The 72,089-nt window shown below is 37.5% G+C and overlaps 2 protein-coding genes across 3 annotated transcripts; both read left to right on the top strand.

The window, feature by feature from the left end:
• The first annotated feature begins 17,262 nt into the window (after positions 1-17,262).
• LOC100372988 (kin of IRRE-like protein 2) lies at positions 17,263-29,599 on the top strand. 2 transcript variants are annotated; one of them, XM_006821531.3, is made up of 4 exons: positions 17,263-17,504; positions 26,057-26,089; positions 26,595-26,920; positions 29,428-29,599. In XM_006821531.3, exons 1-3 carry the CDS (start codon positions 17,396-17,398, stop codon positions 26,915-26,917), a joined length of 465 nt encoding a protein of 154 aa, XP_006821594.1. In that variant the 5' UTR covers positions 17,263-17,395; the 3' UTR covers positions 26,918-26,920; positions 29,428-29,599. The 2 variants fall into 2 exon arrangements, with proteins under 2 accessions (XP_006821594.1, XP_006821595.1); XM_006821532.3 differs by lacking the exon at positions 26,057-26,089.
• Positions 29,600-36,819: 7,220 nt separating this feature from the next.
• Positions 36,820-52,946, top strand: LOC144359587 (uncharacterized). The gene is made up of 2 exons (XM_078012707.2): positions 36,820-37,599; positions 51,014-52,946. Exon 2 carries the CDS (start codon positions 51,030-51,032, stop codon positions 52,167-52,169), a length of 1,140 nt encoding a protein of 379 aa, XP_077868833.1. The 5' UTR covers positions 36,820-37,599; positions 51,014-51,029; the 3' UTR covers positions 52,170-52,946.
• The last annotated feature ends 19,143 nt before the right edge of the window (positions 52,947-72,089 follow it).

Here is a 72,089-nt window from a genome sequence, read left to right as displayed (position 1 = left end):
GCCCTCGATTTTCTTGAAAAAATAACTACACATGATATGAAATCAAATCGAATTACTCAAATTACGATTCCTGGGTCGCGATTGATAACAGAATGATGTTGATTGATCTTAAAATAATAATATTGTTGTCGGAACTCATCAAAGAAGTTCATTTGTTTCCAGTTGAAAAATAGATTACCTCAATTCACGATTTGTATTATGTATCAGACTGACGTCTGAACAAACGTGAAATTCATCTTCAATTCCATCTGTACATAACCTTGACATACATGAAGAGCAGGTCTACAGTCACTTGCTTGCCGGTTTGATCTATAAGTTACCCACAGTGTTTCTGTAATATCAGATCCCGTAGGTTCCGTATTTTCATTGTTGTTGTCTATGTATCTGCATGTCGTTCATACCAAAAATGTATTTTTTTACATGTATGATTTCAGTTAAAATAGGTCGCACTCAGTAAAACCAGCATTGTTTAATATTAATTTAAATTATTGAAAATCAATTGAGAAATATAGTTTCTAAAATCATCCGTTAATTTTACGGGGTATTTTCATCTTACCATATTAGGAAATGCGAATTCCAAATATGGAATGATTCCGCGCGTAAGTAATTATAGAAACAAACATGGCAGCCACAGATTTGACCGGACTCCACACAAAGAAGTTCGCTAAAACTGTTATAAATGTGTCATTGGCAGGAAAAAATGTATAATATTATATGCACGCAGACGGTCGATACTGTACTGTCGCTGTACTGTCTTTGTGAATACTTTTCGGTATCCTCGTAATAACCACAAGGAGCCCAGGAACTATGATCAACTGTACGCACTCCCTATGAGCGGAGGGGGGGGGGTATCGGGTGGTATCTAGTGTAAGAAATAGACAAGGGATGAAGGCTCCAGCCAGCTAACATTTTTTAAACTCGAAAAAAACAGACGAAAGGATGGAAAATAAAATCTAAAAAAATACCAGGTTGAAGAATATTAGTTGCTCCTTCAAATTTCGCCAAAGCCTCACCTACATTTTACCGATATCTGCAGAATAAATCAAGAAAACTACACAAATTGACTCCTTTTAGGGACTCCTAACGGTTTGCCCGAACGCATGGCACAGTTGGAGGCGTGGCCTGTTCAGCATTTTGTCAACAACCAATCACAAGACATATTACGTACCAGTTGAGCAAGGCTAACCGAGTCGTGACCTCGATGTGGTTCGTAACCAGTCTTGCGATTGGTTGTTTTTTCGAGTTTAAAAAAATGTGAGCTGGCTGGAGCCTTCATCCTTTGTCTATTTCTTACACTAGATACCAGCCGATACCCCCCCCCCCTCCGCTCATAGAGACTGTGTGCTACAGTTGATTATAGTTCCTGAGCTCCCTGTGGTAATAACCTCATATGTTGTGATAAGATGTTGCTACTTGTTCCTACTCCTGGCGTATACTTAATATTTAATATTTAGTTAATTTAACGGAATAAAAAAAAAAACAGTAAATGGCAGATGCGTTAGGCGTGTCTCAATTCACCCAAGGTCTCTCCACAAATTATCACTCCTTTGTCTGACGCGAGACATCTTGATTGTGTGTAATACGAATACAAAGTAGCACTCAGCCTCTCAAGATACTGTATTCTGATAACTGTCATGTGGCATCCTGTCCAGACCCTTAATGGTTTTCATTTTTTCAGTTGACAGTTATTATTTTTAATATTTAATATATATCACATATCAACTTTAAACAATTCGTGGCACCATGACATTCTATGTATCTAGCCCATCGACATTGAGAAGACACGGTTCATATACATAATTTGTTTCTGTCAAAGTTACAGGAGGTAGGTTCCTATTATAACCCGGGAATTGAGTTTGCATGAAAAGGAAATTATCATTTTTCCCCATTCATAAACAATATAATTCAAAAATGCTGTTCTTAAAAAAAAAAAAAACATGGTTCGAATTTTTTTGTGGAAATCATTTATTACCTGTGTTATTTACCGTATATTACGATTGCTACATCAATAACATAACACGGATTGTCACGACGACTGGAGAGTGGGTAACTGTCACCGCAGATGCGTAGCGACTATTTCAGGGATTGCAAAGAAATCGAACATAAGATAATTTAGAAAGTGAACTCTTGAATAATTAACCGCCGTTGTTATATGACGACCAATGAAACCTTATTTTTTATGAAACATATCTGTTACATGTTAACAGGTTATTGGCCTTCTTTTTGCAAACACTCTCAAAGATATATATAATTCAAACATGCAGCTGAATACACATACACTCTGTTCCATTATGGATGTATGTTTATTAATTTACAATCAGTTAAAGAGCCATGGCCGTCGCACTGCGCATGTGCGACATTTGTGTTGATAAACATAAATTTTCCCATAATCCAATGCGCTCTTCTAATGGAAATCGTAAGTATGATGTTTGACCCTGGCGCGACTTGTACTAATTACCAATGATGATTCTTTCGATACTTTTCAATCACCTAAAAAATACCTAATTAAAGATTGGTAACGTCTCAGTTTGTACTCGTTGATCTGTACAACAGTCAAAGTCGCCATCTTTGTTTATATGAGACCGATATACTATAAGTATCTCGCACACGCGTGGTACGACGATTACCGGTCTTTAAATATGTTTATTCCTATTGTATTGTTATATGTTGTATTTGAACAGGAGGTCCTGAAATACAAATAAAATATTCAATATTGATAATTATTGCTATTGTCTGGCTTCATTGTGCACACATAAACACTGAAACACTAATCTTGTCTGTATTTAATAGACGTTATACAGGAATGGTCGCCGCGATCTCGTTGAAAACGAGAAATCCACGAGAATTGATTTTCCGCCACCATTTTGCGACTAAGATCTTGATGACACAACTGACTAATAATGTATTATAAGATTGGACGCCACGTTCCAATTCATTTGTCTCATGTCCTATTCATATTTGAGTAGTCCAAATTATGCATGCACCGACTATGTAGATGTACATGTGTTCGTTAATACCACGCACGAGTGCAGCGTACTCAAAATAAATCAACTTCCTAAAACAAGAAGTTCAACTGTCAGCTTGTATGCTTTCAGCGTTTACTATTAATGTATAACTCTGTATAGCTACGGTTTTAGTTGATCTCCTGCAAGGATAAGATCGATACGAAGGTTAACATGTACGTGAATTACTAGTACATTGATGTCCATCGGAGACGGAAGTCAAGATATCATAGTTATGTTGACCGGAAGTGTAACAACGTCGGCCACCCCTACTTTGCATATAAGATCGATATTGTCTCATGATTGCTAAGCATCCAGGGAACCGAATGTTGCCAATTGTTCTAGGACTAGTACGTCCTGCAGGTAATCTATTTACACTTCCATTATCCGTGGACGTGATATCTGGTTAACTTTTTCATGCTGTAATCACCGACGTCACTGAGATATCAAAAGGTGAAGGTTTCCGGACTATTCTACTAAAGATTATATTACCAGAGAATAGAATACTGTAAAAGGATTAAATATTCACTGGGTTTTAATTTTGCTTATTTCACTGACTGGAAAATGCGCTAAATTAAAACCCTGAAATGGTAAATCAGCAAAATTTAAACCCTTGTGAAAATTAGTCATTATACAGTTTTTCGATTTTCTCGACGGCGACAGAAAGTCGAGGAGAGTAAATGCTAGTATTCCAGCATCGACTAGGTAGGATCATGGAGGTAGAAAAGTGACTACCTCCATGGTAGGATCAACGTCGACACACTACTCTACATTGAGGGTTGAATCAATAATAGTTTGGTAGCTGGAGCCTTCATCCCTTGTCTATTTCTTACACTAGATACCAGCCGATACCCCCCTCCGCTCATAGAGACTGTGTGCTACAGTTGATTATAGTTCCTGAGCTCCCTGTGGTAATAACCTCATATGTTGTGATAAGATGTTGCTACTTGTTCCTACTCCTGGCGTATACTTAATATTTAATATTTAGTTAATTTAACGGAATAAAAAAAAAACAGTTAATGGCAGATGCGTTAGGCGTGTCTCAATTCACCCAAGGTCTCTCCACAAATTATCACTCCTTTGTCTGACGCGAGACATCTTGATTGTGTGTAATACGAATACAAAGTAGCACTCAGCCTCTCAAGATACTGTATTCTGATAACTGTCATGTGGCATCCTGTCCAGACCCTTAATGGTTTTCATTTTGTCAGTTGACAGTTATTATTTTTAATATTTAATATATATCACATGTCAACTTTAAACAATTCGCGGCAACATGACATTCTATGTATCTAGCCCATCGACATTGAGAAGACACGGTTCATATACATAATTTGTTTCTGTCAAAGTTACAGGAGGTAGGTTCCTATTATAACCCGGGAATTGAGTTTGCATGAAAAGGAAATTATCATTTTTCCCCATTCATAAACAATATAATTCAAAAATGCTGTTCTCAAAAAAAAAAAAAAACATGGTTCGAAATTTTTTTTGGAAATGTTTGTTGTTCATTTCATTCACCATCGCCCCATCACAAAAAAATGTGATAATTTAAAATAAAACAAAGAAACATGACTGGTATAATGATAATGCGAGTTATCGTGAAATAAAACGAAGCAGTATTTTTCAATGAAATACTGAAAAACTATAACGCAAATTTGTCCCGGAACTGCATATATGCGCTAGTAAAGAAAACTCGTACCTTTAATATTTTATATAACGAATTGTGTTATGCAGCCAAAAAAAACAAACATTTTTACGATAAAATACGATGAGATAATATTATTCTTTATGGACTGGATACGGCTTTTGCGGCCCGAGGTCGTGCGGCGGAAGCGCCCGAGCTTGCGAGCTTGCGTAAGCCGTACGATCGAGGGCAGCAAAAGCCGTATCCAGTTCATAAAGGTTTTATCATATACCTTATATGAAAAAAAAGTCTTTAGTTATGTTATTTTTCGCTCGTCTGGCCCAAAAGAAAACCTATTCGATTTCATCCGGGTTTCGATACGGGCCTTTTTACTGGTGCGGATTTATACAATGGATTCTAAATGACGCAAACGCGTCAACATCTCTCACACAATAGACCGGTACCGCATGACAGGGATCTATAGACAAACTAATGTCACCAAATATATCCACAAATTACGTTTTAATGAGACAGCAAATGAACATAAATTTATAACAATATTTTAACGGTAATAAATACGAACTCATTATAAACTTTTTTTCTTAAGAATGGACACTACAGTCCAGCTAAGTTGGTCATTTGCTGACCGTCCGACAACGGACGATTTCTTGGAGCTGATGTTGTAGCCACAGGTAAAGACGGGTAAAGACACGCCAATTTCACAGTTGTTAAAAACCTTAGTCGGTGAACGAGAAACAATTGCTTGACAAGAAGCAGTTTGGTTTACAGTTCCAGATTCTGGCGTAACCAAGAATATCTGAAATGCGCCGACGATCTTCCGTTGAGATGGCATCGGTGTCGCTGGGTGTATCCCGCGACACCGATGCCAGCTGAATGCGAGTATCGTAGTGCTGTAAACTTGACACGTTTTTGTGACCAGTTATATTTATGATTGGTTGTGGTGGAATGCCGGCTTTCGTCAGGTTAATAATGAGTCCAACTTGTGTTTTCGGTATATTTTCCATCCACAGAATAATATCGTCAGCCATTATCGAAGCGCAGACGCAAATTACGCGCGTTGTTTATAAACAGAAAGTAGTTCCAGAAAATAGACGCGTTTACCAAATATGGTAAACGGGGCCCGGGCGTGATATGGAAAATTATTGCACGGCTCGCGCATCGGGATTCCCATAGCGTTACGAGGCCGGGCAATACGAGGTATATGATAAACTAGTATCTCGCACACGCGTGGTACGACGATTACCGGTCTTTAAATATGTTTATTCCTATTGTATTGTTATATGTTGTATTTGAACAGGAGGTCCTGAAATACAAATAAAATATTCAATATTGATAATTATTGCTATTGTCTGGCTTCATTGTGCACACATAAACACTGAAACACTAATCTTGTCTGTATTTAATAGACGTTATACAGGAATGGTCGCCGCGATCTCGTTGAAAACGAGAAATCCACGAGAATTGATTTTCCGCCACCATTTTGCGACTAAGATCTTGATGACACAACTGACTAATAATGTATTATAAGATTGGACGCCACGTTCCAATTCATTTGTCTCATGTCCTAATCATATTTGAGTAGTCCAAATTATGCATGCACCGACTATGTAGATGTACATGTGTTCGTTAATACCACGCACGAGTAGCAGCGTACTCAAAATAAATCAACTTCCTAAAACAAGAAGTTCAACTGTCAGCTTGTATGCTTTCAGCGTTTACTATTAATGTATAACTCTGTATAGCTACGGTTTTATTTGATCTCCTGCAAGGATAAGATCGATACGAACATGTACGTGAATTACTAGTACATTGATGTCCATCGGAGACGGAAGTCAAGATATCATAGTTATGTTGACCGGAAGTGTAACAACGTCGGCCAGCCCTACTTTGCATATAAGATCGATATTGTCTCATGATTGCTAAGCAACCAGGGAACCGAATGTTGCCAATTGTTCTAGGACTAGTACGTCCTGCAGGTAATCTATTTACACTTCCATTATCCGTGGACGTGATATCTGGTTAACTTTTTCATGCTGTAATCACTGACGTCACTGAGATATTAAAAGGTGAAGGTTTCCTGACTATTCTACTAAAGATTATATTACCAGAGAATAGAATACTGTAAAAGGATTAATTATTCATTGGGTTTTAATTTTGCTTATTTCACTGACTGGAAAATGCGCTAAATTAAAACCCTGAAATGGTAAATCAGCAAAATTTAAACCTTGTGAAAATTAGTCATTATACAGTTTTTCGATTTTCTCGACGGCGACAGAAAGTCGAGGAGAGTAAATGCTAGTATTCCAGCATCGACTAGGTAGGATCATGGAGGTAGAAAAGAGACTACCTCCATAGTAGGATCAACGTCGACACACTACTCTACATTGAGGGTTGAATCAATAATAGTTTGATAGCTAGATTGGTGATACTTATTTCTGAAGTGGTTATATTACGTAGATCACGTTTCATACAGCTTATTTTTTCTTATATTTCCGCTACGCCCCATAATACGTTCCCCAGAAAAAATACCGAATACCTTATATTTCCTTTTTATTATCAGTTTTAAAACGGAAGCGAATGAAACTTACTATAAAACTCACATATTGTATATTTAGTTGACATTACCTTTGTACGCAAGTGTGACATGGATAACAACGCTAGGTAATTGCTGCACGTTGATCGATTGATTGATTGAACGTGGAATTGAATATTAGGCACTAATTAAACTTTGACTGGAGGACTCAATTGAAATAGTCTTGACGATTTTAGGGTCTACTTGAGCCTAAAGTTGACGCTGCAATGCTATCATTGCGTTCGTCTGTATTCAGAATTGACTGCATGTTCGTTCTTGTAATTTAAGAATGCAATTGCAAATCTATGAGACACCACTCCTTGACCACTATGTACATCATCGTCAATTTGTTTTAGATTGAGTATTCGCTAGGCTAGATTCGTCAACAATAGACACTCTGAGTTAGGCGACTTTGTTTGTCCTTGATGGTCGAGTAAATTTGTTTAAAGAATAATACTCTCCAGTACGGAAAATTTAGAACTAAGTATCTACTTATAACAAGGCTTATTTATTTTAGGTAGAAGGAATGCGAACTTCAAAATAATGTTGCAAAATAATGTTAAATACAACGTTAACATTAAGAACATAGTATCCTAATTTGGATCCATCATCTGCATACGGGAATACATTTAATCACGTACTTTCTAAGTATAGTAAAATCTATGAATGATGAATTGACAGGTCAAACTTTATCAGTAACCATGACAATATGAAGAATCTTTTGTATATCTATTCTGTCGATAAAAAGTCATGGTTTTGGTTTGTTTTAGTTGGATGTATTTAACAGCGGGGATCGATTTAGCTCGGCAGTTCGATTTGAGCAACGTGCAACATTTTGTGTTGTTCGGTGATTTACTGAAACAGTAATCGGAAGCTTATCAAAGGTATCACCGGTGCAATATGGTATCAATACTGTCTTCAATCGGGCGGCGCGTGTGACTTCTTGCATTTAGCAAGCAGCAGTGTTTATATAATCATCTTGTCACGTACGCGCGCGCCAAGGGTGACGTATTGCTCGTTTCGACTGCATCAACGGACAGAAAGGCTGGCAGTTTATTGTGCTTGTGATAACAACACACGCTAAAAACGCAAAGGCTCATGAGTAGACGCTTGTTTGCTATGGCCATCTGGTGCATGCGCAGGTGACGACTCCCCCGCTTTAAGTGCTTGTCATGCACGCCTTGCGCGTTGCGTCTGCGTAAACTGTGGCTAAGGTCAAGCACAGTTATACCAAGCGCGTGAAATGATAAAGTGCTGTCGAAATCAGGGGCATGGCAATAACTAACAAATCATAAACAATGGTAACTTGTATATTACACTCGTCCCAGACTCACAGCGAGTATGCAACAGACGTACTATTCTGTCGTATGGGATTTTAGATTTAAAGCGAGAGAGTTGTCACCTGCGCATGCGTCAGATGGTCATAGCATGTCAATGTTTACAAACAAGCGTCTACCCATGAGCCTTTGCGTTTTTAGTGTGTTGTTATCGTCGCTTGGGACTCAATTCCCACGCGTACGCAGGTGACTGCCCTCCCGCTTTAATCGAATGAAAAATAATTAAAAACAAATGTCTAGATCTGAATATTTCCAATAAAAGAATGCCGATGAGTATTGTGGTATTTCCAGGGTATTTCGGATTTACGCAAACAAATCGAGACGACGTGGCATTCCCAGTGAACACAAAAAGAGAGATGCATTGTGGGCGCACCACTATTCACGAAGGACCAATTAATTAAGTTATGTTTACATGAGATGTAGATAAACGAACACGATTGAAGTTTTGACTCTCCCCCGCGGCACACCTGTTGTTGCAATGTATAATATATATCTAGGTAATAAAACAGATTATTATTTTTGCTTGAATGTTAAAATATTGGATATTGGCCAAATATCCGAGAAAATGTGATTTATATTTATCCATTTGGTTTTATGGTAAAAAGTTTTCATCATATTTCATTCGGTTATATATTGTGAAATAAAATACATATGTTTCCACGTCAATATTTATGACCGAATATTCACTCCTAAATAGTTGGAAACATGTTAAATATTTGTAATCAGTTAAGGTATTTCAATTAAAATCAATTTATATATATATATATATATATATATATATATATATATATATATATATATATATATATATATATATATATATATATATATATATATATATATATATATATATATATATATATATATATATATATATATATATAATGACATCTGTTCCTTTCTCTTAAATTACCTACTAGTTGTGTTGACATTTTAATTTATCAATCGGGCATGATGACATCAAGGTCAAGGTTTTGAAAAAAAAAACAGTTCCATCAGAAATATTATCCAAATATATCCTTTGTGTGAATAATAATAAAAAGCATTTTTGAAAAATTGCTTAAGTATGAATATGATCACTTTTTAAGTCTATCCCCAGTAGATCTAGTAGTGACGTTTAAGTATAATGGATATATCCTTTTATTTCTCAAACGGTTGTTATTTCACATAGAATGACTAAAACGTAATTTCAAAATGGAGTCACGAGTCGATTGTACACAAAAGCACATTATATATCGAGAATTGCACTGCTGTGTAGTCGGTACATTGCTTCATTAATACCTATTTGTATAATCTCCACGCGATATAACGCGGTTCTCCTAATATTGCGTTGTAGGAGTTAGAATTATAGACATTACATTCACATCTAAAATAACCCGCCATTTTTAAGGGGTTGTTTTACAATGATGTCGAAGTACGTTCAGTTTTCCCAAACTGTCTCATTTCCTTCCTTCCTTCCTTCCTTCCTTCCTTCCTTCCTTCTTTCAAGTACCATCCCCTCGCCAATCACCAATGATATAGTAGTCTGAAGAATGATGCATATGATTGCGTAGAAACCTGTGTCGATTCGCGGCACAGGTGTTACAGTATCCTACGGATTGCATGGAGAACATTTATATACTACATATGGCTTAGTAACCAGGTGTACGATTTAATCGAGGTAGATTCAGGATTTATTGACGAAAGGGAAATGTGTCATTAGTGGATCGCTAATGCTTGTTTTCAGATTACACAAGACGCCGAGTACTGTACGTGTATGTATCGTAAGAAATGCCATTGTAGTCCATTTGCTTTAAAACTACAGGTCATTCTACTGTACAGTATAATGTGTTACATTACGAATATTGCTGAGACTTTTTTTACTGTGAATACTGGTATATCATAATGTATTTCTCGTTCGTTGCCAGTCACGTCTTCTTATATGCTATAAATCTATGAAAAGACATCACACTGACGGTGGCTTTGCTGTCATTCATATGTGTATAGTGTTGTGCCAATTAGGTAATATATTGCACATTGCATTGTCTGTGGGAGACACTTCCGTCAATCATTTATAATGTGGATATACAGAAGATACAGCAACGCTTTCGAACAAAGTATAGATAGATGTCATCTCGTATGAAAACTCGTAAACTGGGTGTGGTACTTTGGTTTTGTTCTCCACATATATACGCACATCATCATCGCGACGGTGGTCGTGTGTTACATCCATTTCCGACTGCTCACAGAACACTAGAATCTATAGTACTTGTAGTTTATATTATTGTCACATCGATTTTTTTCTATTGTTTTTGCTTCATTTGCCGATTTTTTTCTTTAACATTATCGTTACCGATGAAAAAGAATAATGAAAAACTAAATATCGCAATTAAAACTTGATTTCAAAAATGCGAATCATAGTTTGGCGTCACATTCTACGGAACTTTTTTTCATTGTTCCGTGTTTCAAATCGTAACAATACCTACAGTATATTGTACACATATATACATATATCATGTTGAATATTCATGACACAAAAGTGCCGAATCACCACATAACGTTACGCACGTTGTAGCGGTTTTCTTCATGGTGCTATGACATGGACATTTTTGCCTAAACAAAATTATGTTATATTAACATTAGTTAATTTCATTTTGTTTTTGTTTTATTTGTGATTTTTTTGGGTCGATATACAATACAAAAAAGAAATGAAAAACGGCAAAAAAAAAAAAAAAAAAAAAAAAAAAAAAACTAAAAGAAAGATATAGAAGAAGATACAATAAGAATGAAATGACACATTTGCAATTAATACAGAACAGCAATTCAGCAACATAATCGATATATGAGAAATCACATGCAGAGGACTGAATGACTTACAATAATAAATAAATTGATCTATAACCTACTACATCAGTTTTTAATCACATACGATCGAAAATGTATATCACATAGTTAAACGCCGTGTGGTCGACGAAATGCCAAAAAAAAAGATAAACAAAAACAATGTAACATAGCCTTTAAAAAAATCAAAAAGTATATCAATAATATATTAATCAGATTGGTTATTCAAACTTGCTGGGTTTCTGAACTAACTACAGATTGAATATAAATAGTCGGTATTAACATGCTCAGTATCCTAGCACTAAAAAACAGAGCCACGACACACGTTCGGACATTCGCTTTAACATTAGGGCTACGTACACTATTCCATCGTAAGGTTTTATTTCACCCCCCGCTGATGTCAATCAGTAATGCGCTGATGAACGGAAACTACAAAATCTACCTCGGGTAACAGCCCCCTTCGTCATTTCTTGAGTATACCCCTCTGTGATTAAAAAAAAAAGGTTCCAGCTAAGACTAAAGACTATTTGTGGGTTTCTCGTGTCCGTGTCCGACTACGTCTTGAATAAGTAACCTCGTTCAAATACAACCCACTATGTGCCCAACCACCGCTTCGTGTACACAAATAAATGAGCCCCACAACTGAGCTGTTTGGAAACAACTACAGCTCAGCGACAGCACTATAAATCAAGGGCAATAACCTATTAATAAAATTAAAGTGTATATTTCCATGGTAATTAATACGACGGAAACACGTGTACATCTTATTATACGTTTCAGTTTTTAGTTTTGACCAAATAATAAACTTATGTTTCTATTCAGACGCTGACAGATTATCCGTCTCTTAATGTTTCCTGGAATGAAATTAAATAGACACAATACCAACAGTGGAAACGTAGTTGTAACGTTATTGTCGCAGGTACGTGGGCGGTCAGGTAACTGTCATCTAAGATGCTTAGTTCGGTTCATGCTATATCGTGTTTTAAACGGCAGTGTTCTAATACGAGTTGTATAATTCTAGAACATGTGAGGCGTAATTGTCACGTTTACTCGAGCGATTGGACGGCAAATACATCAAAATACATCAATACATTGTAACAAAGTGCCTAATCAGCAGTAATAAACACAACAGCAACAACGACGACGATAACAATGATAACCGCCACCAAACAACAACAGCAAACGGGATTTAAAGCGCAGTAGTCGTCGCGCTGCGCATGTGCGAGATATATGGGTCTCATATAAACAAAGATGGCGACTTTGACTGTTGCGCAGATCAACGTGTACGAAATGAGTCGTTTCCAAGCTTTAATTAAGCACTTTTCATGTTATTGTAAGGTATCGAAGGAGTCACCGGCGGTAATCAGTGCAAGTCGCGCCCAGGTCAAACCTCATACTTGTGATTTCCATTTGAAGAGCGCATTGGATTGTAGAAAATCAATGTTTATCAACACAAATATCGCACATGCGCAGCGAGACGACCACCGCGCTTTAAATATATATTTGTAATATTTCGTCTTCTGAATACGTGTTATGTTTAATGAATATTTAATTCCTGGATGTGAAAGTGTTAGTACTATATCCCGCATTAATTACAAGCTAATTGTATAAACTTTCGCTAATTTGGAATAAATACAAACATCGAATAACCAAGAGCCGAAGCTTTCGCATCACTTTAACCATTATTGTCCCAACCATGAGTGTATAAAGAGGATTATTGATACATTTCTATGTTCAGCGTATGAAAAACAAGTTTAGAAAAACCGGAGATTGTATTTTGTTTGTTCAACGGGATAATTAAAACACTATTGAGATACTTTGTGTGCATATATTATTCACTATGGTAACAATAACAATATTGTGCGTCTACAGGCATCAACTGAAATATTAATGACAATGTCACTCAGGTAAAGCGATGGTTATTACAAAGGAAAACGTTTGGGAATAATGATTCTTTTTAAAAATGAAATATGTTTTATCCATATACGACTTTTAATGACAATTTAAGTGATTTAGTGTTTTTGGGGAGTCGCTTCTCGGAACGATAAGAAAGGTTGAGACATGCCGCGACCCGGTGCCATGTCCACAATGATTCAAAGCATATATAACCGGTTATCATAACAAGAATAGTTTTGCCCGCCTTAATTCAATTTCAAAAAAAAAAAATAAGAATATTAATAACAATAACTTCGCATGTTATCTGACTTAAACACTAGTCGTCATGGATACGTACATGCACAAACAATACATGATGGAAAGTGGCTCGCTATAATTGTCGGTACTGATTATATATTAACTGTATGTTTTTAGCTGAACGTTATACGCCTACCTACTCAGTTAAAGTTCAACATGTGTGGATGATAATGTCATAGAACAATTGAATATAGTTTAATTTATCCGGTGAACCATTATGAGATACCGGAACTGGAAAGATGAGTTTACATTTTGCAGTGAAAGGGAGTAATTACTAAACAACGATTTTCTATTCAAACTGCTGGAAATAGCCCACTACTACATAGTTATTCAATATTATTTTATTTTAAAACATATACATTGGAGTCATTTATCTGGCGAGGATCATGAATTGATCGATTCATTAAAACTGTACGTCAGAACGTCGACTGTTTCTCTGTTTGCTGCTATTATTGAGTTCGTCTCGGAACGTTGTCACCCATAATCATAGTTAATCCGAATCGGAAAATGCGTTCGTATGTATCATGTAATTTGATCGATCGCTGTTTTCTAAACCAAATTTTAATGTGGTTCATATATCACCTCCGATAACACACATTCATATTAAAATATCTTTTTACGCTGAAAAGGAGCATTATAAATTACTTGAGTTTTATTTTGGAATTGTAAATGACGATATCTCATATTGATTTATGCGCATACATAATTTTCATTGAAGATGCATAAATAAACATAGACTTTGTGACTTGTTATACAGAATTATTGTGTATAACGACATGCGAATAAAATAAACTGTTCCAATTTATCTATGTTATCTTTTAAAGTCATTCCCAAAGCTACAATGGGATTACATATAAATATATATATTGACTGCCCCGTACGTTCTGTAGACGTTAAAAAAACGGTGTCTGCTAAGCTAACTCGTGAATGTATTGGCAAATTTTGAATAATGTGATATGTAATTTTGAAAGAATGCGTTATTTAAAATAGTATGCATATTATCGTGTAAATTCCCCGTGTTTATAACTAGAAGCGTAACAACAACACCAACGCACCTTCGGAATTGTCAATACTTCGTGTTTCGTGAATGATATGTAATTTTGAAAGAATGCGTTATTTAAAATAGTATGCATATTATCGTGTAAATTCCCCGTGTTTATAACTAGAAGCGTAACAACAACACCAACGCACCTTCGGAATTGTCAATACTTCGTGTTTCGTGCGATTCACGTAATTTATTTGCTCTCCAGTTAGTGTTCCATCCCCTCTCCGGCTGTCACTGCGACCACTGTTCCTTGGTTACACGGTTCGGGGGAACAAAACCAAATCTCGCCACTCTCTCGCTCTTAACGAGACCTCGTCGGCCATTTTTATCTAAGATCTATTCCTGGCTTTTGCCCAATCTCTTATTTGACCTATTGTGGATATCTATGTGCAATATGTACATATACTTGCAAATGAACAAAATCATGACAAAAACTCATTTATTTCATTGGTTATGATTGATATTATTCTTTTAGAATCGTACAAAATCTTGGGTGACTAAATATACCTAACTAAAAATGTCAACGGATATAATAACACTTGTTATTCTCATATTATCTTACATGTATTAAAATAAACAGATCGAAACTTGATTTGACCGCTATCAGTTGATAATGCAACCTTGAAATGATTTGCAATTCTTCCTCGTGAGACAAATATTGTTTTAAACAAATAGTGCTGAATTCAATAGATAGAATGAAATGAAAAGAACAAAACAAAAATGTTAATTCAAGTTGTACAAGCATATCTTTATTAAATTTTACACTATTCCCTGTAGTTGTACGTACAGTTACGAATAAGGCAAAATGGAAAATAATAAGAGAACCATAAACCATACAAAGATACGCTGCGTTGATAGTCAGGACCATAAATTAGAGTCCTCAGAACCTTCTGACGTGTCAGGTATGTACCAGGTGTCCGGAGCATTCCCTGCTCACTAATCAGACACATATAATTAGCAGATAAAATATTAATTAATGTCAAGGAACAAGTCATTGAGAATAAATGAAGGTCTTTATAATGACACTCTGACGAATCACATAACTATAATTAGAAAAAAAGTATTAATTAATGACATAAAACAAATAATTGACAACTTGTTTTATATTAAGTCATAATTAGGAATTCCAGCTTGCATATTTTGTGTGACAGCTGGCATATGTGGCAATCATTTGTTCATGCAATCTAAATAAACTTGTTTGAAACTATAATCGATATTCTGAGTATAGCTTGTTTCAATAGTTATGTCAATGCTATCGCACGACTGAATGTGTAATGCATTGTGTTTGATTGGCAGAGATTACGTTCTCTGTTACGTCCTTAGTGCCAGCTCTTCCTGGGTAAACCAGAAGCAGATAATCGGATAACCAGCCGTGTTATTCCAACTAAAGAGGCCATGAATGCATCTTTAATTTGCGTGCTGCCAAACCATCTGGAACAATTTTTTTTCCAGACACTGTCATGGTCATTAATTCAAATTTCGCGAATAACTACGATACATAACAGTATATGTTTCTCAAATCAGACGGAAATTACAAATAGTTTACTTACAGACAAGAGAACCCGAGAAAAGCATGACATAAGTGAAATACTCCATCGTCGCATGGAAAAATTCTCTACTCATTGTGACGGGCAATACACACACAACGTCCAATACGAACAGGAACAGAACACGGAACCAACAGTTTCCCAGTATTGTCCTGTCCGATAGGACGCCTTTGCCCAAAGCCCAATACCACGTGTTTGGTGTTTTAGCCAGAATTGCCCACAACCTCTCTGATGCTTGGCGAACAATCTAACCACTGTACCGTTCCCAGGTAATTCCTGGCGGCAGCCTGCAATATTACATTGGTAGACATTGATAAGAGTTTTGCGAAGGATACTTCAATTTGGAGTGGGATGGGTGGGGATGGGGGCTCTTCTGACTGGGTTTGATCAATCCATAAACAATGTAGACGTTCATATGTTCATGGGTCATTGTAGTTATAAACAAGTTTGTACAGTCTCTAAACAAATACAACACATAATGAAAATGACTTTATTGAGGCCGGTTCGGCGTCGCTTGAAATCGTCATCAGATCCAGTATGCTAAAATGAGACAATTTTGACGACAGGATGCGCACCTGTGACGGCGGAGTGACAACTACAATATTAGTTTCACCCCAAAAAGACGTCATCAACAACAAAAGAAATATGACCCCAGTTACTCGGTGTGTATAGAGTAAATTAACAGGGCCATTATGCCTGCTGCATTATCGATGATGTCAGATAACTAAAATCAGCCACTGACAAGAATTGCAATTATTAATAGTCTAGTTTATTGAAAGGAAAAGAAAAAAAAGTGCCATCTCGTTTATTAGGAATTCCTTTGTGACGAAGATGAAATGGCTGTTCTGTCAATTAAACACACCCATCTGCATTTTATTGACCAGAAGTTTACACAGCGCGTCACTACCTTACAGCCGATTGATACGAAATCTACATGACATCTGCATAGTTGCGCAACAAGCAGATCGTACCGTCAAAGTGACGTTTCAATTATTATAGCGTGTCACTAAATGAGAAGTTGAGGCGTGCTAATAGTGATTAGAACAGCTTTGCATGTTTTAAAAACACTTAAGTTTTGTTTCATTTGTATCATTCGGTGAAAAGAGTCCCAGCGAGACGAACGGAAACACCTCCCACGGTTTTAGAGATCGTTCATATAGCGCTGCAGTCTGCATCGACGTCACTTAGACAAACAGATCGACGACCGGACGGTTCGAGAGACGACTAGAAAATCATGAATTCAAGCAACGCCATGTACACCATACTGATAGTTTTTTCTACGACCACGCTTTTCTTCCTCACTGCCGATGCCTATCTAAACCAACCACAAAACCTTCGAAAAGGTATGTATAACCCTTCTCACTAGTACCGGGCGTGTAACACAGAATGTTTCCGCTAAGCAACCACATTTCACGAAGAATCACAGGTGTTCAGCAGTTAGGAATATTAAAAGCTGACAGTACTGATAAGAACATCGATTATTTATGTCGATAGCTTCTTACTAAATTTGGTGTGTCCGCGGAGCTTTGAGCAAATAATGTGTTGGATTTTATTCAATAATTTACCATGTATCGTTTGTGTATCGTCCTAATTCCCTTCCTGATGTTCGTAATATAAAGGGTACTTCAATAAGTACGTCTTATTTACATTTACTTGTACGTCGCTCCCATACTGTTATTACATATGAGTATTTCAATTATTTCGCCAAAACAAATATCACGTATATATACAATGTCGAACAAAACAAAAAACAGTGCGAGATTAGAAAAAAAGTCCTTGTGAAGTTGAACACATACGCGAGTGGAAATAGAACTGTTTGTTTTTGAACGATCCCATTGCAAGAACGTTCGGGCAGTTAATATCAGTTACGTGAACCGTAAACAATTGTGACAGAATGATTCGATTGTAATTAGAAATAAAATGTAATTAAAATTGAGATGCTCCTTGTAGTCTTCGGTGTTTGACTTTTCCTTCAAAAAGCATTTGACGTTCTTTTTTAATAATGTCACAGTTTAATGATACGTCCGAGTATCTAATACTAGTAGGTGATTTTCCGTACAACTGCGAGATCTCGCGAGATGCATGAAAGACGCGCGTCGAACGTCTGCCGCAAAAATCGAACGATTTGATTTTGAACTCGAATTTCTTTATTTCGTAGCGCACATCAACCGGCCGATCTTCGACAGAGGAATATTGCATTCGAATATCCTCACTTAATCGAAATTGCCCATCATCAAATGTGTACAGCACATTATTGACATGGAAATGTTCCCCAAAATACTTTCGCGTTTGTAGAATCTCTCGCGATGTTTGACGCCACTACGACGCTATGACCTTTGTTTGTCCTGTTTTTACGTTCGATTTCACGCATAACGCGTGATTCTCGCAGTGAACGGAAAATGGTCTATTAATAAATTGCTGAATAATACACGAGAACGAGGTCCATGGGATTTGGCGCTAAATAAGTATTTCAGCTACTGAACATTATTTGCCAAAATCCACTTTTGATGTGTTTCCAGTCGTATTATTAAGAGTAGAAGTTTATGGTAAACTTCAATCGCTCTGGACAGGTCATGAACAATTTATAAATTTGATCCTTCCGGCGCCATTTTGTAAATAAATTGTGACGCCACACTTCCGGCTAACCATATAAGGCAACGCACCATCGTTTGTCTAATTTGGAACACGAGTTGGGAATGTTTTATTCAATAACCACCAGTTGTTTATTTATGAAATAGTTGTGTATATCTTGTACAGTTTTGCTAACGTCCGATTTTTGATTCTGTTTTGTTTTATTGGAAATCTAACAACGACCTTTACATTTTACTATGTGACATTAAATTGTTTCGGCAATTTGAACGTGCGCCGGACTCCCCGGAATGTTGAAAATTAAATTAAAAAATAGCTCTGCAAGATTATTGATAAACAATACTTATTACCGAATAATTACATACAAGTTTCTATTGAACTCTGATAGCATTTGAGAAATATATCAAGAGTCATATTAAACAATTGTTTTTCTGGTCACGATTCCTCTTGTGACTTTTGAGCACATGGCGTACTCTGCCATCAACCATATGTCAGCTGCAGAGAACCGCTAACATCGAGAAAACATGCTGCAGTCAAAATATGATATAGAGGTATACCTTCGTGTCTTACACTCAGTGCACGCCCAGCTGGGTACACCAAATGCAGTAATCGTGCGAGCTCCGTGAACTCGAGCACAGACACACTTGATAGGAAATTAAATTCGGGAAAAGAAAACCCCTTGCGAGAACAATTGGAATAGATTCCAGACTTCAAATACTACAACCCAATTGTATTTTGATATTTTGAACTACTATTAATGATAACGAAAAATTGAACATCATCAGTTTGGAAAACATCAAATATTTAGTGGCTGTCACGTGGTATAAATACCACTTGCAGCTGGACATGATGATGAGGGATGGACTATAAACCGTGGCGCTTTGCATTATGGGAAACTACACTAGTACTTCACCACTACGCGATATGAATGTTAAGATATATGCAGTAGGTCCTCCGAGGGTTCTATTTAATATCATTTCGAAATAACATGTCCTGATTTATACCGTTTGATACTGGGACTTTTCTTGTATCACAACGATATAAACGGCATCAACATATTTAATTTGCCCTAGTTAGAGTCATTTACTTGGGATTTATGTCATTGAAAAAAAACATGGGTTTATTAAAAAATCATGCATATTTAATCAATAATCAATATCAATCATCAATAACCAAATCATACCCTAATTTCATCCTAAAGTCTTCGCGACATGTACTTACTGTGTACTGTGCAATTCACATGGAGCATACAGCCAGAAATAGTCATCTTGATTCAATTGTAAAATTAGAAGCCGTAACATGAAATATACATCAAATTTCAGTGGTAAAATGTCCCTATTCCGATCAGTTTTAAACCGATTGCTGTAATTTGTGTCGATTCGATTGTTATCATTTATTATAAGGTACTGTGCTACAATATTGTGCAATACGACTTTCAAAATGTCGTCGTATTTTGATTGTGTGTACTTAATTGTGATATATGGTCGTATACATTTAACTTTATTATTTAAATCTATTAGTATTATCATTTGCATTATGATATAATTGAAATAAACATGACTAGATCTTGTAAACTGTAATGAATATAATAATGTAATATTGAAAACTGAGTATTCTATATCAAATGGCTCGATCGTCGTGAAATATTGTTACCCAGGGTACACTATATCATAAGCTGCTGTGCCGTTCGACCTGTACCGTTTTACGTCGTTGTCATAGTAGGTACATATTATTTTACGCTACCAGAATCAAAGAACGTTTTCGAACCCTCATGCACGTGAATCGAAAATATATGAATTCGCGAATGTCGACTCGGAAACTTGAAAAAGTTCACCTACGTGTGATGGGTTGGCTATTGTATAAATACCACCAAAATGCACCCATACAAAAATACGACGACCTCAACTTCTATCTACATAAAGAAAAAAAGATTCTGTATCTCGTATATACACTATCCCGGTATACACTATATTCGTATACACTATTATAATATACCACCCGAATATGCACCAGTTGATGGGAATTAGCACCAGATATTTAATATTAGTAGACATCATTGGAGAATGTTTTTAATTGACGTCTAAGGTGACATACACTTGTCATTGGAAACAATTTGAAACAGCTCATCTCGTAGTTGCGTTCGGAAACTTTATGTCACGCGTCGATCGATACGTCAGCCGCAGAAACTATCTTCATAAATACTACATATGTATTCAATAATCCACAATATCAATTAGAGTCACAATTCTAATATAAGAAACGCGAGATGTCTGCTTTCAATGAAAAATGTGTCTGGAAAAAAACACAACACAATCAATAACTGTTATTGAAATATTGAATTCGATCAAAGTTTCCATGGAAACAAATCGGACCGTTATTATTAAATGTGAAAGACGCATAAATGTAACGAGATGTAGAAATGATTCATGGTAATAATATACCTGCAATTATGTGCGTACACTTTCCAACCGAAGGTCAACGCTAAAGTAGTTAATGGAGTAACACGGTATCACAGAAAACAGTTGTATACAATACTACATGTAACGAAGCATGCTGTTCTAATAATAAATAATTAATACCTAGGAATGGATATTAATTCATTTAATGTTGCCATCAATATTCCCCCGGGGTCGGTAAATGCCGAATGAAATATGATAACAGTTTTTATTGATGGGTGATCAGTTGTTGACACAACGCATGTTATTAAGTTAAACTATTATTTATTGATGTATCTAGTAATACCTATATAGGATTTCTCGTCTAATAGGTTTTACACTGTAATACACCATTCACTATAAATCGCGCCCTCCAGTGGCAAAACTCTTCTGTGACGTCAAAATGGCGTCTTCGAGTTGTGTAGTCGTTCCTCGTCTATGAGATGCTAAATATTCAAAACAGATTAAAACGATTTCAACGCTTTGACCGGTTTTCGTGTTATGGAAACGCTTCATTGATAAAGGGCGCGATTTAGTTTTTTTTAGGGACTTTTACCCCATTCGATGACGTTGTTCACTATTTGCTTTTTAAAAAGTAGACAAGTTTATTTAATGTTTATGGGTACGTGATCCATTGGTCCTATGTGTAATAAGATAGTCCTCCTTTTCTACTTGGAGTGTTTACATTGTTGTCTAGAGAAAGTTGTAGTGTGGGACACCATCAAGTCCCCCAGAATGCATCATCACCGCCACCAGGACGTTAGTTATATTTAAAGCGCGGTAGTCATCGCGCTGCGCATGTTCGAGATATATGGGTCTCATATAAACAAAGGTGGCGACTTTGACTGTTGCGCAGATCAACGAGTACGAACTGACACGTTTCCAAGCTTTAATTAGGTAATTTTCATGTGATTCAGAAAGTATCGAAGAAGTCACCGGAGGTAATTGGTGCAACTCGCGCCCAGGTCAAACCCCATACTTGTGATTTCCATTTGAAGATTGCATTGGATTGTGGAAAAATTAATGTTTATCAACACAAATGCGCAGCGCGACGACCACCGCGCTTTAACAAAACATAATTTTCCAGTTAAAGCAATTCTTCCTTTGTTCACTCTCAACTTGAACGCAGGATATCAATTTTCAGAAAATGAGAGAACAGCGTTAAAACAATTCGTTTTATCACAGATTATATATTGTAAACCAATTTATTTTCACCACAGAAAAATATTTCGAGAATTTCGATATTCATAGAAATCGTGTAATTTTGTAGCAGTGAAAATAAAATATGGCGTCCTACTAAACAGAATGTCAGCGACTTGGTCTTCACGACTGTCATAAAACGGCTTACAACTGAACAACGCTGTTTCAATCATTTATTTTGGACTCTTTATATTAACTTCATTGTGAATATGAAACACATATTGAATGTGAATTTGTATCTTATTGGCGAAACCTGATGTTTTCTCTTAATTACACTGGCCCTTACACCTCACTCGCACACTGGGAATTATCATACGCGTCGACATTCTGCGTTTCTCTTATCTAATCGAGGATCGCTACAAGATTTATAGACAATTACAAATTTGTGTTTCAAATGTTTTTTTTTAAAATAATGACGCAATGATCAGTTATGATAAGTAGGGCATGTGACTTTCTCTTCAGTGTTGCCATGGAAACTTAGATGATATTCCCGATACAACGCCACGCCTTCTGGATTGGGTACACAGATAGTATTGATGGCGCATTTTGACTGATTGAACTTTTATTTCGAAAAGGCAGATGTGAAAAAATGAATTTAAGAAAGCGCTTAGGTGCAACAAGACACACATCCACAACGAGAACAAATTACACTGTAACCTCGTTAGAACGACCATATTTAGGACCTAGAATTAGTTTGTTATAGTGAAGTGCTCACTATAATGAAGGACGTACATTGGGTTTGTTATGAGCGGGAGACATGCAATGTGTTCATTATATGAAAAATTCGTTATAACGATCTTCATTGTAATGAGGTTAGAGCGTATATGTAGTATGTTCTGTAGTAGATACAAAATTACTTGGAAAGTATATGAGATCCAAACCGTTTGTTTTGTAATTGTTCTTCAAACATCAATTTTAAACCAAGACGAATAACACCCATTCTATCATATGACATTGATTGATAACCGCCGACGCATCGATGGCTCATCGTCACTATGAAATGACGTCACTATCGCAAAGCAATACATATTGCATGCCGGGAATTACTAAAAGTGAGAGACACACATTGTATCGATTCTATTCTGTGACAAGTAATATAAAAGACCCGTAAGCGAATTCCAACTCAATTACAAATGATCACGACAAACACGGTGAGGGCAAAATGTTCTTGTAGAATAGGCGTTAAACAAATGAAATTCGGAAGTACAAATGAAATAGGAATTATACGTTTGTACGCGCAAAAACGTAAAGTAGAAGTCTTTTCATAAATAAAAATACTCCCAGTGAATTTAAAGATATTCACTTTTTTGGGAAAATGACGATTGTATTTTCGTGGCTGCCATTTTGCCAACTATTAGAATACGTTTAAAATTTGATTATATCGTAGAGATATTATACCATTTCACAAATTGTTGATTAGTGACACAGGGTGAAGAAATAATATAACACTTTTGGTTAGTCTGAAATATTCCGAAAATCTTGTTTTAAAAAATGAGAAAAAGGTTATCTTTTGTTTGACAGTGAGTTTCTTGGAATAGCTCTAAAATGATCTAAAAAAATCACATGATAGTACAGCGATCCCGATAAAGATTTTAGAATAATCTCTGAGTGCAACTTTGAACAAGAACAAGTACCTAATTAATGTGTTTATTGTAACTGAATGATTGTTATTATATTTAGAGTTTTCAATGTCTTTAAAACTTTCAGACATCTCAATTTCGTTAGAAACGTGATACTGTGGACAATATGAAAATATATTGAATTCAATGAAGAGTTGATGACATATGACTGTGTCATGTTTTTAAAACAAATCCAAGATGTATGTGTGTTACTGACTCTGCCATGACTAGCTAAGCGTCAAACACAATTAAAGTGCGGCAGTCGTCGTGCCGCGTCCTGTTCGACATGGGACTCATAGCGACGTATACAACGCGTGAAAAATACATTGTTTATTTACATGAAATTCGAACACGCATTGCGCGACGACCACCACGCTTTAATCTTTCAGAGATTAGTTACAATCTAACAAGGGTCCGATACAATCTAATAATGGGCCCAAAACAAGTAATCTCCAAGTTTTTTTTTTTATATATAACATATATTTGTCATTGCGTTATATACCACAATATGATGGCATGCATCAGTTTCTTCCATTTTTTTTGTTTGAATCTTCAAAACCGTGTTATCTGTATGAATGCTACTCGAGTAATACAAATACAGTATGTGTTTCCACCGGCTAAAAATTCAACGATGGTTTGAATATTATTATTTTTTCAGCGCACTTCTGTCATAATATTCCTCACATTTCTGTTGCTGCATATATATTACCTTATTAAATCCGGTGTTGCGTCTCAGACTCGGTACTTATTATAAAAGGCTTATTAGTTACTGCAGAGACACAAACATAATCGATAAAAGAAAAAAAAACGTGGTATGATTATCCCGGTTCTGATTACAAGGGCATTCATATGATTCTTTTACATTTCGTATTCACATGTTGCTAACGCCTCGTTATCATGCCCCGTGTTTTATTCTAATCAGTGGCATGTTGGTTTCATCGTAATATAACTCTTCCAACGCTTATACTTTCCACAGCAAAAACCAATGCATAATTACGACACACACATTGACGCTCCTTGGAATTAATTTTACATAAAAATACAACTTTTTTTTGTGTGACATCAAAGCCGCGACTGGTTTACGCAAAGCTGTAGGGTGGCGTTCACATGTTGGAGGTTATTTCTTTTTTTTTTAGTTTTTAATATGTTTGGAATATAGATTATTATTATACATCCGTCACCGTAGCACCATGAGTTACAGCGTGTCGTAATCTTTAGGTATTTTCATCCTACCATATAAGGAAATGCGAATTCCAAATATTGAATAATAACGCGCGTAAGCGTCCTCTAATAATAAAAACAAAGTTTTAACATGGCTGCCACTAGGATTTGACCTGACTTCACACAAAGAAGTTCGCTGATTCTATTCTAAACTTTTTGGATTTCGGCATTCCCATGATGTATCCTTGGAAGGGAAAGATGTATAATAATACGGTTATTACGAGAATACCTCAAATTATGCACTCAGACAATACGCCGCGCATCGACCTTAGCTGCACGTTGGTCTTCGTGCATACTTTCATATTGATTTAAAGTGTAATATCATTAGTGCAATGGCTGATCTAACATTACGTTGGGAAGGGGGGGGGGTGAGTTGTGACAAATTCATGTGTTTCTATGCGTCATATTGGTCTCAGTCTGGTTATCTGCTCTTATTTCGTGGGTATTTTGTCGCTGTTATAGAGAAAAAGCATGGTTCCACGAAATAAGAGAAATGCAACAAAGCTTACTGGTCCAGTTAATCTCCATTTTGAGCAAGGAGTCACGTGCCCATATTTTCAACTTTTCGGCAGTTTTCATGGTGTATTATTTGTTACTTGTCAAACTTTCACTGCAACTTTTTTTTGTTTAAACATTTCCATTAATACGAAAGTTTCACCGTGGATGATTTATTTCTACACAACTGTCATATTACCATGTACGTATTTTTTTCAGCACTTATTAATTAATCTTTCTTTTCAGGTTCTAATTTAATTTAATTTGTTTTAGGTTGTGCTCATTTCTTACTATGTTTTTCTTCTTCTTAACTATTGGATCATTTAATTCTAGTAGTGCCACACCAAGGAAAACGAGGGTATTATTTCGGTAATGTTATACTGTTAATTTAGCTCCGTCATGATTGTGTTGTTGTAAATTGTAAAATTGTAAATGTCCACCCCCACACACTCACAAACCTCACTCCCGATAATCAAGATCAATGCACTTCCCGTGTTAGTCAATTCATGATGTGAACAGTGTAATATTGTTATTTATTTCTAAAATAATCACGAACAGGACTAGTAATGTTTCCAAACTACCATGATAAAGTTGCAAGATTCCTCCAGTATACTTTGAGGAAACATGAACACTGAAGTTGCAACTTTATTCCCGTAAACACTACCCTCAAAGAATTCCACGTACTAAAGTAACTGTAAAGCACCAGCAAAAAATATTAAGTAACAAATCACATGCACAAATATATTAATATAAAATATCAATGGTTGTATGTTAATTTTAACATAACAATAATCTATTGTTTATTTATACTGTGCCTTGAGCTGTAATTATTCGATAATTATTCATAGTCATGTTTTTTTTTTGTATTTACCAGTACAACGAGGTGGACAACAACACTTCATCGAAGAGCCCACCGACGTGACCGCAATGGCAGGGGAAGACGCCGTCTTTGGATGCTCAGTTGAACACCTCAAAGGCACGGTGTCATGGGCCAAGGAACAGACCGACCTACTCACATTCAAACGGATGGTATTGAAAGACGCAAGTCATTATTCATTGGAAGGCGCTGGTAACGATTACGATTTGGTCATCAAAGGAGTTAAAGCCAGTGACGCCGGTGTATATAACTGCTTCGTGACTGCCTCAGGCGGTGACGAATCCTTGAAATCTAAAGATGCTATTCTTACCGTTCTGTAATTGGTAAGCGTGGTTTCGTAAACTCTGCCCCAATGCACATTTTCAGAATGTCGACGTCGTGCTCTCTAGCAGCGACGATTCTCTCCTGTTACGAAAACAATAACGTAGTTAGGCTCCGGGGTTTGAGTCAACGCAACGTTGTTCTTAACTAATATAACGTACGTGAAATGCATTCCCGTTTTCAGAATCTTTTCGTCGCAAGAGGGCGCGAATTGTAAGTTAGTATTTGATGGTAGGTCCATTTATAGGTTGGTGTGTGGTTTACGTGACTCCTAGATTGGATAATGTCGATTTGTCGACCACATTGCCCGCTACAATGTTGTGAAGCAGATGTGAGTCCCGTGTCCAGATCTCAAAGTGAACTCTGCCAGATTCGTTAGAACGTTACCCCTACCTAATAAAAAATGGATGCATTCGTCATAGAATTCATAACTGTAAATACGTTCACATGAACACATGTCGGGGTTTCTTTCGAGAGTGCAGCGTAGCAAACACAGCAACAGCGCCACCACCGCTCTAGTCTGACAGTTCAGGCTCTAAGTCGTTTTCAAGTTTCCTAGATAATAAAGTAATCATACCTGGGAAGGTGCATATACCTGCAGCCCAAGGAGTGGATACTACCCTGGAAATACCTTCTAATCCATATCCCTTCCGAAAGAACAGAATTGTCAAAATGGATATTCCTTTTTCACTTAATTTCGCGAAAAATGTATAGTTACTCATTTTTCTCCATTTGTCATATTTCGCATGTTACGAGTCGTTTTTTTCACTCCGGAGAGCGATTTTTAAAGCAACACATTGAAACTTGAAATAATGAATTGTTTGTTGACTGAAAATGATTTCAAACAGATTGACCTCCTTGTGGAACGAAGACTGAAAAAATACACTCGTTTCTCTAATAACTCCATAACTAAAAAAAACGGACTCCGTTGAGCGCCACACTTTAATACGTTCCCAATGGATGTGCAGCACCGGGTCTCACAGGGTGCCGGAGTAATGATGCCACATCCGGGCCACCATTTTTTTTTCAGGTGGTTGGGGGTGCCAGTAAACAAATATACCTCCTGCAGAACTCCGTGAAGTCACATATTCTTGTACTAATCTGAGGATAGTTACGGCAATATTAATATTATATCCATATATTTGCCACGTTTAACTGTATTTGAACTTCAATGGCAACTTCTTGATAATGAATTTGAACACACACAACCAGGATAAAGTACCAGGATGTGTGACCTTTTGGGGGTAATAAAAGCATCTTCACAAAATTCACATTGATGATAACATCTGGTTAGATTTGATGTTACTCATTGAATTAGATTTCTGGGAAGCGTTGGTCATCAAAGTTGTTTCATAGGAAACAAGCGCGCTGTGCACAGAGTGCAGAAAACCCGGGATTTGCGAAATTGGTGCGGATCGTTTTAGAGACATACTCTTGGGTCAAAAGTTCACAAATCAGTATTTCTAGTTTTACGTATCACTCGGACTAGCCCGCCTCCTTCAACCCTTTTCCCATATTGATTCTCCTGGTGTTTAATCGAGCGGAGGTTGACCAATGCATCACTCGCGTCAATTGTTCAAAGCACTTGTTTCACAACAGCGGGAGCACAATGCGACAATCATTCTGGCCGCTAATTTTACGAGTGGTGGTCCCCACGAGGATGCCTTGTGACAGGCCCAATTGTGTACAGACTGCTATAACAGCAACCACAACAAAAGAGTAATTTTATCGAACTCAATGTGTAGATTTACCTAAGTCGCATTCCAAAATTAGGTGACGATTTCCCCGTTGATGCCGTCTGAGGTCAATGTGAAGTCACCTTAATAGTCGACACGTCAATGAAAACTTTGCTTTTGTTAACGTCGTATTATTATATTCGCAATTTGTGAAATCAAAATCAAACCCTCGTGAAAACTGTATTTGTTCAACCAAGGTTAAACGATGCAGTTCCGCAGTACACACTTCACAAAAAAAAACAGGAGCCCAAAACAACAACACATATCAATCACCATGGTAACACTTTCCCCAGTGCGACTGTCATCTACAATATTTACAATCGCAATTTCACAGAATTGACGCCTTTACGGAATGAGAATGTCAGTAACGCCTTTCGATCGAACTAATTTGTTACATCCTCTTAGCATTTCGCTGGGATTTAACAGTAAAACGATGATACCGAGAACCAGACACCGCCATCCGTGGTGTGCAAAATATTAATAATTAGAACGCCACAGCGACTTCCACGCGTAATGTTCGATAGGGGTTCCATGTATACAACGCCTTTAAAAACATTGTTTGTTTCATGAAAGCGGGCGTTTTATTCGGATATAAGAACTAAGTTATAATGAAATGAATTAAATAATAACAAAGACACTCAAAAAAGTATGTTCTAGTGACTTTGATAATACCCACTGTCCATTCTCGCTTGTGACTAACTCTCTTACACCATGGGTTATTGAAACTCTATCTGACAATTTCTTATTATCATTATTTTATTTCATTTCCACAGAGATTGGCAGAGACTTGAATGGTGGATAGAAAACGGGGCATCACGTGGTGTTGAAATAGAGCATGCGCTGAACACACATTTACGTCATTATATATAACTGTCTTTTCTTCACAAATCTTTGAAACCACTTTTGTAATCTGACATTTGACTCAATAAACTAAATTCAACTTTGTTCCCTGCGTTACTTTTTTTGTAAAATCCGCCAATTCTGAATGTTATCTCTGCTTATGTGTGAAAACATTCTTCTCCTGTGGGTTGGCTCTCCATAAGAACCCGGTCAGTGATTTTTTCTCAAGAGTTAGTTCCACGTCTTTGTTGAAAACACACTCCAATGCCGACACAAGGGACATCGTAATTACCGCTGTATAGGTGAAATGAATTGAGAGTAAAACTATAATATGTCCCCTTTCACTCTAATATAGATGTCGCCTAGCGAAGGACTTAATCTGGTGAAATACGTCACTTTTTGACTCTTCGAATTTCAAGAGGCCTAGGATATGCTTACACAAATAATAACATTATAATCTTGGCACAATAGAATCATAAAAGCGAAATAAACGCTCGGTACCGTAACGGTTAAGCCAACATCTCCGCTGTCCTAGTATTTGAAATGCACATATTGGGTTCAGCTCATTGTAACGTAACGCTTGATACTTGAAAGGTGTCGAATTTACAGAAAGTATGTTACCATGACGATGTCACAATTATCCATTTTTAGCTCCGATATAGGTGATTGTCCGTCGTCCGTCAACTATTGTATTGTCGACTTTCTCTTGAAAACTATCAGCTCAATTGCTTTGGTCTTTGAGCGGGACCTCTGCTAGATTTGTATATTTTCCGTAACGATATCTTCAATTCTCTATTTTGGCGAATATTTTTGTAATTTTTGGTAGAAATGCTATTTTAGAGTTCTTCTTGAAAACTACTATCTCAATTGCTTTCATTCTTTTTATGTAGGTACATTGGATGGGCATTTGTCAGATTTGTTCATTTCGTAACGATATTTTCAATTTTCGATTTTTTGGTTAATATTTTTGGAATTTTTGATAAAAAATGCTATTTTCGACTATTTCTTGAAAACTACCAGCTCAGCTGCTTTGATATGTTATATTTAAGTACGTTGGGTGGACCTTTATCATATTTGTTTCATGTCATTTCATGCCGATATCATTTATTCTCTATTTTTTTTGCAAATATTTTTTAGTGATTTTTAGGTAAAAAATGATATTTTCGAAGTCTTCTTGCACACTGCCAATTATTTTTGTGAACAATTTGTTTAATGTAATAATATTGACATATTCTGGACAGCCAAAACCAAACTACGTTTTTGTGGGTGTGCGTTGCTCGACTTGGATACCACAGTGAATATTCTTGTAGGACAGCGGAACTATTTCGACGTCAGGTCGCTTGTATATAGATATAACTAACATAGGAATTAAAATTTGGATTTGTATCAAGGCGCGGGTCATATCACTCCCTCTATTCTCATGACAACCTCTTGCAGGGAGTACCAATTAAGCTTATATTTCAAACATTGTTAGTTAATGTGTTACCAGAATAAGCAAAGTTATGATTTTGGCTGAAACTGAACCAGAGAGTTTTGAAATAGCGGACGGATACATTTGAGTGAATAGGCAGCTTGAAAATACCAGTGTAGTTAAGATAACTTCTTTTTGGGACTTTCTACGTTTGGTAGGACGCTGTTTACAAATCACTCTTGTTAATTTGTCAAAGTGTGGTAATCAACTAATCAATTTGATTTCATACAAACAACTGTATTCATCCGCCCGCGTTGCATATATAGCATATCGAACACTGTCCACATTCATAATTATGAAGTGTTTTCTAAATCAACGTTATCCTATTCAGTTTAGACGTCTTATAGATTAAATCGTGAACGGCGTTATGGACTAATTAATATCTGCCATGATTAAACCTTCACTGAAACACGTCTCTTCGATGCGTGTCTGACTTCCCGTAGGCTTCATGTGAGCACCCTGTAATTGGAGTTATCTCTGTGGCTGTCAGCACTGCCGTTAATTGGGATGCCATGGAACAACCGACCGTGATGTTCATTTCAATTGAATGGACTCGAAGAGATTCAGCGTTTAAGATTCTTAACCCAAACAATGGAACGGTATTGTCTATTGACCACGGCCCGTACATTGGACAATGGAGATAGAACAAAAAAATCATATTTGACAATCGGTGATCCGGCTAAATAAACTATATTTATCTCCAAAAGCCCGAGACTCTGACAACTAAACGGCGGGTGTTCTAAGGGAATTCGTCTTTACATTCAACTCGGTGTTTATGCGCAAAAGAACACGCTCAATAGGTCAATAGCAGATTTGTTATAGAGACGAACATATCAAACGATCCCTTGTATTTTCAATTGTCATACGATGCCCAGTCGTAGAATTAAGGCAATTACAATTTATCTCAAGCTAACAACCCTCACCTTAAATCGGCGCCAGTCAATTGGGTTCACAAGGAAACAATCAATCGACATATTCCTGTCGATATACTAGCTTCTATAAATATATATACAATTACAAATCTTTGAAGTACACTAATACACTGGACACACGAACGACATTAGAGTCTTTTTCGTTTATTGCAAATCAATGTGCCTGGTCAATTGTAACCTAATGCGAAAATTTTCTGCTGATTGTTTTATTGGAACGTTGACTTTATTTGGATACGTCCTTTTTAAATTTAAATTAAGATTTAAATAAGTTATGTTAGCTGCACCGAGACAGTCCATTTGAGTGCATGAGCCAGTGACAGAAAGTGAACAGTGTGTCAACTAGTTCGAATACGCGCTATGCGACGACCGCCGCCCTTTAAATGGCTGTCGCGTCGCGTCCTGTTCGATATGGGACTCATAGCGAGGTACACAACGCGTGTAAAATACATTGTCTGTTCACATGAAATTCAAACACGCGCTGCGTACTTCGTTATGGTTTTATATCGAATAGGACACGGTGCGACAACCACGGTCCTTTTAATCATTTGTGCTCATCATAAGTTACATTCATACTTTTATCTTCAACATGTAAATTTAAAATAAATTTGGGTTGAAAAGTTCCAATAACTGTTCATAATACTGTGACATGAACTCGAAGTCGTTTAAGGGTAACTTTTTGTGTACCTCTATAGCAACACAATTTAACCGTATACGTTCCTATGCATTCTGCATTCTGGATATAACTTGACGATTATTCTACATTGAGATATCCGGCTATCGAGTGTGCAATAACTGTAATGTTGCCAGTTAGTCTGACATTGACTGAAACAACACCGTACTGCTTTTGTGTATCGCATATCACCCACCATCATGGCTGTTACGTGTATGCATGATCGATCAATCGGACGTACCAGCAATAATGCTACAAATGGTCGCCAATGTCTGCACTTCTTCCTGCATGCTACGTGTCATATCCGATGATATTACACATTACAATCCTCTATACACAAAATGTGGCAATGTTATAAGCGTCAATTATTTTTTTCTGGTTATGATGAGTAGCGTTGTTATACTAGTATGCTGAGAAAATATCATCGCCTCAAAACCTTAAAGCGGGGAGTCGTCACCTGCACATGCGTCATATGGCCATAGCGTGTCATTGTTTACAAACAAGCGTCAACCTTTGCGTTTTAGCGTGTGTTGTTATCTTCGCTTGGGACTCAATTCCCGCGCGTGCGCAGGTGACGACCCTCCCGCTTTAATTTCGTTCAACGTATCTTGCTATTACACTAGTCAATAGCAATGTGTGACACGTTACTGTTCGTTACACAGAGTCACTTGCCACACACTATACATGTTATGGGATAGTAGAAAAGACATATCCAAATAATACCCCAATTCATAGTCATTTAGGTTATGTCCAAGTACAAGAATGCAAAACAAATGACTGACAAACAGCCCACGATACAATACACCCTAAGTTGCGCCCTCTAGTGAGGGTCCCTTCTATGACGTCAAATGACGCACACGTGCATGTTTATTTGTATATACGTTTGTATCTGGAATATACAATCTTTCCTGGTGAACGACTGTATATAAAATCTATGTTGACGCTTTGAATGATCTTTGTAAAAAAAAAAAACAATACAAGAAACGACTGTTGTAAGGGGCGCGACTTTTAGAAAAGGTATATTTTACGATCAGCTCGCGATGGAGGTGAACGGCCACTCGGCCATCGATATTACTTTCAGACGTTGACGTCACTGATTACGACAATTCACAGACGTATTGCCGACTAATGGAGACATGCGGACGAAACTTAATTCGATTTATGGTGCGAGAAATTCTGAATTGTTTTTTTTTACGTACGCATTAAGCGTACGTTGACGTAAAGGTCGAAAGTGAGTTTAATCACCTCTCGTTTTCATATACAAAAGAAATTACGGGTTTATAGCTAAACTTTATTCAACAGAAATGTAAATTATTCGTTGAAATTGTAGTTCTTTGATTCAAAGCGACTTGCTTCAGATAAATAGAACACAAAAAAACTTAGAGGGTAAATATAGTTAGCAGGGAACGTATTTTTTATTATAGTATTTTAGTGTAGTACTACTCTAGTGCGTGGCAATTTCATCATAACTGCTGCGTACGTACACGGCCAAATTGCAACACAACGCCGGGGTTGCGTACGTACACGGCCAAAGTGCAACACAACGCCGGGGTTGCGTACGTACACGGCCAAAGTGCAACACAACGCCGGGGTTGCGTACGTACACGGCCAAAGTGCAACATAACGCCGGGGTTGCGTACGTACACGGCCAAAGTGAAACACAACGCCATTCTGCAGGTGCCAGCAGGTAATAAGTAGTATTTGTGTTACCACTGAATTAGAGCTAAAAATACACAACAGCGTACAACATACAAGTGGTTGATGTCCATTTAATAAAACGGTGACAAACACAGATACGCGGTTGGTAAACACTACGTGAAAAATCAGATGAGATTTGTTCTATGTGTTTTTTTTTTCTCTATATTTTCCGGACTGCATCACAAGTCTACACGGCAACTTGACATGGGAACCAGTTCATGCTAGACGCGTGTCGCTGTGAGAACTGTGCGTTAAAGCGGGAAGGTCGTCATCTGCTCACGCGCGGGAATTGAGTCCCACGCGATGATAACAACACACGCTAAGAACGCAAAGGCTCATGGGTAGACACTTGTTTGTAAACAATGACACGCTATGGCCATCTGACGCATGCGTAGGTGACGACTTACCCGCTTTAATTGCTTGATTACAAGGTGTGTATTTCACATTCAAAATACGTAAAACTCCTTACATTGGTAAGATAGGAGGAACTCATTGCTTATTCATCGCACGCGGTGGTTCAATCGACAATACCTACACGTACATGTGTAATACAATACACCGTGCACCAGAGTGTATTTTACCTGTCATGACAGACATTGTAGGTCATACATTTTCAAAAATCTAAGAATAGATTATTATTATTATTATGATATCAGATTATTAATCATAATCTAAGGACTCCGAGGTATGTCGATGGATATTAAAGGGTCTGTACGTTTTATGCTAAATTAAGGGTTGAGCATTATACATTCGGGGGGGGGTAAAAACTGTGACTGGTTAAATTATTGTTATCCTTCAACTTGGTTTTAAACTGGATGTTTTTAAGGATAATATTGCTATAATTTTCTAATATAATGTGTTTTGTTTATGAACATAAAGCCCTTAATTGTAGAATTATTCCCAGCCATCATTCAATGTTCTTCACCGGAAACGGTTGGAGTCGATATAGTAACAAAAGATGATGTTAAATTTTATCTAAAACTGGATAATAAACAAACTGAACACACGAGTGGTAAAAAATTAAACTTATTGAGAAGGTCAAAATTTGACCTACTTTTACACGAAATTACCGTGTTATGCACGATTGTGCAATACTCGTTACTAATGAATACGTTGTTGGTTGCCCCCGCTACGACTATTTGTTGTTTCTGTGTGTGACATGATATTGTTGTCCGAGCACCTCAGTTGACGTCATCATGGTTATCATTTGTGTTCATATTTATTCGTATTCCAATAAAAGTATACATTTTTAATTCTTGATATGAAAAAAACAAAACAAAAAATACAGTTAGTTAATGCACGGACATTTCTTGGTCAAGCACAAGGCGGAGCGCGCTGGTCTCGATGGTCTCGTTGTTTAGTATTTAAATTTGATTTATCGCTGACCTGCCGACAACTGATTCACACATATCCTGCTAGCTCAAAAAGATTAAGTATAAAGTATTAATGCTTGGTCTTATCAACGTCGCGTGTCTCTTAAAGCGCGGTGGTCGTCGCGCAGCGCGTGTTTGGTTTTCATGTAAATAAACAATGTATTTTAAACGCGTTGTATATGTCGCTATGAGTCCCATATCGAACAGGACGCGGCGCGACGACCACCGCCGTTTAAGTTAACTTGCTGAATATCTCAATTTAAACTTCTGGTCTTTATGGAAATGTCTGGTTTGTTGGGAACCACTTTCTGGATTTATAATTAATACATAGTACCCGGATTTATTTCAGTTTATAAAACGTACGTACCGTGCAAATACGTGTTTTATATCAATTGGAAATTGGTAGTTTTTTTAAAATATATTTTATGAAATATTTTCAAATACCAGTGTTACAAAATACATGATATAATTTAAATATGATGCAATATGTACGGTAGTCGGTTGAAATTAAACACTTTTAACGACAGGAAACTGTATCTACACGATATAAAACAAATATCCATACTTTTAATTTACCTGATAGTATTAATAACCCACTTCTCGATGACAGGACATATTATTTTGCATATCGACAAATATTTGTGATGAATACAGTTACATTTTAATTACTGTTTTACATTGTTTTCCGAGTATATTGTGTTACTGGGACCTTTGGTACGCACTCTTTCACGCGAGCAATGTTAAACGTGACGTAGGTTGTCGTGCAAAACAAGACACCACGCCCATGGACGCCGTATTGTCGATTACAAACAAACAAACAAACATATCGATGTTATTCCGACTCGAACAACTCGAAAAACACCATTGTAAACATTTTCATTCTACGATCACTATATCGCGGAATTGAGCAGTTTGCCTGAGATAAAGGCGTTTCGGGAAAAAATTGTTCTCAATGAGTTTTTTTTTTATATTATACAGTGACAGAAAAGATGTCTTTGTAGCGAACCACCCAAGCATAGTACGCGGAATAATACAGTTCTCACATCAAGGGAGAATCGACGGTACTCGTAAAGGTTTGCTGAAAAGACTGAATACCCGCCCAATGATTGCACACAATGGCGTTTTTTACTTCGTATATAGGCTTTTCGCAATTTAGATCATCGCTTTTATGCGCTAGAGATGTGACGTACTGCAATAAGCGAGGATGTCTGTACTTTATAAGTAATCGTACAGTCTTGAAGAATAACTACGTTAGGGGTATGATTACACACGGCGACGTTGAAAGCGGAGTAAACGTGCGTGGGTTATGTAATATGACGTGTGTTTGACGAACAACAGTGATCTTAAGTGTACGTGTGATAGCGTATTTGTAAGAACATCTTGGAGTGTTGGATCGAGTAGTTTCAGAATACAGACACCCGCACGAACACTACGACTGTGCCAGGGAATAACATATGTCCGAAGCTGTTGTGTTGAATGCAGACGTGACGTAAAGCTAGAATCAGTCAGTCAGTCAGTCAGTCAGTCAGTCAGTCAGTCAATCAGAAAGCCAGCAGGAGAGGACGGGGTTTTGTTTTCAGGTCGGGTAACGGAGAACCGGTTTACGTGCCACTGTGTACCTACATTGTATACGGCTATCGAGATGTCAATCGACTGATGGCTACCCTCCATGGTAACGCCTAACCACACACCACGGGACTAACAAGCGAACTCTTCCTTGACCCGAGGACTCTTAAGAAGTACATAGGTTAACCTTCCCATTCTAACGCCCGAATAACCACTGGGCGATCTAATTCTCAAGAAAAGAGACTGTGATTATAGTTGTCCCAGGAGATTCACCCGGTAAACACTCGAGTCCAGTGTGCCGGTATATGGCGAAGTATAAGCCAGGGGTTGGTGCCTTAGTTCGTGTGGCCAAACGCATGGGCGACTGAAAGCGCTAAACACACACGTATTGACAGGTGAGTACAATAGCCAACACCGTTATGGTATTTTGCCCTACACATCATCGAGCAAGCTGGCACGAATCTCCATTTGTGAACATAGACTAGTGTTCCGAACAGCGCTGCGAATATCTATTTACATTCGTACTGAAACTCGGTCGGGTATAGCGATCACATTACTCTACAAACATCCATACGGATCGCTGCCATACATTCATAAGTTGATATTAAACTAGAACAGAATAACCGACTCTACACCAGACAACATAACATAACATAACATAACATAACATAACGGATGACATTATTATCTATAAACCGTCGCCGCGAAACCTTGAAATACTGATAGAGTGACTCGAATAATGCAAGGTATCCGTACGCGTTGTATTCAAATCAGGCTACGCGCTCACAAAACAATCAAGTGAGACATATAAGACAAATATCCAGTCTGGGAACATGTAGTTGTTACATCACTTCAACGTCTACGCATTATCCATTTTCAATTCAATCTTAGTATGATATATATATGATTTCGTTTGCATTGTGCTACCGATAATTTAAAATTAAATTATTTACAAACATTGCCAAAAAATAAAAAAAAATATTTTATACGCAGGTTTGCTACTAACCAAACGTTTAATATTTTGTAAAAGCAACTTTTTGGCGATCGAATGTTTCTAGTATGAAAGACGTGAGACCAACCCTACTCGAATGACAGAAAACATAGAAGATGTCATTCGTAACATTTACTCGGAGACAGGGCGGTTTAAAACGTAAACGATGATTTTCCCGTCATTCAAAGAAATATGCACTTATTTTTTTAGCAGCGGGGAGCCGAGAACATACTTCAGTAATGTACGTGCTGTATGGTCTCGAGACTGAAGTGTGATTTATTGGAAGCAGGTCGTCAATAATTTGAGACAGCGTATAGAAAGTCTGACCAATTAATCAATAATCGTTAATGGTCTCTTGAGAACTGGTTTTCACATGTGTACTGTAGAACGCCCGGTGAACTATTTACAAAACACTATTAATGAGAATTTGACAATATTGTGAATCAGTCCGACAATACTGTTTCCACTTCAGTGCAGCAACAAAAGTTAATTGTTCTGTATTAACATTTTCTTTTTCGCGTGCGTGGTTCTTTCTTCTCTGGTTAGTATCACATTTTTAAGTAAAAATAGAAGCGACATTCTATTCACTTCAATTATGGAAGAACTAAGACATAATTGTAAGTATAGTAGAACATATTGTATACTTCGATTTGACATAAAATATTTCTGTTAGCAGTTAGCAACTATTACCAATGATCAAATGTATCAACAAAGTGAATTTTTATCACTCAAAGACAACGTGACGTAATTCACGTTGACAGTGTGATCTCCGAGTCGGCGGTGGATATAATGCTGTAAGGGATGCAATCATAATATACGAAAGTTGTTGTGCTTTAATCGGCACATTTTTTTCCTCAGCGGAGGTCTACTATAGTTCGTTAAAAAGTTCGAACACAACAGAGAGAATGGTAGACGGGTATTACAAGGCATTAGTCGACACAGAAACATTATAGCTGGCAAATCGAATATTTATTTATTTACTTATTGACTGTCATACAATCCCGGGGGGAAGGCAATGGTTACAAGGTACAAGACAAAAAGATATATACGAGATAACAAAATACAACACCACTAAATTACTAAATAATGTTAGATTACTAAAATAATTGGAAATAGGTAAAATTTGTCATAACAGAGAAAAAAAGTAAAAGTTAATATTACTGACAGCAGGCATTAAAATGTCAACTAAGATCCTGCTTCCTGACTTCAAACTTTTACTTATGAACTGTGCTACTGGTATAACAATGTTTTCATTCTGTAACAGTTCCATGATTTTTTTTCTCTGCAGGTTTATTTTCAAATTCTGGGATCATATCCTTAGCTTTATTGAACAGATTAGTACACAACTCATTATATTTGTTGCATTCCATTAGAAAGTGCATTTCATCCTCAATTAGACCTTTGTTACACATGTCACAAACTCTGTTGTTTAAAGGAATTTGTTATGACAACTTATTTCAATTTTGAGACTATGGTCACTAAGACGGAATTGGGTAAGCACACTACGCAGTTCAAAGTTTTTTTGCTTGACTACACATGGTTCAAAATTTAAATCATATTTGATAAGCCGTTTTTTTTCATTTGCTTTGGTGCGGTTATCATTATGGACCTCACCTTTCCATCTTGTTAGAAATAAATCCTTGATGCCCAAATCAATTTGTTTCATTTGTGCCGAGGTTAATTTATCACATTTGTTAACTGAATGATATTGTTGGATATCGTTTAATAACCATGTTACTTCTAGATACCATTTTCTTTTAACATTTAACACCCTCAACTACATTCATCAAATAGTTCCTATTTGGAACAAGTGGTTCACGTCAGGCACGTGTAAAACAATTGCCGAATATGTCCCCTTGCTATATATCCCGGTATGTATGTTTCAGTATTGGGATAATACGATTATACTAAAAAACAATTTTAATGAACGATAATGGTATGCATGGGGAAGATTGTTTCTCATCAATCATTCATCAAATATATTACTCGCCTCGCTTTAGAGAAAATTATTGAAAAATTGTAGTAAACTGACTTGCCATACAACAAACTGGTAGAAACGTTAACCATTTCAGTCAGTCAAATTCAAGGTTAAGATCTCAGTACGAGGGTAGACGCTGTTTTTATTTTCACTTCATATAAGTCGAAAACAAATTACCCCAAACTATTGTTAATATAAACTCATTCATCTTTGGTGCTCTAGGATAAGTCAAGCAGCGAACACGGAACAAAGAATCGGTTCGATGGAACGCTCGCTTCTACTTGATTAATGTTTGCTTGACAATGAAAACATTTAACATACCTGAGAAGTTCCAAATAGATTCAAAGATACCCCGTATCACGTTCATGATATTACGCCCGTTGGCCGATTTAGTTGTAGCGTTTGAAAACAATCCGACGAGGGTCAACTTCACCGAAATTGAATACCAATTACATGCGCTTACTGGAAAACTTAATATCTTGCCGAGGTGTTTTCCCCGTTTTCCCCCGTAAATGAAATTAATTTAAACATGCGATTGTATTCATATTAATCAATAACCGCAGCGCTGGGACAGTGGTTAGAGAGATTGCCTCGCTTTAGCATAGGTTGTGGATTCGATTTCCAAAGCTGTTTGCTATTCCAAATAAGTTGGTTCGCACGTGCACTTGTAATTAACGCCCCAAACGAGACGATGTTAAAGGGCGGCAGTCGTCGCGCCGCGTCCTGTTCAATATGGGACTCATAGCGACGTACACAATGCATGTAAAATACATTGTTTATTTACATGAAATTCGAACACGCGCTGCGCGACGACCACTGCGCTTTAATGCATAATTTATCTACCAAAGATTGAAGTTCATCGTGACGCTTCGAGCTCGATATGGGTCCCCCATATGTAGACAATTACACTGCACTTTATTGGCACATGGGCAACTTGTTACGTCATTATGCAATAATGATATTCCTGACACGTAGAGGGCAGGAGTAGAAAAATAGTACTTGTAAAATTATTTTTTCCAGGCGCACAATTCCATTAAAACAATATTCGAATGTAACGCGACTAATGCACGCGTTGTATATTTATTACGTAACATGGGACCCAAAACCCAAATAAACAATGAGTCCCATATCGAACAGGACGCGGCACGACGACTGCCGCCCTTTAAATTATTGCCAGTCTCTCAAGTTTAGCACGTGAGAATGTTGACATTCCATGGGACAATCGTGCACTAGCGTGACAGTTTACAGTTAAATACTTCACGCACAACTTTCCTTATTGTTGTTCTTCGAGTAATTGCAAAACACTACGATAAAGACTTTCTGTTTTCGACATTGTGAAATTATTTCTTTTTTTTTGGCGGGGGGTCCTGAAAAAATGACTTTGACAAAATAATTCAGAAATTTATATTAAAAATAATTCATAACAAATTCATAATTCATATGCATACATACATAATTTTCATACTTACCGATTAAACAAGAATATTATAGAATAATTTGCTATATTCTCGATATTTTTGCCTTTTACTTGTCTTGAATATGATTTTACTTAGTGAAAATACTGTGTTTTTCTGCATAAAAACGAAAGAATTTCACAATGGCGAAAACAGAGAGTCTTTATCAGTGTTGCAAGTTACTAAGTAGGTATAGTAAGGGGCTTACCATTACAATCGCTGGGAGAGGAACTTGTTCGTTGTTTCTTTATTTAGTTTTAACCTTTGTACTGATCAAGGTTATATGTTGCTGGTTTTTAACTGTACTATATCAAATGTGCGGATATTTGTTCAAATACCTATCATTTCTGGAGGATGGTTAAGCTGTTCTAATCTTTTTTTTCAAGCCCCCATAGTTCATAATGGTTAACCCCTAAAACAATGACACTCTTTCCGTACAATTGAAATTAGCTGTACCACGAAATAACGGAGACAGGGATTAGCTGATTAGCAAATCTAAAATACACTCTCTATCAAATCTAAACAAGGTTTCTAAATACATATTGGATAAAAGTCGCGACCGCTAGCGACGAGGCGAGATTCGGGGACGTAAATAGGTAAATGTCGTAATGTTTTGATTTATGGCCGACTGCCGTTAAAAGTATTGTTCCTTTGGAGATTTGCTATATTGTGAATCACGAGAAACAACAAAACCAGATTTAAACGACATTGTTTACGCACCACTACGCCATTTTTAAGTCATAGAAGCGGTAGAGGGCCCGACTTATATGAATATTTAATCAAATAATAATACGAACCACCATCACGACAGATGGAAAAGACAGGCAGAATTCATGCTATAATATTCAATATATGTTCGTTTGGAGAAGTATTTTCAGAAAATCTTTTCACTTTATTTACTGGGATACTTATTTCTTGGCCCCTCATAACTTCTAATAATGGTATATTCATTTCAGTTGACAGACGCAGTGATTAATAGGATAATTTTCTACAATGTTATCCTCAATGCGTTGTGGTCACGTGATTTATATACTCCCTAGTTTTAATGTTCTTGTTGACACAGTAGACACATTAATGATTTAAGTTCAATGGCATAATATCTTTTCTTTCCGAATCGGTTGGTATGAGTGGTGGACAGAAGCTGGGAGTATTGAAACAGGCTTGCTTTTTATTTTGTCACAGAACACGACAGAAGAGATGTGATATTACTATCCCGCACAGCACACCACGACCAGGCACACCACAGCGAAAAATGACAAAAACTACAACTCAGGTCAAATAAAACAGCACAGAAACAAAGCAACACTTGATATTGATATTAAGATTGTAAAAACACACACTTATTCATATGGAGACAGTAAAACACACATTTGTATTCATATGGAGATAGTAAAACACACATTTGTATTCATATGGAGACAGAGAAACACACACATGTATTCATATGGAGATAGTAAACACACATTTGTATTCATATGGAGACAGAGAAACACACACTTGTATTCATATGGAGATAGTAAACACACATTTGTATTCATATGGAGACAGAGAAACACACACTTGTATTCATATGGAGATAGTAAACACACATTTGTATTCATATGGAGACAGAGAAACACACACATGTATTCATATGGAGATTGTAAACCACACATTTGTATTCATATTGAGACAGAGAAACACACACTTGTATTCATATGGAGATAGTAAACACACATTTGTATTCATATGGAGACAGAGAAACACACATTTGTATTCATATGGAGATAGTAAACACACATTTGTATTCATATGGAGACAGAGAAACACACACTTGTATTCATATGGAGATAGTAAACACACATTTGTATTCATATGGAGACAGAGAAACACACACATGTATTCATATGGAGATTGTAAACCACACATTTGTATTCATATTGAGACAGAGAAACACACACTTGTATTCATATGGAGATAGTAAACACACATTTGTATTCATATGGAGACAGAGAAACACACACATGTATTCATATGGAGATTGTAAACCACACATTTGTATTCATATTGAGACAGAGAAACACACACATGTATTCATATGGAGATAGTAAACACACATTTGTATTCATATGGAGACAGAGAAACACACATTTGTATTCATATGGAGATAGTAAACACACATTTGTATTCATATGGAGACAGAGAAACACACACTTGTATTCATATGGAGATAGTAAACACACATTTGTATTCATATGGAGACAGAGAAACACACACATGTATTCATATGGAGATTGTAAACCACACATTTGTATTCATATTGAGACAGAGAAACACACACTTGTATTCATATGGAGATAGTAAACACACATTTGTATTCATATGGAAACAGAGAAACACACACATGTATTCGTATGGAGATAGTAAACACGCACTTGTATTCATATTGAGACAGAGAAATACACACTTGTATTCATATGGAGATTGTAAAACACACATTTGTATTCATATTGAGACAGAGAAACACACACTTGTATTCATATGGAGATAGTAAACACACATTTGTATTCATATGGAAACAGAGAAACACACACATGTATTCGTATGGAGATAGTAAACACGCACTTGTATTCATATGGAGTTTGTAAAACACGCACTTGTATTCATATGGAGTTTGTATACCACACACTTGTATTCATATGGAGTTTGTAAAACACGCACTTGTTTGTATTCATATGGAGTTTGTATACCACACACTTGTATTACTTGTATTCATATGGAGTTTGTAAACCACACACTTGTATTCATATGAAGTTTGTAAACCACGCACTTGTATTCATATGGAGTTTGTAAACCACACACTTGTATTCATATGGAGTTTGTAAACCACACACTTGTATTCATATGGAGTTTGTAAACCACATACTTGTATTCATATGGAGTTTGTAAACCACACACTTGTATTCATATGGAGTGTGTAAACCACACACTTGTATTCATATGGAGATTGTAAACCACACACTTGTATTCATATGGAGTTTGTAAAACACGCACTTGTATTCATATGGAGTTTGTATACCACACACTTGTATTCATATGGAGTTTGTAAAACACGCACTTGTTTGTATTCATGTGGAGTTTGTATACCACACACTTGTATTCATATGAAGTTTGTAAACCACGCACTTGTATTCATATGGAGTTTGTAAAACACGCACTTGTTTGTATTCATATGGAGTTTGTATACCACACACTTGTATTCATATGGAGTTTGTAAACCACACACTTGTATTCATATGGAGTTTGTAAAACACGCACTTGTATTCATATGGAGTTTGTATACCACACACTTGTATTCATATGGAGTTTGTAAAACACGCACTTGTTTGTATTCATATGGAGTTTGTATACCACACACTTGTATTCATATGGAGTTTGTAAAACACGCACTTGTATTCATATGGAGTTTGTATACCACACACTTGTATTCATATGGAGTTTGTAAAACACGCACTTGTTTGTATTCATATGGAGTTTGTATACCACACACTTGTATTCATATGGAGTTTGTAAACCACACACTTGTATTCATATGAAGTTTGTAAACCACGCACTTGTATTCATATGGAGTTTGTAAACCACACACTTGTATTCATATGGAGTTTGTAAACCACATACTTGTATTCATATGGAGTTTGTAAACCACACACTTGTATTCATATGAAGTTTGTAAACCACGCACTTGTATTCATATGGAGTTTGTAAACCACACACTTGTATTCATATGGAGTTTGTAAACCACATACTTGTATTCATATGGAGTTTGTAAACCACACACTTGTATTCATATGGAGTTTGTAAACCACACACTTGTATTCATATGGAGTTTGTAAACCACACACTTGTATTCATATGGAGTTTGTAAAATACGTACTTGTATTCATATGGAGATTGTAAACCACACACTTGTATTCATATGGAGATTGTAAAACAATTTCAATTTTTCACCGAACAAATATACGGTATGCTTCTAATTCAATATTTGTTTTATGACGGGGTGCATACACTGTGAATATAGTGTTTTAATATTAATATTCATAAAATATTACTACGTCAATATTAGTAGAAGAATACAGAAATTGTTTCGTAAATAATTAAAATAAATACTTTTATGTTCATAAATAATACACGATACTAAGTAAAATGTAAAATCCATAATTTATCATATTTATACATATTGTTAGACGAATTTCATTTGATAATAATGTATGCAAAAATATGTTTTTCATAAAAATATTGATGTTCTGAAAACAATTTCCGGATAAAATAATACAGTAATAATTTTGAAAAAAATAATAATAACCCAAAGTGTTTTAAAACCAATTTTACTAGCAATTAAACCAGTATACCAAAGTAATATTATAGTGTCGCATTGATAGTAACCATTTTAGTTATACTGATTTTATTACTGTGACTTGATGACACCCTAAGACACTGAAAATTCACAATCGAATCCACTGGACTGCTTGGTGATGTTCTCTTTTTGCCAAGGCAGATATTTTTTGTGAATACCATGGCAACTATATTTATTGCAGTTCTTCGCACGTGATATCCACATCGAACACTACGAGGTGCAAATACCATAATGCTTTGATATTTCCAACGGCGAGACCTAGTTCTGATTTTGTTTTTGTTTTTGTACGAACATTATACCAGCAACGTACCCCTGAAACGAAGGGGAGGGAATAAACAGGTTAACCAAGAGTACGGCATAACTTGCAAATTATTCGTACAAATCATGCTACTCCCGGTCAATGTGACACCAGCGTGTTTTTCTCTTCTTGTTACATTTCCTTTCAAATAAATAGGTGCACTTCATCTGAACTCAACAGTGATACAATAAGTAAAGTGAATAGGTACCTCCTTTTTCTTCTTTTTAAATCAGCATTGACGTGGCTTGCCCGTTCATAACAATGCAATCAAGAGGTTAGATACTGTCGATGTATCTTATCTTCGATTCTCTTGGATTAATATGGTTTGTGGAAAAATGGGAAGGGCCCAATAAGGGAACATTTGTTTACATTTTGTTAATCAGCAATCGTATTAGCAATTGTTCAGCATTAATTCGCTATCTTCTGTGACAACGTTGCTCGTAAGATGTTTTATTAACCTAGACATATGTACATATAATAATACAAACAGCAGCGAATACAACACATATATTTTTAACGTCGGTGCAAACGACAGAGCGAACGGTTCATATCACTGTGCACCTATACGCGCGCTAAACGTAAACAAGTTTTCCACCAAAATACGATAATAGCCATATACATGTTGAACAGCGAGAAACACTCGTTTAGAGAAATATGTAATGTAGGCACGTCACACAAAAAATCGTTATGGCGTGTACTACGCCACCTAGTGGTCTCCCGAAGCGAGTAGATAAAGTGCCGTCTCGCAAAATATCGCGCTACCACACTATAATCTTTAATTGATTTTATACTTTTTTGAGAAGGTTGTCTTTTTATCGACTCACTTCCATTTGAAGCTCCGTCTGTGACTACCAGCATGGTTTTACTTCAGTTAGACAATACATATATACATTTATTTCAAAACATATCATTGCTGGGCACCAGGTGGACGCAGTGTATTTAGACTTTAGTATAGACTTGACTCTGCCAGTCACTAACTTAAATTATATTATAAACTTCAATTTCATGGCATTTATGGCAATCTTAAAGGTTCGTTGTGTTTACATCTCTTCGTCGGCGAAGAGTCGTTATTAGTGGCCATGAATCTACATGAGCAAAGGTAACATCTGAGATACCGCAAGATTCCCTTTAAGGCCCGCCCTACCTATGCTGTTTGTTACGTATGTTCAAATGTATAGGGAGATACTTTTCACTACGCGGAAGATTATAAATTATTCAATCATATCACTGGTAAGGCAGACTGTAACCACGTACGCTCCAGTTAGTCTTAATTATCGTGTACGCTGGTGTCAGTGATGGAAACGGAAACTTAAACACGGACAAATATAATGTAATTACTGTTACTGATAAGTAATCGTTAATTGTTAAGAAATACCCCGTTAAGGACATTCCCATTGATGGAAACAGATCTGTTAAACATCAGGATTTCATTCTGTCTCACAATCTCAATTTCTGTATGCACATTAGTGTTATTGTTCCCGGAGCTTTTAAAATGCTGGATCTCCTTGAAATGTACATGTTTTCTTTTCAATGAGGTCAGTCAAAGTCGCTGTACTTTTGTATTGTAACCTGGTGTACTAAGACTTCTCTCGTACCTGATTGCCGACGCAGAAATATTTAAAGCGGGAAGGTCGTCACCTGCGCACGCGCGAGAATTGAGTCCCAAGCGACGATAACAACATACGCTAAAACGCAAAGGCTCATGGGTAGACGCTTGTTTGTAAACAATGACACGCTATGGCCATCTGACGCATGCGCAGGTGACGACTCCCCCGCTTCAATAGCTGAACATAAACGGATAAATATTAAATGTATCAAATATGTATAATACAAAACTCGAATCCCTTTCCACCCTAACATGTTCATCGATTTATGCAAAAATTTTAGGATTGCTACTCTTTAATCTTAGAAATGTTCCAGACCCAATATCAGTGTTATTGATCTCAGTATTTTTTGGGGATTTTACTGATACCCTCCATATTTTTTTACAATCAAATTGTCCAGCTTATCTCTCTTTTTTTTGTTCGTAACATGATTTTGCCATATGTCGTATCTTTGAATTGACCTATTGTCTGTTGAAACAGTTGCGAATAATAAAATAAAAATATTTATTCGCGAATTATTGTATTGTATTGGTCATTCTTTTTACAACAGTGTGGCGTTTTGAAGCCATTATGACATTTCCTTCTGGGGACAAGCACGAGTCGAGAATTTTCAAACTTTCCACGTCCATAAACAACCCGTTAACCTGACGATACCTGTTAAAAACGCCAGGACATGACGCGCTATATATATATAACCGTTTTCGTTACTTTCTTATAATAGCTGCCTTTCATAGTTTCCAAGGCTTTAGATAATATCAAAGCTGCACGAAAAGTTTACTCCTGAACGAGGCCGGGCATGTTCAGGTAGGGTGTTGTAAAATTGATCATAAACTTTACAGATTCACAAGAATGGAAGGTGGAAAACGATAAAACAGGTGTTAAATAAAAAAAGGCTTGGCTGAGGAAGGGATATATTGGTACATAAAACACTAAAAAGTTGCACCAAAGAATCCTCTTTTCACATTTGGGTTTAATAGCTATTTTGTTTTGGAATTTTCTTATTATCGGTTCCGGTTCAGTTTGTATTTTATAGTGGTTTCAAGATAGTTCAGTGACTACGTTGTCACCATAACACGCTGCTGAATGTTGTTTCCATGTCAACGTTAACGTTGTGACGTTGCAATTCACTTCATCCCAGGATTCATTCGTGCCATATTGCCAGTTAACGCACATCGTTTCCCAGAGAAACAGCTTTCAGCAACGCGTTTTTGCTTACACTGTAATTCCCACTGATTCGGTCTGAAATAGCTCAGATCCTTGTTTTTTGGACTAGTAAAGTCTGCTATCAACTAGTCTGTGATTTTATGAATCAGTCCGACGTAATTTGCATACTAATAATGCACAAAGATGAATTGGAATCAGGGTCATAACAATCAAAGTATCCTTACTTTCTCGTTGCAGATTACGTCAATTATTTTGATATTTTGAATTACGTATCTAAGTACGTAAACAATCGGCAACATCTTTGTAAATTAACAAACTTGATTGAGTACCAAGCGACGATAACAACGCATGCTAAAACGCAAAGGCTCATGGGTAGACGCTTGTTTGTAAACGACGACACGCTATGGCCGCTTGCCGCATGCGCAGAGGATGACTACCGCGCTTTAATTTTCAGCAGCATTTCGTATCTTTGCTTCAAACAAAGAGGGCGCTGTTCCGGAATACGGTAATGCTGTCACCCCCTGTTATTTCAATGCCACGTTTCATTGACGTTCACAATGGGTCTCCGATGGATCGGCATTATTTTGTAACAGGCAAGGTTAATGCTTAATCAAGCGATGTCGGGTTACATTGCAAATATTACCAATCCCGTTGGAGCATCTGTGTTAAATTCCCACCCATACTGTCTGGTTAATGGACATGGAAAAATACTGTTTCGTCTGTGTCTGTGGTCCTTCACGTCTGCCAGCGTACTAGTATTTTCATACGTGATACTTAAAGCGGGAGGGTCGTCACCTGCGCACGCGCGGGAATTGAGTCCCAAGCGATGATAACAAGACACGCTAAAACGCAAAGGCTCATGGGTAGACGCTTGTTTGTAAACAAAGACACGCTATGGACATCTGACGCATGCGCAGGTGACGACACCCTGCTTTAAGTTAGGAACAGACATACTTAAATATGTATATTTTACTCAGAGCTACTAGTCTTGGGTTATTCGAATTGGATTATGATACTTAACCTGGAATACATGAATAGAACACTTGAATTGGGCGTAACTGTAAGACAGCTTTCAAAGTAGTCGCACCCTCTAGTGACAAAGTCATTGTGTGACGTCACGATAAATAACTCTGAATGCGGTTCGCAACATTCATAGTGTTTGGGAATTTAGTTATTCGGTACTGGTCATACGGAGCGAATTTGAGTGATATAATGACAAAGTGGCAACCAAACATGGTTATCGCCGCTGTGGACGGCATGGCATACATCCCGGGCCATCTGACGTCACAGGCAGGCTTCGTCGCTAGAAGGTGCGACTTCGAGCGAAATGTACAAAAGCGGACAGTATGGCGTTTGTTGCTGGATTGATAAGATTGGTGCGCGCTCCATGTGTGCTCAACTTAGTTATCTTCGCTGCGCATCTCTGCTCGCGGGTGATTTTCCGCTCTTACTACGCGCCAACAATGTAAACGCTATCATTGCCAATCCTCGGGGGCGGACATCCGGGCATTTTCACCGCCTGGCAACCTGCGGCGGTGAAAACAAAGGCCCAAAACTCTCAGAAAACGGTACTTTGGGATAACTGTTGAGACTCCCCTGAACAGTGTAACAAGATTAGCCCTACGTGTGTAACATATATAAGTTTGGTTGTTCGGAATTACTTCAAAGTTGAGTTTGTGTTGTTTTCTCGAATTTTCACCGGCTCCACCGGCGTTCCACAGCAGCGCGCACAGAGCCCATAGAAATGCATGTACAGTGGTGCGCGTCGTAGCAACGTGGAACGTCGGTGACGTAGCTCCGCCCCCGAGGATAGAGTGATACGTAAAACGAGATTGCCCGATCAAGTATTGTACTTGTTGCTAGTGGTTATTTTCTGGTCGCAATAATAGCAACAGAGTTCAGAAATTTCTATATTTTTGTTTTGCAGGCGAATCAATGTAGCCATGACAACGGGGTTAATCAGCATCAACTCAGTGAGGCTCCAGAGAGCGAAGCGAATTAACGAATTGGAGGCGTATAAACTGGACGAGAGGCTTCGAATCATTGAGAAAAGCAAAAAATGCATCATGGCAACGGTGAACAATGACATTCGCTTGATCCAAGAAGATTTCTCTGGAATTCAAATAAGTAGCGGGAAAAGCCCAGAAGGGCGCCCTCCAGAGGAGGAGATTAGAGAACGTGAACGTAAAAGAAGATACCGCAGAAGATTGCTGCGAAAGAGGATGGCTATAAGACGTAATAAAAGACTGGCACGAAGCGGGTCAATAAGTGATGACGACGACGATGATGATGACATCTCTCTGACCTGTCCCTCAGATATGAGCGAAGGGTCGGAGAGGTATCCGATAAACACGCGTGTACAACCGTTGCGCCCTCAAACGGCGCCCGGGAAGTTAGCGAGCAGAAACAGAACTACGGAAAACAGACCATCGACTGTTACTCACCCACGGCAATCAAATTTAAAAATAAAAAATAAAATTAGGATTTTTAGAGAAGAGTGTCTCAATGGAAATGACGAATCGAGAGAAAAGGGACATTCAAATCACCGTGTAGCGTTTGCTTTGAGGTCACCTGATCTGAATTCTGTTGAGGACGACCAAGAAGAGTCAAACTGGAGCACAAAGGGAAACACGTTTAAATTGAAAAACGGTATTTCCCGGCAAAATGCGAAGAAGTCGTTGTTGGCGAAGCAGGCAAATCTTGATGCTGACGAACCGACACGGGAGACGAAAATGCAAGACCGGCGGATGGTACTACCACCGGATCTGTTCCACTCAAGCGAGATGAAATCTCGAAAAAACACAACCCGACAATTTCGTGAACCACGAGCGGTGTTGCTTCGCGAGGAAAGTCGTGGTAACTTGTTGGCACAGGTGGGCGAGGAGGATCTTACCAAAGCGTTAGCGAGGCACATGTCTCGCAGCCACCAGCGGGACCCTACATCAGCCACGCACTCAAGTCGTCAACGATCGATACGCGGATTTAATCCTAATCAAATTATGCGACGTAGCGTTGCCGAGATGCCGGGAACCTTAACAAGAACTGAAGAAAAAGATGTAAGGGTGTCAGTTATGAAGTTTTGAAACAAATAGCGCCACTAGCGGCATCTGAACACCATGCTGTCGTTTTTTGTTAGTTTGCTCTTCGATACCGACGCCGTCTATGACGGAGTCGACATTTCCATCTACACGCATGATAAACGTTACATGAAGCTAATCGAGTATATTTTTATCACTGTATCACACTTGACAATGCAACCTAACGTAAGTGTTAAATATTCACGTACAAGTCAACTGGCGATCCTGGTGTGAAATACATGTACAAAGTACACGAGCTCAAAGTTTTGGTTTAGCACTCATGGCACACAAACGTTATAATTTTTCTTTTAGCTTTAAATATATGGATTATCGCTCTGGTCTATTTTTTCAACTTGTTAAATCATTTTTAATAATAATAAAAAAACACAAAAAGAACAAAAATCAGAGCGAATGTCGACAGTCTACTATATATGCTTTGCTACGCATTATATAGTTCAGGTTTCGTGGACTTGAAAGGAAATACTAGCTTTAGAAGGAAATGATCCTCCCGGTAAGGGTTTACACAACATTTTCAGCGAACTTTCAAATTCATCTTGTTCACGATATCACCTCAAACTTTTAGACATAATATGTACAGTAAGAAAGCTGTAATAATGTACATATTAGAGATGCAGTCTTTTGAAATTTTTAAAATGTATAAAAACAAAACTGATATGGCATAATTATTATCAACTTCATATGATTATCGATAGATTTCAAAGTTATAATTCAAACTGGTATATTTACAAAATACATTCCATTTTTTTCATGGCAACTGTCCAACTGTTTATGTATTGTATATTACTCTGGGTGACGTGAGGCTATTTGTTATTATAAGATGATGCTCGTTTCCAATACTTTGCGCCCTCTAGCGACGAATTGTTGTATTTTAAGATTCACTGTATCAAAACGAAAAAACAAACAAAAAACGACGACACAACTGAAGCGTTCAACTGTGTGTGGCACTCCTCGCGTTACAGCGTTATTATTGGACGACGAGAATTGACTAATGAAGGACATTGTCAGTGTCCGAGTACGTTTGCAATTTCACCATATTTGGTCAACCTCGTTCCCAGCTAGGTGTGATATAATCAACAATTTAGCCCCCCCCCTCCCTGCGATTGACAACAAACGCGATGCACCTGCATGTCTGACGGTATTATAATTGTGTGTTTCTCTGAGAGAAGTAGAAACAACTTGTACATCAGCATCTTCATTTTTTATTCTCAGCTTATAGTCGGGAAATCACATGGTCATACCGCGGCCCGTAATGTTGTTCTCCCTACCACAGAGACAGTCATAACTGCCAGCTTTACAGTTAGCTGTTGTTAAATGCGAGAGGGTCGTCACCTGCGCACGCGCGGGAATTGAGTCCCAAGCGACTGTAACAACAACACACGCTAAAAACGCAAAGCCTCGTGGGTAGACGCTTGTTTGTATAAACATTGTAAACACACGCCATGGCCATCTGACGCATACGCAGGTGACGACTCCCCCGTTTAAATATTTCAGATATTATAGATATGTGCATAATGAAACATATGGTTCACCATTTAGAGATCAACAAACAAACAAACAAACGAAGATTGTTGAATCTAAAAAGTGATTGCGTTATTTTAATGAATCAAATTGTGAAAACGCAATTCTGTCATCCTCGTAAAATGCGGCGTTGACACGAAAGGCATCATAATTCGTGTTTTACACAATGAGTTTATTTTACTGTGTTACTTATTTCGTTGCGCAAACACTGAATAAGGCAAATTTATGATGTCAGCCAACGCGGTATATTCCCGGGGGATATTTAGAAGTAACTTTATAGAGTCGTGCTTTCATTTTCAGATCGTTTGGAGCGAAACAAGGGGAATTTACGACTCAGTTAATTCAAACATCAACGAGGTCCGGTGCCTTATTGATTTGTTTTGATGTTGGGCGGGGCGTTAACGCGAACTTCGAGCTAGTCAATACATGATAATAATGTATTTTGCAGCGCCATCAAACGAGTGTTTGTAATCTTAGTAGTTGGGCAACAACTCGCATAGTTAGCGGGCCTGTAGATGAACTTGTGCCTGACCTTGCGATTGGAAAATAGGAGACAGCAGAACGAACGGCAGTAGCATCAAGCGAATTCACAGGGTCACGTGACTGGAAACAGAGAAACAATAAGTTGTCTTATATTTAATTAAACGTTTTCGTCACCCGGACATGCAGATGTTTCGGGTGCATTGATAAAAGGAAGCGAATGACATTGATAGTAGTAATCGTTTCGTGGTAGGAAACAGGTCGTTTATATGGCAACAACAATTAGAATTTCTGTTCTGAAACCCAACAACAATACTGACTATCTACAAAATGCACTTTCTTGAATATTTATTCATTGAAGTAGTATTACTGATTTATTCACCAACACGTAATGGCACAACATGTAACGTGTTTGGGGTGTAAACAAATGTGACGATATTCACATATGATATGGTTTATCATTTGCTGTTTTCACAGTGCATAATGTGCGGTTTGAATTATTAGTACGCACTAGTAATGCAACGCGCATGCGTACTAGCTTGTTTTACTATTTCATCACACGTAAAACTGTAAGAAATGCTCTATACTGCATCCAGTGTTCTGCCATTCATATTCCTATTCAGACCACTAGAGCTAGTATTGTATGACCATTGCACGAATCAAAATATTCAAAACATGTGGCCATCGGCGTTTTAATAACAGTCAACAAAAAGAAGACTATACATCAAACATAGTGGCTTCGATGTCGTGGACAATTGTCCTCAGATCAATGGGAACGACAACTATTTCCTTGTTTTGACAAACAAATTATTAAACGTGGGTCTTTGAACTTCTTACCAGTAGAGGTAACTTCGTACATTTAAATGGGCTGTTAATTTGTAGAAAATGTTAGTGCTGTGAACTCACTCATCAATGGCTCATCATCACCCTTATCAACACAACCACTGACCGAAACAAGCACCACGATCGGGTATAAGCTACTAACAATCTTTAATTGTGTAGCCCCTTCCCCTGTCCATCCCCCTCTCTCTCTCTCAAATCGTCGATCATGCTCCATGTGTTCAAATATGATATGAAAACAACATATACGCTTTGAACAGTGTCTGCTCGGGCATGAGAATCGTCAAACTCATCAGCAAGAGAAACCCGTTTCAGTCACTATATCAACTGCCACTATCAACTATAGGATATACAAATAAGGTACGTGATCAAATGCACCAAATGTACATGATTTGATGGAGGTAAACGGCGATTCCTAAAAAAATATTTACTTAACACTTATAGAAAGATTGCCCTTTATAAATAAATTTGACTTATTATTATTCAGTAAAATGAACAAATGAAATTTTGGTCACAAAACTGCCATCGTAGATTGTTTGCGTTTGTATTATTTTGTATTACCACGTAATTTTCCCGCCCAATTTTTCCCGCTATTTTTATAGCTACTTTTGGACCAAATGGGACTTATTTCTTATCGGGAAAGAACCGCGTGGGTTTGATTTATGAACAGTGCAAGGGTTAAAATAAGGGACTCTTTAATTTTCAAATGTATTGAAGTGTACATGTTAAATTCGATACATACAATGGTGCGAGGATAAAAACGTGCCTTGTTTAAGTTTCAGATAATGTGACAGCCGAGATATATCAATCAATTACAACAATTATGTGTCTGCAACTTTTGCCTGACTGAGTGATAGGAAATAATTGATTTCAGGTCGAACGCAAAACAACTCGCGTGATAATGGAACATAGCAGCCATACACGTCGATTACGGGATATGTTGGACATCGAGCCAATGTTTCTTGGTCATTCTAAATCTGTGAGAAGCGCCATCACGCGAAATAGTTCCGAGGAGACAAAACTTGGGGATCGCATGACACAGATACATTTGATGCAACGACAGAAAGTAAAGAAACTCCACGATCAAAAATTGGCCTTGTTGGAAATCTTTAAACAGTTACATAAGACAACGGGTTATTGCGACAGAGAGCCCTCTACGGCCGGGGCAGTAAGTGTACGTCGACGCGAATGTGCCAGTGAAAGTCCAAACATCAAACAAACAAATCACGATGGAGAGAACGGGGAAGTTAACAATGACAACGACGATACCGCGCCAGACAATGATTTTAATATTGATTAGAGTAATTGAACGCTGTCTTTACCTTCGTACAAATTATTATTTAGTTTCCATGATGCACATGCTTATCTATATTTGTAAAAGAAAAGACGGATTTCGCCCTAAATGCGACAATCCATTGAAGGTAATACATTTTATTATACATCCAACACAAATCGAAAAAAAACAAAACGCGAAAGATTGTATGAGGTTAAATACATTGTAAACAAGAATGTTAAAAACATATAATTATTGAATTCATCGTCAGAGTTTTAATAAACTCGAAATTGTATACACTTATTGCAAAAAATACAATGTAAATGAGCCAATTAAAACATTCTTTAGTTGGTCATATCGGAACATAAGTAAAAATTAACAATAAATTTTGTAATTTTATTAGTTGTTTGTGTAATCCAGATGTTTACTCTGTTTTCGTGAGTTAAATTAATTCAATTATTCCATGAATAATTAAAGTATTTCAAGAAATAAATGCTGTCAATTTAAAAAAAATAAACACATGGCAAGTTTATATGACTTAGCAAAATGCGCATGCGCATGTATCCTCGGGCGGACTTTTTACCTTGACGGACTTGATCGGAACTACGTCACGTTCCACGTTGCTAAGACGCGCCATACTGCCTAACCAAATTTACATGTATTGCACATGCATGGGTATTCTTGTTACACTATTCAGGGGAGTCTCAACAGTCATCCCAAAGTACCGTTTTCTTAGAGTTTTCAGTCTTTGTTTTCACCGTGATGGTTGCCAGGTGGTGAAAATGCCCGGATGTCCGCCCGAGAATAGGCGGTGCTAATGAGGGAAGTAAGACTCGCAGCAATGCATCACTCCTCTTTCTCGTTTTCTTCTATAACACATTCACTCCCCCTCCTTTTTCTGTTAGTCAGTTAGTCTATTTAGGTGGCTTTCTAAGAAGAATGGATATTATAGTGAGGGGACCGATAATTATTTCCGTTGAACGGGACTGAAATATCGTGTTCCATTCCGCGTAGTTGGACTAAAAGGTATCACGCCACCAACGGTAGAAAACAACAAAATCATCCCCGCTAATTGGGCATGAAGATTTCAATAGAAACTTGCCAGGCCAGAAATGAACGTGGTTACGAATAATTTATCGCGGGACAGTAGTCATCCACGGAAGCGGGCAAGGCTGTCTGGGTTGCTTGGGTTATAAGAGGCCACTGCGAATGTAACATTGTACTAATGACACTCCATATATCGAAAATACAGGCGTGTCACGTGTTTTATTGTGTGAGTGTTATATGCTAATGAGCGAAGGAATAATCTAGTATTTCAAAAATGGTATATTTTATTATTCATTTCATGCTGATATTTTCAAGTAATTTCTGACTAAATGTGAAACGTGTAATCATTTATGGAAGTAGACAACTATAGGCAGAGCTGCAGTTAAAAACACGCTTGTGTACAACTGTAAAACATGTCTTTTTAGCTTACATGTAATTTTAGCTAATTTAGCTAATCAATACTTTCGCTAAACTAAGATATCGCTAATATAAAATGAAGTTTATTCTCACAATGAGATTATTAGCACTTTAGCTAAATTAAGATTCTGTTAATTCATGCATGGAGTCAAATTTGCTAAAATAGCATGTAGCTATTTCAAAGTGTTTTACAGTAGTTATTTAATCAAAACGATACTGTAAAGACGATCTATTCTCGTGAGAGCATCTAAGCGAAAGGATCTCGGACATGCCTCAATTTTATCACGAGAAGAAGGATACATTGTAGGATCATGTGAAGAGGCACACAAAATAGGGCCAATCCTCGGGGCGGACATCCGGGCATTTTCTACCGCCTGGCAACCCTCGCGGTGAAAACAAAGACAAAAAACTCGCAGAAAACGGTACTTTGCGATGGTTGTTGAGAATCCCCTGAACAGTGTAACAAGATTAGCCCTACGTGTGTAACATATATGAATTTGGTTGTTCAGGATTACTTCAAAGTTGAGTTTGTGTTGTTTTCTCTAGTTTTCACCGGTTCCACCGGCGTTCCACAGCAGCGCGCACAAAGCCCATAGAAATACGTGGTACAGTCGTGCGCGTCTTAGCAACGTAGAACGTTCGTGACGTAGCCCGCCCCCGAGGATAGAAGCATGACACATACTAGTACTAGAGGGAAATGGACACATTGAAGGACTAGAGAAAGCAGTACACATGGGCGGACTAGAGGAGGCAAAGCGCATAAGTGTAGGAGAACAGTGGACATGGTAGAATCCGCAGGGGATGAAGCAACTTTGGATGACCCGGGGAAGCAGAACACATAATATGACCAGGGGAGAAGCATTCTCCAAGCCTCGACTGACTACTGCCATCGGTGACGTGGTTGATGAGCTTAGAATCACTCCCTGTCACATACTTCATGGGAGAAGCATTCTCCAAGCCTCGACTGACTACTGCCATCGGTGACGTGGTTGATGAGCTTAGAATCTCTCCCTGCCACAGACTTTATATTCAGCAAATGTGAAAAATAACCACGGAAACACAAAAAGTAAATCAGGTCTTAAGTACAGTAGCGTGAAAAATAAAAAAAAATGTTTTTATGTAAAACTTCAGAGTGAGAAATGCTTGAAATAAGCTTAACAATGTAATTCTACAGAACGATCAGAATAAATCACAGAAAACACAGCAAAATGACAGGACTAGGAGAAGCAGGGCACATGCAGAGCACATAGTCATGAAATAAGCATAATATGAATATTCAGGAAAGAACTGCAGAAAGCACAAGAAACAGCGCACACGTCGAGATATAATCACTTGAATCGGCATTCAATTCGCAAATGGGTGTGATTCAGTTCAGGTTCAACAAGAGCAACAACGAGGGCAGGTGTTATCACACAAGCACGGTGATTAAAATGCAATATGAATAACCTTTCGCAGTCATTATCTAGTTATCATCCAAATTTACAAATACTTATGTTTCTCTGACTGATGTAAATAGTTAAGTTTCTTATCATTTTTATTAGATCTAAAAGATATTTGTATAGTGTTGTTTTCGACTCTGTGATCTGATGGCATTTAGAGAACACTAAATGGTTTTATTACATCCATATTTGACATTTCGAACACTTAGAATGTTCAAATTGTGTATTACAGACGTTTGACGCACAGACCACGTATAGTAGAACTAATTAACGACACCTTCCCACACACTGACGTTGAGATGAATGACACAGCCTTGAAATAATGAACTCATAACACATTTACCCTACGTTGAATTACGTGTAATTGACAGAGAAACGAGTATATTAGAAAAACTTTGTAAGGGAGTGACCATGTATGGAAATAATGGGGGGGGGGTGAACAAATCATCAAAAATGTGAATTCCGATACATACACATAAACGTCATTAGCATCAACAAATATGTAATAGTAACGGCTTGTTGCACTTTGTAAAAACAATAGTCATGACCCGAAATGGTCTCACATCCGGGTACTTAAGGTACTCAAGGTACAAATTCACTATTAATTAGAATTTCACCAAAATGCAAGCAGATGTGTTTGAAATTTAAAAAATATATATATACAACCTTGGCAACATTTAAAATATACCTTTTTGAGATCAATACTCGCAAAAAGTACTAGAACGTGTGACTTTAGGGGTTATGCGCATGGCCTATTGTGGTATATTTTTATATTTTTTAAATCATGTTTATCATGTTCAGTTTCACACACATAAAATAATTTTCAAATGATTTATTCTCAACAACAACAATATTCTTCTGACCTGCCTGTGCTTTCAGGAAAATAAGCCCCCCCCCCCGAAGCCTTTTTTTGGGTTTACCTGAAAGACTTCTCCCACCGAAAACTGTGAGGGCGCGATATTTATGAAAAAGTTTGTATGTGCATTATTCTGACTATTCCGTAAATGGGAGTACTGCGTTGAAAACGAGTACCATAAAAATGTTGCATGGAATGAGAAGATACAATCTAGTAGGAAAAGAAATATACCTCGAAATTCAACAGTCATCGCGCAGCGCGTTCGAATTTCATCGTCGGAAGATGTTGGTTACAATGCAAAACAAAGGAAGACGAACGCACGCAACACAGAAAATAGGTATTACTCCCTGAACGGAACACCTCGCAAAACTTGTTATTATGAAGGATGAGTAATTGTACCTAAATAATGATTTGTCTCTCTCGAAAGAAGAAACAAATACACATTGTTATTTTGACATTTAAATTGTTATAGTGAATGAAACAACAGTAGTCGAAATTTCCGAAATTTATTTTAATCAAATACAATAGGCCACCGGCCTAAATGTATACATCATACACACACTATGCAACTGATGACACACAACAGAAGAAACATAAAATTATTATACATATACAGACACAAATGCAACTCTGATCATTTACATACTATTACTAGAGTATTATATTCAAACAATGGGATGAAAACAACTTGAGTGCTTGACACTATAATAACCGTGACGTTATTTCAATTCAGAATATCTAAATTTGGATAAGTTGATAATACTTATAATAATTATTGGGTTTTCTGATTCTAGCAAAGCGTGTTCTCAGCATTAATTGGACATACAGTGATATTCGTACATAATCTTTGTTCTCTATTAATGCGTAACCGTATATCTACGATTCCATTCGGAAATAATGCACAGAAACCCTAAATTTTCTTAATGATTTTCTTTTTCGGCATATGAACAACTATTCCACCGAAACTTCCGTTCACCACTACCAAGTTGGATCCATGTGACAACCTCTGGTATATGCGCGCCACCGTTGTTACTGATGACATTAACATCGTTGTATGCCGATTTACGTGTACAATTGGCGTGGTCGTTTTAAATGAATAATACGGAATTAATTGAATATACAAGGGCGTTTCGCTTTCTTTGATCCACGCGTGAAAGTGAGTGTATGCGTGTATGACGTTGTCCTTTTTGCACTACTCTGCGATTTCAATTTGCGGAGTTATAGGCTTGTTTCTCGAACAGTGATTGATGGCGACTGAATAGTTGCCATGGAAACTACTAGCGAAGGATGGATAACGGGGATGTATGTTTGTGTGGTATTTATACGCTTATCAGATCCGATTACAGGTTGTGATTACATTTCGATGCCCTTTTCATCGTTCGAACGACTATGGAACTATTTTCGTATCTGTACACACGATAGTATGCGGCACTGTTTGTGCGTCGCTGTACGGTTATTAAACATGAATGACACAAACTTCTGAATGTCAACTGTAGATCGCAGGAAATGATACTCGGAGAAATGTCACCCGACGCTCGTTTGTTGTTACATTCACCACGGGTTGCTGTTGCGTTCGAGTAAGCGCAGAAATCACGACAGGGGCGTACTGTTTTCCCACGTGGACTAAGCACCGTGAACACACGTGTTGTATAACACATATTCGCCCACGTTTGGAGCGCACCTAATTAGAAATACCTCGCCCACTATACAAATAAAAACCAATTAACTGTGTTAACTATATTTCCCCAAATGTAATGCGATATTCTTCCTATATTTCACATCATTACTGTCTCCACAGTGAGTACGCGTACTCAAATCACGGTTACACCGCATTGCTAATTTTTCACGCAAATCGAATTGATTTACACCACAATCTACCACACCACTTACCGGCAACACGAGGACGCAAAGTGGATAATAACTATACTGCTCAACGAATCTTCACATAATTAGGACGTTTTTGTTGAGAGGATGTCTAGCGGCGATGGAATCAACACGAACTCATGTTTTGTCGCCGCAGTAGTTGATCAGTTTGGTGCTGTTTATTCCGAAGCAGAAATACCGAGTCTTGAAATGTGGTCAGCGCGTGAATACCTCAATTTGAGCAGCATATTCCACTTTCAATATTGCAAATTGGATTTGTATAAATAAAAACACAATATTTAAATTTTGGTTTTGTTTTAGCAAGATACACAAACGCGTTCTGTAATTTACTGGGACTTAATAACACACTCGTGGTCATTTACTCTTTCACGCCACATTTGTCCCGTCAACTTGAGGTGCAACAAAATATTACATAATTTATTTGTCAAATTCGGACCAAATGGACACAATTTTGCATTGGCTACACGCGCGTCTTGGTCTTATCAACGCGCGGTGGTCGTCGCGCAGCGCGTGTTTGAATTTCATGTAAATAAACAATGTATTTTACACGCGTTGTATACGTCGCTATGAGTCCCATGTCGAACAGGACGCGGCGCGTTAATTAAATAACGAAAAAACATATGCGTCTTTATTCTATAAGTTTACTTTAGCATTTACAGGGTTCCGCCGTGGTAGTGAAATGCGTCAAAATAATAATCGCCATAAAAATCATTTTACACGAGACAATCGTGTAACACATGCGTTGCCTCTTGTAGATGCTACTATGCGTCGCCGTGATGAGTCAGTGATGACTGGTCGGTCGGTCACAGTTAGTTTCTCAGTGTAACCATTACTGTGGCTGCGTTGCCTTTAGTATCGAGAATTGAGAGAATCAGTTATGAGAATCTAACTGGACACAACAACTACCAACAAACGAAGCGAATTGACAAGTAATTCTACCCCACCTCTCAATGAACACCAGAAAAGAATCATTGACAAGTTTGCGCAGAAAATCGTAAAAACGTATATAGATATATCAATGTATATTGAATTTATAAAATGTAATTGCTGCCAGTGCACGCAGTATGCTTAAGTAAGTTCATTGCAAGTTGAACAGTGTCCGCCTTGACGTCTATGTCACGATTTCCCATCAATCCGTTAAATGGCAATTTGATGTAATCCCATGTAGATCATTGTTAGTTTGTTCTAATGAACATGCTTACAAATGGGATTATACCGATAGGTGAAAGGTTATATCGTTGGATAGTGGATTGAACCTCACAGTGCGTGTCTGCTTTCTAATGCGTATTCTAATGTTACCCTCTGGGTCAAAGCAGAATGGCCGCCAAGTGGTTATATTCTGCCACTATCTTCAACCGAATTTTGAGAAAATCTGTACTGCAGCTCAAAATATTTGGAACGTCGATTTTTTTTGATCAGATTTTTTCAATCAAAGAGCATTTAGGATTGAGTGGCTGACCGCGCGCCATTTTACTCTACACCGTGACATCTTCCCCATGTGGGTGAGGGAAGAGTACCGATCGGCTATAGGAAAAAAAATGCTGAAGTTCAATGTGTCATTAAAGAATGTTTGCATAACGAGAGACAGTACCATTTATCATATTTTCGAAAATGTATAAAACCGTACCTAAAACCAATTTACGTTGTGTTACTTGGTACATTCCAACAGGTGGTCACGTGACAATTGTTCATTGCTAGGCTGCTAGAAATTACTACGGCTGTAAATTTCACGCCTACGTACTAAGATTTAATTCCAGATATCCAAATATTGAGATAAAGTAAACTAGCTTCGCGACTGCCAAGGGTCGCGCATTGGAAATTCTGGGGGGGGGGGGGGTGTGATAGAGAAACTTCGCAACTCGTAATTTTTACTAAAATTTCAGTCGGACTGTTGTCATAATCCCTGTAATTTTTTTATACGAATATGTCCCTGCGAAGACCCCCCCCCCGCAAGAAAAATACAATCGCCCTCTAGATTGTTTGATAGTCAACCCCTTTTGCGTAGCTGAACCATATTCCGTGATGGTGAGCGCTGCAGCTTGCCAAGACAACTCAAACACGGACACACTAAACCGCAATACAAGTCTAGCATCGACTTGCCGCCATTGTTTATATTCATTTTAATTCATTGAATTGAAGAGTGTTTCAGTTAAGTCTGAAAACACTTGAGCCAGTGTCAGTAACTTCTGATTTCCGCCCGGCACTCGAATATCCGTTAACACTTAACGCCCAATAACACTTAACGCCCTACTCGCGATGTTTGCGCCTAGCTCGTGACCCACGCGGCATGAACCAATAAACAGGTGAGTAACGAGGGTTATCTGTCAATTACCTCCCCGACGATAACTTGACAAAATAACTAAATATAGAATACATGTTGTAACGTCACATAGTTGATTTCATTTCAAAACAGAAACGTACACCGCAATTAATTATCGAATATGCTTAACAGGACTTAACATGGGTGTCACGAACGAACACCGCACAAATCATAATCAGCTGAACTTAAATCTTCAACATGACTTTCCGACGCCGTGTATTACCTTGTATTATACTTGCTACGTTTTAAACAAATATTTTAACCAACTTATGCCCGGATAACCTTAAGCACAATTTCTCAAAATATGTATGCTGTATCAATAAGATCGATAGATAGGAACTAATACAGACACCGTTAATGTATGTTTACTAACATTTATATAACAAATGTCACATCAAATGATTAATCGCACACTATACGACAGAGAAATAAAAGAACGGCGAAGAGATTTGTTGTTTTGACCTTCTTTGCTTCACGAAATAACACATCTTAAGTAATTTCCAATGTAAGTGGCATTGTTGGTCGGAATGCGGGGGCCACACCCGCACCAAGCATCTGTCGCTGTACGCAGACATCATTGAATCCCCCTGAATACGGGCATACTAGCCTCCTGACAGCGTTTTTCAGCACACGATTTGCTGTGAATGCAAACGGGCACTTAAAATCGTAAAATACTGCCTCATTTGGGTTCGTATTGGCGTCTGACGAGAATCATCTGTTCGTAAAACTATTCATTTAATTCTATTTATTGCATCAAACAAGCGTGCTATCCTTTCAAAAGAAAATTCCACGAATTCCTGGCATCCACATATTTGTGTGTATTTGCCTAATCATCTTCCTGTGGACCTCGGAGAGTTACTTTTATTTACGACACCTATTATACAGCGTCGAATTAGGTAATTACCCGGCACTTACTTGCAGTAGTGTTTGTGGCCAACATACTCGCCTTTATTTGCAAACACCCCCGCTATTCTCGTTTGGTCACGTGATTTATCACAACATACCGCCGTATATTACACTTTTTTTTATAAAATACGGTTGCAGTATCAATATTTTTTTTATTATCACTGTTTGTCATGATTATTTTGTTCATAGTGATATCATTCCGTTTATCCTTGGGAAAACAATAGAATCCTCGCCTTCGCCTCGACATAGTACACGCGAGTATGGCAAATTGGATGTATTGATCAATTATAATATCTGGCATGATGCCAACTGTGTTATTCTCACAATTGATTCTACAGCGTCGTCTGTAACATGTACTGAAAATCGCACTTAGTCAATCGCCACAACCGTCGCACCCACACCGTGTTAACTTTAGAAGCCTACTCGTAATTTCTAATACCCAGAATTCATTCATTTTCCAATAAATTGTACTTCCAGGCATTATAAAAATACTGATTTTAAAACAATTGGGGGTCATCAGCTTAATTTTCGTATTTCAGTGGATAGTGGTCATTTTGGCAGTATTATAGTGCTTTTACCATAGGTTCCTATTTCAGAGGTAATATGCCATATCTCAAATTGTAGGCTGATATTTTGAAAAATATTAGAACAAGTTTCTCAAAATACGTCATTATATATAACACTTCATGAGCTTCTTACTTTTACGCAATAAACCAATGAACACTGTCATGCGATTTATGGCCAACTGTAATGCACGCGTAGTCAATCTCCTTCCCATAGGTCTTTGCGCTTTACGATAAGTAACCCGTATCGAACTGTTCGGAGTTCGACGCGTGGCCTGACGCGTAGAATCTTTTGCACAAGCGCACGCCTACTTTCTTCTTTTGGAAGTGTTTCACCCCCGAATTCCATACTAAGAATAATTAATAACAATGAATACGCCCAGAATAGACCAGTCGTGGTAACTTCGCTTTTATATAAAAAATATATATACATGTAATTGCCACGGCTGGTATACAACGCCTGTAAAATACATTGCTTGTTTGCAAGACATTTGAACGAACCCTACACGACGACCGCCGTCCTTTATAGATTCGTTATACGTGAAATAAGTGAAGTTATGTTATACCACGACGTCATACGCTCTTGTGTGCCGCCGGTTCCGATTGTTTGACGCGTGATGATACATAAAGTAGTCCACGAATGTAACTCCAAAACCGAGCTAAAAACGTCAAATGTCGGGTATTCTATATTTAGAACTATACAGGTACGGCAGAAACGCGTTCTCTGTAATGAACTAATGTGTATTCATTTGGGTCGATCTCTGGTATCTCTACGTGTAAGCGGCATCAGCCGAGCGAGACGATTCCCGAACACAACACTAGTGTTCATAACAGTATTTTGGGAGTTGAAAACTATGTCGCGGTCATATTTTACACACACACGTCCCATCTCTATTTCAGTCTATTTTCTCTGAAAAATCATCTTTCTCAACTGCAAATCCACGTTTCCCAGCTGTCTTAAATAGTTGTTCTAGCTGCCCTCGCTTGCACCCAAACACACTCGCTCCGCTATCGTTAAACTGTTTAAAATATGCCGCTTCCGGGTTGCACGTTTACCGGTGCTCTTTTGACTTTTTATATTTTTGTCCTACCCTCGCCCGTTACTAGGTAGGTTACGCATGCGCAAATAGAATTACATCGCGTCTGACGGTAATTCTCATTCTCCTTCCCCTGAGTTCCTTGCGGTTAGATCACCGAAAGTGGATATTCGTGGAATAGAACTCTGCCTGGAAGATTGGGAATCGGGAATTCTCGGTACCTCGAATAGAAAAAGTTTGAAAGTCACGTGGTTACTGCCGGAACGAACAGACGCGCTGTATTCGAGGTACTGAGAATTGCGATTGTCGTCGCGCAGTGTTCGCATATGTTTCAAACCGTGACGAACAATGTATTTTACACGCGTTCTACACGTCGCCCTCGAACCCATATCGAACATAACGCGACTTAAACTAGCCAAGAAGTTTTGTTGTTTTATCTAAAAATAAATTTTTAGTTCTTTCTTCCCAAGCCATTGCTTGCAAAATATCAACATCTTTTTTTGAATTTTTAGATTGGACCCCTCTCCATTTACGAATAGAAAATGAAGAAATTGGACCATAATTGTGTTTTACTCTGAAATAACTAAAATTTTTGATTCTATTTCTTTTTTAATTAAGTCTAGCAGAGTCAATAGTTGAATGACCAAAGAAATTTGATAAGATTAAACAAAGTCGTGTGAACAGTGACCACGTTTTTAGGGTCACTGTCATTAAAAAAGCGTACAAGTTGATGCGCCCCGACATTGTTATTTTGCTGTATCAACTCTCACAGATAGAGTGACTTGAATGTGACACTCGAATATGATTTGAAAATAATTAATTGATTAAATTGCATTACTCGCTATAAATACGTTTGTTATAGGGTAAAGGGTACTAACTATGACGGATTCTTTGTATGTTTCTTATTGCTTGAATAGCTGTGTTTAATGAAATCATACATATATATTAAATACACTACTGAGTTATTTATGAATCTGCGTTCGATCCAAAAAAATGTGTTTAATTAAAATTAATATATAGATGCATTATTAAATTTCTCAAACAATCGTTAACTAATAAAAGACTGACAAATCCGAATTTGGAAATTATGATTTTTGGTATTTCCTAATTTACGGAATGTGCAAATAAAATATGTCGTTGTCATGGATACCCATCAATGACAAGAACCTGTAATAAAACTATCAAAAAGTATGTTTGCTTTTTGAAATTCTGTTGCACGGCGACAGTTCCCGAAATGGAGTACCACTATTGCCTCTATACATTCACGTTCTTCCTAATGTACTAGTATGTTAAAGCGGGAGAGACGTCACCTGCGCATGTGTCAGATGGCCATAGCGTGTCATTGTTTACAAACATGCGTCTACTCATGAGTTTTTAGCATGAGTTGTTATCGTCGCTTGGGACTCAATTCCCGCGCGTGCGCAGGTGACGACCCCTCCGCCTAAAACTAGTCAAAGAAGAGTTGAGCGGTAGACCTTCGACGTAAATGGTCGCCGGGATCTCGTTGAGAACGAGAGAGCCACGAGACTTGTGTTTGCCTCTCAAATTTTTTCCATTTTCTCCCACCATCGCGTCTCCCTGACCTATGTAGCTAAGATAATTGGAACTGTATGCTCGATCGCAGCATACAATTGAGACACTACTTGAGAAGCAAAAACAAGTCTCGAGGTTCTCTCGCTCGAAGCGAGATCTCTGCGGTCATTTGATTGTAAGGAAATTTTGTCAACTCATGTTCGTGAAAGAATGTACAAACTTTAACTCACCATTGGTTATTCTCTCCGGAACTCACAATGGAAGTATTCACACTGCACATAGCAGTATATAGTTTACAGTCAAGGCATTTGATCCTGCAAGTAATTATGATTAAATCTGAATTGATATTTCTGTTGTATTCAATGCGTGGGTTGTGCTTACTAGTCATTAAAATGACGCAGACAGATTAATAGTTGACAGTTGAAAACAATCTGTAGTGCTGTGCAAAACTTTACTGCGATAAATTAAATATATTGTTTATACATGAGTTGTTGAACACACTACATAGTTTGTTACTTCATTCAGCTTCTTTCAGTCATAATTCAAGACATACCAAATGGCATATCAAGAATATAGCAAATTATCTTTTTTTTCTATAATATTCTTGTGTAACCGGAAGTTATTAAAACTATTTAAGGGTGCATAGGGAATACATTTCGTTATGAGTTATTTTTAATATAAATGTCTGAATTATCTTGTCAAAGTCAGTTTTTTCATGTTTTTTTTTTCTTCCAAAAAACGAAAGAATTTCACAATGTCGAAAACGGAAAGTCTTTATTGTAGTGTTGGTGGTTGTAATATGGTGATTTTTTTTCTAAAACTTAACCATAGTGACTGTCATGAATATTGTAAACCCCAACAGTAAAATGATATTACACCGACATTAAAAAGACCCAGGGTTGCGACGCGACGTGTTCCATATGGGTCCCATACGACGCATCATACAGCGCATGTAAAATACATTGTTAATATCCGAAATAATTCGAACTTGCGGTGAGCAAGAAGATTCTTGTTGAATATCACACGATCAATCATGCGCGCGACAATTAAACACGAATGATTCAGGTGAGTATCCCTCGTCGAAACCATAGATACAACTACGCCAATTTATCAAATTAATAGATAATATTCAATTTACAAATTTCATTTTCTCTTTAAACGCATCAACTGCGTTTATCGCAGATTGCGCAATTCACCATTAGCTACCTGGAGCTCCTCGATATTGTCCAGGGTCGGGAGCAAACAAGTGGAGGATAAGTTATTGCGGTGGTGACAATCATCTAGTTTTAGTAACCAAAACCGTAATATATCACTGATATAGTTACGCAATGAACACTGGGTAATTGAAAAATTCAGCTGAAGAAGTCTTAAAGTTTACTATTATGGAAAAGCATAATTATCGTATGTCCAAATCAAATAGAAACCACAAGATTAAGAACACCCACGCGTCCCCAATCAGTGGGAAAACAACGTGTCTCTCGAGAAAACCCATTGGCATTTATGCTTTGATTCATGCATCTCGAAAAAAAGACCCTCTAAGTGGACAATAGCAACACATACCCTAGTCAGAATGTTGCATCATTAAGGACGTCATATATTGGTAATCAAATTATGAAACAGATAATATGGTTCAGATAAAGAAGCCGTTTCGGTGTAACTCAGGGCTGACATGTTTATAACTTTCGCTACTGGTCGTAGGACATAGCATTGTGTTTCCCCCAGGCATATTAGTGTATACGTGTTCCTTTTTTCCATAATGTGAATAATATTTATTATTGTACAAATATTTGTTGTTTCCATATCAACGGTCATGTTGAAATTTGAGTGAACGTAGTTACTTTGCGAATGTTTTTTGTTTCAACACTTCAGTTTGATCATTGCTTATATAATTGTAGATATCGCTTAGCGTGCACAACTTCTTGATGAATCCATATATTAGAAGTCTATTTTGACATTGACATTGTGTATTATTGCCCACATAATACGTATTTCTTCTGACATTTCAAAGTGGGAGGGTCGTCACCTGCGCACGCGCGGGAATTGAGTTCCAAGCGACGATAACAACACACGCCAAAACGCAAGGGCTCATGGGTAGACGCTAGTTTGTAAACAATGACACGCTATGACCATCTGACGCATGCGCAGGTGACGACTCCCCCGATTTAACATAAACAAGATCCATAACATTCGTTTAACTACATGATCAACATGACGTAGTTGCCCCGTCATGCATTGCGTTTGTACATGCACATGCGCACTGTGTCATCAAGACCGCATGCGCGTTTTCGCGAGACTATACCCGACAGCTTCCGTAACATTCGTCAGAAAGAGATTTGTAATATATAGGTTATTACGCCCAGGGCAATAATTCGTGATATTCTTGCGATAGCCGCGGAATATAAGTCATTAATGATTTCATATTGACTCCACTCATCCGGGAACCTTCTAATGACCCGTATGTATCTTATTTCACGAACCTGTAATTCAAGGTTAAAGAAGCTGATAGTTTGGTTAATCTATTTAGCCACAGAACGTACCCTCTGATGAAGAAAATAATCAAATTAAGCGAAAGATAACATTTTCTGATGGTAATCTGATATTTGTCGATGAGAAGTGCAGATTACAGAAGATGGTTTTGATGTCGCTCTAGTAATTTAGTTAGTGCAGTTGCATCAATAAACATTTTCAGAGTCGACGGACGGAATCAGTTCCAGTCGCTTTCAATAAACTATATTCGATAATGATAACGGCGAAATCCCAGGTTGGGAGCAAATTGTTACCCAAATTTCCCTTAACGATTTTATTTGAAACCCCATTTTTTATTAAACTCGAATTGCCCTCAAATACGGATTTGCATGACAGTCTAAACTCTTTTAGATTTCGTTCCACTTGATAACTAGTTAGAATATCTATAATACTGCCAGCACAGTCCACAATCGTGTTGTATTGTTCTCTCCTCTCCCTGAGACAATATATCTCAGACGCGAGATCTCGTTGAGAGCGAAAGATCATTAAAACTGAACCCAGTATGCAATCTCCTACGTAGATTTCTACGAGTATATCTCTGCCACCCCGCGATCTTATGCTTGTCGTTGATTGGTCGATGAGTCACAGTGGTACTACCACTTTTAAAGATGTCCACCTTTGCCACGCTGAATTCTGAACGTTTGTAGATTCTGACTGTTTTCAAAGTGAGACGCTCATTTTTGATTTTCCAAGGCACAAACTGAGTTAACCGTCAATACTAAGTTCCAAGATAGTATGATACTGTACAACAGTTTCATTTTTAATGTTACCAGAAAAATAAGCCTAAGCGACCCAGACTATTTTCGAAAAAATGAAACAAAAACCAACAGCATTTCAGACGTTTAAAATAATTTGCGGCAATAGACTTTCTAATATATTTGATACAAGTGCTCACCAGAGAATTTCCCATTGATCAATTGGTCTCTCTTGCTATGGTATGGCTTCCATCTTCACTGGTTACCAAAACGTTTGATTCAGCGAAACGAGCTTGTGAATTCGGCGAGTTTTGTGATAAGTTGCACGAGAGTATTTTGTCTGTCCCCGCCAGTTTGAATATTTTCCATGGTAACACCGCGTCGTGAAATCCAACAACAGTACTTAAAACTCCTTACCACTAAATCATTATTAGCAGTGGACCACACTCCAATTTATACCGAGACATTCCACTATTTGTGAGTGTTTTCCTCATTTAAAAATATCTGCATGAAGTCGAACAGAAAATTGAAAAAAGCACAGATTTATCATTTTAGAGAATCAGATTATTAG

This window comes from Saccoglossus kowalevskii, chromosome 12 (genome assembly GCF_978046115.1).
Source record: "Saccoglossus kowalevskii chromosome 12, keSacKowa6.1, whole genome shotgun sequence".
Lineage (NCBI taxonomy): Eukaryota > Metazoa > Hemichordata > Enteropneusta > Harrimaniidae > Saccoglossus > Saccoglossus kowalevskii.
The sequence above is the reverse complement of the archived record's forward strand: the minus strand, read 5'-3'. Positions and strand labels throughout refer to the sequence as shown.

What these genes read in the sequence shown, in the direction of transcription:
- LOC144359587 (XM_078012707.2), top strand. Translation starts at nt 51,030, where the DNA reads ATGACAACGGGGTTAATCAGCATCAACTCAGTGAGGCTCCAGAGAGCG.
- LOC100372988 (XM_006821531.3), top strand. Translation starts at nt 17,396, where the DNA reads ATGAATTCAAGCAACGCCATGTACACCATACTGATAGTTTTTTCTACG. An exon ending in ACCACAAAACCTTCGAAAAG is followed by an intron (nt 17,505 to 26,056) that starts GTATGTATAACC and finishes TAATTCTAGTAG; the next exon opens with TGCCACACCAAGGAAAACGA. An exon ending in AAAACGAGGGTATTATTTCG is followed by an intron (nt 26,090 to 26,594) that starts GTAATGTTATAC and finishes TGTATTTACCAG; the next exon opens with TACAACGAGGTGGACAACAA.